The sequence below is a fragment of the Sylvia atricapilla genome, chromosome 6, assembly GCF_009819655.1.
Source record: "Sylvia atricapilla isolate bSylAtr1 chromosome 6, bSylAtr1.pri, whole genome shotgun sequence".
Classification (NCBI taxonomy): domain Eukaryota; kingdom Metazoa; phylum Chordata; class Aves; order Passeriformes; family Sylviidae; genus Sylvia; species Sylvia atricapilla.
In genome coordinates this window covers 22,687,077-22,759,165 of record NC_089145.1, presented here as the reverse complement: position 1 = coordinate 22,759,165, position 72,089 = coordinate 22,687,077, and the positions used below count along the sequence as shown (strand labels likewise).

At 39.3% G+C, this 72,089-nt stretch overlaps 1 protein-coding gene across 1 annotated transcript; it reads right to left on the bottom strand.

The window, feature by feature from the left end:
* Positions 1 to 50,276: 50,276 nt before the first annotated feature.
* Positions 50,277 to 60,524, bottom strand: LOC136363184 (astacin-like metalloendopeptidase). Its single transcript, XM_066322261.1, has 13 exons — positions 60,430 to 60,524; positions 60,180 to 60,204; positions 57,900 to 57,916; positions 57,503 to 57,527; positions 56,584 to 56,655; positions 55,641 to 55,775; positions 54,901 to 55,018; positions 53,983 to 54,161; positions 53,773 to 53,857; positions 53,259 to 53,386; positions 52,176 to 52,291; positions 51,531 to 51,756; positions 50,277 to 50,554 (listed from the first exon to the last, which is right to left on the bottom strand). Exons 1-13 carry the CDS (start codon positions 60,502 to 60,504, stop codon positions 50,520 to 50,522), a joined length of 1,236 nt encoding a protein of 411 aa, XP_066178358.1. The 5' UTR covers positions 60,505 to 60,524; the 3' UTR covers positions 50,277 to 50,519.
* Between the last annotated feature and the right edge of the window lie 11,565 nt (positions 60,525 to 72,089).

Genomic DNA, 72,089 nt, shown 5'->3' with positions numbered 1-72,089 from the left:
GAAATCTATCTTTTGACTTGACGGCAGTAATGTCTGCAGAATTTGGAGAGATTTATGCCAGGGCTCAAGGAATATAATATTCCTCTTGAATTAACTAATTTTTGCAATCACTGTACTGTGAGTGGTACACAGCTGCCAGGAAAGATTTGTGGCCTGCCTGAAGTACCAATTATCTTCCATTTTCTGCAGTAAAAGTGTCTGGAAATGTGAGTGATAGCAGCAAATTTTACGCATCACTAATGATGGAATTAACTGTAAGCTCCATCATGTCTAGTAAAAGATTTTGTAAATAAAATAAAACACAGAAATGAAATAATTGAAATTTGTGCAGGAAAACTTAATTCAGTTTTTTTTTTTTTTTCTTCTAATGATATGTCCCATCACACCTGACTTATCAACCTTAGATCCTACTAGAAAAGAGTATTATTAGGAAAGGCTAATTTTGTTCAAGTAAAGGATAGCCCAAGAAAGGGCAATGCAAAGCCAGCTCAATGTGGACTAAAAATTCTATCTAAACCACTGCTTTAAAGCTAATCAGATCTCACTCCTGGCATGTACCATGGAAAGTCTTTTGGATTTCCTGTGATCAGTCTGGTGTTCCAGACACTTGCCAAGCCCCAACAGATGATTATGGAACTCTTCCATATGATTCTGACTCATTCACTAATCACAGTGCAGGAAAATCATACTTCCCAAATACAAATGTTGCATATACCTGTCTTTCCTGACAGATACAACTCACCTGTTTGAATAACTCTGTCTAAAACACGGATTTTATTGGTAGTTTAAATTTTTTTTTTCCAACTAAACAAAAGTTGCAGGCGTTTGAGTGAAAAGATAATAAATAAAATCACATTTTTTCCTATTTGAAGAAAAAATGCTCTATGCCTGGAAAATGAAGGTTGAAAGGTCAAAGCCAAAATGTAGGTCAGACTTAAAAATGACATGGAATTAATTATCACTGAGGCACAGAGAATGAGCTCAGATTACTTAGAGTATTTGAGAAGCTGGAAGCATTTGAGAATTGTCTCTGGGGCATACCTGAAAGAGAAATTTAGCAAGGTATTTAAATACAGTCCTGAGAATCAAAGGGCCATGGGCAATGCCTCAGAAATGCCCATTGGTCTCAAAAAGAAATTTTCAATGGCTAACACACATAAACACAGAGTCACAGAGGGGCAGCTTATTTTAGAATGTGGGTGATTCCACAAGTCGGTTTTGTGTATTCATCAGCAGTGAGATGCTTCTAGCTTTGCCCATGACAATTGGAATTTTTATGTGTAAATATATATATATTTTTTAAATCTGCAGATGCAGAATCCATCGTAGCCTGATTAGTGTCATCAAATATCAGAGATGTTCATGTACGTGTACTACACAGCTTGCTGCACTACATGCCCCCTAGTTTCTAATATTCAATATTTCTGTCTTCTGTTGCACATCTTTTGGCTCAGCTGCTTGTAAATTGCTACAAGGTGTCCCCAGCCAGACATGAATCTGTTGGGAAACATCTGGGGTGAGAGGAGAGTAGAATCACAGCCGTGATGTCTTGTTTTGGGCAATATCCCTATGCACACTATTGAATGCCAACTTGTAGTTACACAAATAATATTTTTTGTCAGTTTTAAATAAAATACAATGTTTATCAATTACCACAGTGCAGCAGCACAACTTTTATCTTGGTAATTGCCCCGCCCCCTCCTATTAGGCTTGGGCAAACAGATTCTGTGTTTCTGCAGTGAAACCCTGGAATGGGCAGAGGTATGTAGTCAGAATCACAAGGGGATTGTGATCTCACTTGCATCTCACTTCCATGCCACCTGTGTTGTCCTTGGAGGTCGCTGAGAGACAGGAGCAGGTTGGGCAGCTTACCAAGCAAGAGAACTTGGTATCTGAATGTTCTGAGGAGAGGAAAGTGCCTTTGTCTGGACTGTGTTACTGGAAGTTGTTTCATAATCCAGTTGACAAAAGAAACAATGATCCACAGACTAGATCAGTGGTTCAATTACTGTAAGATGAAGTGGAAATGATAGAAAAGCCTACACCTGATGTTTGCTGGATACTCTGTCCAACTGGCATTAACTGAGTGTTAAAAGGAGACTGCTCAGGCAGCTGCTTCCCCTTCAACACTGGGGATGATGGAATGGAATTAATAGCCTTTTTAAAAGGAAATTATTTGAAGAGCCAGGGCTTAACTGTGTAAGACCCTAACCTCAGTTTCAGCTGAAACTTGCTCAAAGAAAAGATGATTTAAATGCCTCAGAAAATATGTTAAATGCATTTTCAATCCTGATAGGACTTCTTACAGCCCAAAAGTGACATAACCAAATGATAAGTTAGTAAAATACCTTTTTCAGCTTCTCAATGGGTGTACACCTAGAGGTCAGTTTAAAGGACATTGTGGAGCCAGCTGACATCCTGCACTCATGCTAGATAACAGTTAACAGTTTTTTAAGTAGCTCTTCTATTGTAGCTCTTGCCTGATTTAACCCTCCTCAAATGTAAAAAAAAAAAAAACCCAAAAAAACAAAAAGGGGAAAAAGAAAACACCTTTCAGGAAGGTGTTGCAAAAGTTTTATTTGTCTTGACAACCTGACACTATTGAGATTGTGAGGAGTAAAAATGTGCCAGAAAGTGTGGCCTAATAGGCCATCACATGCTTTAAGCAGTGAGGGAGGAAACCCCTGTAGCTGACAATATCAAACAGTTAACAGAGAAATAATGAAGGATTAAATTCGGTGGAACACAAGGTTCCATCCAGGAAAGAAATTCAGCAGAAACACTCATAAAAATCAGTGTCTGGAGATGACTGAGCATGTTCAGCAGGGGACAGTATTTTCCACTCTGTTGATACAATCAAGTTCTTTGTGCTGGTGTTGGTAGAAGAAGAAAAGTTAGATCTTTCTCTCATCTGAATGTTCTGGAGTCACTCATGGCAGAGCTGATTCTCTAGCAATTATAGCCAAGCTGAGCTAATATGACTTACAGGCAACAAAGACCCACAAACTGTACACACACACTGCACATCTGGAGACTACAGTGAGCTCTGCTCTGACACCTCCAGCATCTCAGCCTCACACAGGTACAGGCCACAGCCAGGCTGGGGAGACCAAGTAACATCACACAGGGGCTAGTAACACCTCTCTTTCTTAAGTGATGATCCTGAATGTGCTAGCTCAGGTGTTAAACCTTCTGGTTTTAAACATCTCAGGGCAGAATATCACAATCTAGCTTCAGCCATCCCTTCCGCTGTGTCTGGGGTGAATGGGCGTGGAACTGAGGAGAAACTGAGACAGCTAGACTGGGCAATATTGTGTAAAGCCAAAAATGTTCTGGGCAAGGCTTCACACAAAGGACAAGAGACCAGTATAATTCATACTGCAGTAGCTCTGGTGCCTGTTAAAGTGGATTGTGCATGATATCACACACTTCTCCAGTTATTACACTGTATTGCTGGTTTTCACTCATTGCTTCTGAAGTGGCACAAAATTTCTTAGAATACAAAATATGTAACCAACACTACTGCATATGTAGATCTGATCAGGACAGTGATTTAACTTATTTTGAATTAAAGAAAATATTTTGAGTCCCCTGCCCGTTGCATAGGCAGGCTGCAACCTTTCCTCTTTCCAACATGTTCTATTGTAGTTCTTAACCTGAGTCTGCCTTTTGAAAGGATTTTATTCACCTTGAGCCTGAGCTATCAATGTAAAAAGCATGTTGCTGCAATTACATAACTGCTACCAGAGATGCAGCAAGCCTATAAGGGTTTATGGCACAGTACTGAGTCTCCAAACACACATGGTTCTGCAGACAAGTCAAGCCAGGGATAGAGACAAGCTTTCAAATAAGAGAGGAATCACAGGAAAAAGAGAATAAAGAAGTTGCAGTAGCTTACAAAACACTTAGGGAGAAGACAGAAAAGCGAGAAAACAGATACTGTGTAGTCCACAAGCTTTTGTATGGCTTTTGCTCATTCTTGCCTTTATTATCTTGTATTAACCTTCACACCTTTTAAAGACTTTAAGTCAGAAGACGATGACACAGTTTCTGTGGAACAAGGCAGGCTGGAGGCAGTTACATACTGTAAAGCTGGGGTAATTTAATGACAAATCTCCCAAGGAATAGGACTTTCTCGGTCCTGTAATAATCCTTGAACCAGTACAAGTGCATCTATGCATGTTCGATTCAACCCTCATTTCACAATTTCACTTTCTTCTGTGGTCATATTAGCTAAAGTAATCTAGAGATGCAGGTTACTCAGAATACTGCTTCTGGTACATAAATGCAGCATGTTCTTGATCTAAAAGTTATTTTCTACCTTGAGAAGCACTTTCTCATCTCATATTGCATTTGTACATAAAGCTACAGGATGCACCTGAACAGAAAATATTGATTACATGAGCGGGTTGCATGCTTCAGAGTATTGGTGTTGTTTCAAATTTCATTGCAAGACAATGGCCCAGGGATGTATGGATGAGCTATGTGGTGATCTAGTATAAGTGTCATGTCATTGTTTCACATCTTTGGAAACACCGGGATCAGAAGGGTCTTCTCCAAGGAGCTAGTTGATTTTTACTTCTTTTCAACTGTAAGTGGCACTCAGTGGAAGAACTCCACAACTTGTGTAGAGGAATGAAAGGATTGAATGAGCTTTTAGTGCAAACCAAGTGAATTATTTCAAAAGGCTGGGCTCTCTGAAGAAAGTCAGTGAAATAAAAGTCTTTACCACCTCCTACTTGTTCTATTCATGGGGAAAGAGAGCAAAATATTATCATACAATGTCTGTTACTAACCAATATAGAATGGATTTGAAATGACATCTTTCCAAGCAAGAAGGAAATTATCATATATTGAAAACAAGGGAAGAAAGTTGAAAGTGATTTCAAATGCCTTTTACTGGAAGTTTTTGCAATCAGTTTTTAAGCACTTTCCTACTGGAAAGAGAGGCTATTCAATCATACTGCAGCAAAAGTATCCATGTGAAGTATTGAGGGCACAATTGCTTAAGACCTGATTTTTTTGGGAAGCAGAGTTATATTCAGTGATCAGAATGAATGAATTTGGATATTTGAGATAGTGGAATCCTGTGGGTTTTTTAAGATGATGAACATAGTCTGACAAGGAAGTGTTAGCTTTTTTCCTGCCCTTGTTATCCAGAAAACATAATCTGGGTACAGTCATTTACTTAGCCTGATAGTAGTTAGTAATGAACAGATCTTAGTTTGTTTCACTTCCACACTGTGAAAAATAGAACATGCATACCCAGACTACATAGAGGAAAACACAGATCATGTAATCTGTTGTGTAATCTGGGTTTCCTCTTCAATATTTCCTAGATTCAGCATGTTAATTTTCTAGTTATCAGCTTTAAATAAACTTAGTTATTTTCCCACCTACAGAGGCTGCCAGACTCACCAAGGGCAGAGTTTTAACAAGACCACTAATAGTTCCTGACCAGCTGCAGGTAAAGGATTTACCAGCCATCCTTTCCTTTTATAGATGTAATGTGCAGCTTCCAAGTCATTCTTATCTACTTATTGACCAAGATCCTATTAATTCAAATTATAAGCCTTCAGAGAGAATCACATACCACAGCACCACTTCCAGTTTGATTTTCATATATATTCTTACTAAAGTTTTGGTAAAGACTTAACAACTATTACTGAGAAAAAGCAAAAACAAAAAACAAAAACCAACAAAACAAACAAAAAAAAACCCAACAAAAAATCCCCAAACCAAACCAAACCAACAAACCAAAAAAACCAAGTCAAAAAACCCCAACAAAGCAAACCAACAAAACAAACAAATAACCCCCCCCAAAAAAACCAAACTAAGCCAAAACAAAAGCAAAGCCAAAGCCAAAACCAAACCAAAACCCAAAAAGAAACACACAAAAAACCCCAATCCAAATTTGCTGTGGGAAAGAGGTATAGAAATAGCGCTTGAAATATAATACTCTAGAGTTTCTTCTTTGCTTCTGTTTTGCTTTAAAGCAGGCTTCTATCAGCTCCATACTTGTGTATTTCTTTAGATATGGTCTTGTTTCATCTATTTTCTTGACAAAGGGGGAAAGAGGAGAAAAGGTGGAAGTAACACAATTTCTGAAATGTCACTTTCCCTGTTCTGAAGAAAGCATATCTTCTACTGTTACTTTTGGCAGAGAGGTCAAGTGCATGATTTAGCTCTTTAAGAGTTATATTTGGTTAAGAAAAGCTAATTGTTTGATTATGCTGTTTTTATTTTCTTTTTAAAACAGAGATTCAAAAACCATGAAGATAAGAATATTTTTTTTTCTAATAAGAGAATTCCTGTGTTCTGCCCTCTACGCTGTCTGAATTGATGTACGGATAATAAGCAAGTCTTATTTATACAGTATCTGAAATAAATCATCATTGTATGAAGATCTGAATCAAATCTACATCAAAATGAGGTTGTGGTAGTCGAAAAGAAATTTTATCTCAGGTGGATTATCACTTTCCCTTCTCCAATTTAATTTATGGCCACACATTAAATGCTACAATGCATACCAGCTTTTTGGTATGGATTTTAAAAACCAAGTGAACTGTTTTATTTCTGATTGTCAGTACAGACAAACGAGATCTGCTCTAGGACTCACAGTGCAGAGTGAAGGTTGCATTTCTTCTGGGCATTTATGACCTTGGGTGGTTGAAGGCACCTTTCAGCCTCCTGTCTGGCTCTAATTAAAGGCTTCAGATCAAGTGAAATGCCAGAACCTTTACGATTTCCCCTGGAAAACTACTTGGAAAGGAGAAACAAACTTCATCTTTTCAAACAGAGCAGAGGACATCTACTCTCAGTGTCAAATTCAGCCAACACAAAATCCCAAATTTCAAATATTTCAATTATTTTCTGCTGGTTTTGATACAAATCTAGGTCAAGGGACTTCAGCAGGCTACACAAAGGTAAATTAGTCTCATTCTTGCAGAACTGTGTAATTATATTCTATTTCTAATGTTTAATTGCGAAGTTCATTTTATTTCTAGTATCTTAAGTGCCTCACTACATCATTCAGGATAAAAATGAGATGGCATTTTGGACCATTCACAGTGCTACACTTTCCCCTTCCCCTCCTCCCTTCTCCCTGACCATTGCTGTTTTTTACCCTTTTCATTTTCCTCCCTGGAGCAATTTCCTGTCTGGGTTTCAAACACAATATTTTTTCCCATTCATCTCTTCAACAATTAGCTATTAAATGTTCAGGTTAAAAATTTAATTAGCATTTCTTCCAAAAGAGACAAATAGAGAACCACTGTATTCATATTTCTGGATTGCTTCACACTGGATGCTTACTGCAGAAACCACTATAATGTCAAAAGCTGCTGTCAGTTCCGTTCAGGAAAGCTATCTGTTGAACTAGATGAGCTAAAACTACTTAAAGGTGGGGAGGAGGGGAGGACAGAAACAAAATCTTTGATACGGCAAGATTCAGACTTTTATCAGGGCACCTGACACAGCTGTTTCAGATTTTATTATCCACCTTTAAAGTGAACAGAACCACTGATACTGCTGAAGTTCTTTCTTTTCATTTTAATATTTCTTAATTTTTTTCCCCCTGAAGTTCTTATATTTGTACTAATTCTGAAAGAATCACGAATATCACCATCTGGAGCTCCCTAATCACCTTCTAAAAGACAAAATTAAATAATAACAAAAAATCCTTCCCAGTTTGTTATTATGCCAAGCCTGCTCTTCAGCTCACTTAATCTCTCTCCTTCCCTAATGCTTTCCCACCTAAGTATTTTTGAGCAGTAAATGATTGTCCCTACAGTGTCTCCCTACAGGTAGGCTATGCAAGCCAGCCCTTTCAGGATCTGAGCCATCCAGTAAAGGGTAGCCTGAAGCAGACCAGTGCCTTCACCTGCCTCAGCTCACCCATACTTGCTTAGTCCTGCATATTTTCATTAGCACAGCAGTGTTCCTGTGCTAATTAGTGCTGCCACTCAGCACAGCTCAGTTGGCTGCAAGAAGATGCTGACACCATCTTATTGCTTTCAAATTTAGAACTATAGCATAGCTACACATCTCTCTGTGCAGTGCTCCACAGTGCACACATCCTGCTCCCAACCTCCCATCCCCCTTCCTCACACTTCTTCCAGTTTGGATCACTCTTTTTCAACATGAGGGACCATGGCTGTACTCTATTGAGCAGAGCCTTGTAAAGTGATATTAGTTCCTCCTGCCTCTGCTGGAAATACCAGACCTAATACATAGGAAAAATCATGTCTCCTCCTTCTCAGTGGCTGAGTAGCCATCTTTGAGTAAACTGAGCCATATTCCTCAAATCTGAGGTTGTCAATATGGAAGAAAGAAGAGAAAAAAGTCATCCATTGTTATCTCTTCCTCTTCTCTTTCCTTCCCTTCTCACTACTTACAGAAGCTGTCTCCTTTCTAGTGGTCACAGGAATAGCCCAGCCTTGAGGTGGGACCACTGAGGTACAAAAGAAGAAAAGGCCAGTGGGATTAAAAAAGGCAGTACAGCCATGGACATGGTGGCAGCAATCCTCTGGCAGGATAGGTGTGAGGTTTTATCTTATTCCTGTTTCTGTTCATTTTCAGGGATGACAAGACAAGGGGTAAATGGATAATATGGCTGTGTCACCACCACAGCAAGAGAGAAGGAAGGAGATCCACTCCTTCTTAGGAGAGAAGATCCACTTGCTGGTGATGAGAAAACTGCAGGCAAAGGGAGAGTTCCACTGAAGTTGTGCTGTTGAGACATTCAGGTGCAGAATTTGCCAATAGTGAGAAAAGAGCCCTCTGAGTGCAAGAAATGTCATGGTGTAGGGATGGCACAAATCAGATTCATACAAAGCTCTCAGCTGGGAGCAAGGATAAGGGATTTGGGGATAGGTTTCAGCCTGGTGAGACCATTGTTTTGTTTACTGCAGCTTAGGGCACAGGGAATTTGGGATATGGAAACCCAGGCAACACAAATTGTCACAGAGCGTGTAGTAAGTATGAAAAGACTGAACTAGCACCTTTCCTCTCCTTGGTCATTTAATATGTTGTAATTAACAGCAGTAAATTCTGTCCTAGTCCGTAAACTCATACCATTGTACTTCATTTAAGCACAATCATTACACTTCTACTATTCCAGTTTCACCCAAATGTCTCAGATGGAAGGCCTTCCCTATTCAATTACACAGGGCACAAAATACCTATTTATTCCAATCCAATGTAAGAAACTGGCACTGCAAAACTAGACGATAAGGGTTCAGAAGAATTTTCTGTTGATGGGAGGAATCACTAATAGCAGAATGAGCTAGAAAAACATTTTACTCAAAGCTGCCAGAAGAGTAAGATTTCAGAAAATGTGGTGGATATGGCACCTGCATGGAACATAAGTCACATCAATCACTACAAAAGATTTGAAGCTGTGGTCTTCATCTTCCATGTAATTAACCTAGCCTCTATACTCTAGCAGCAGGCTATTAGATTACCCTGAGCTAGAGAATATTTAACTGTGTGCATAAACCAAAAGTTTCTAAGAGAAATACTTGATAAAAGGAAATTTACTTTTTTAACCAACTGCTTTTTCCAGCAGAAAAAAAATCACATACAAACCCCCATCACCTGATAATCTTTAACTGTCATTTGAATTCCAGAATAAGACTGAATATTTTACAGAGCACAGTTACTCGCTACTGATCTCTTCCAAACTAAATATGATCAGTAACAACAGTTCCATTTAGCATTAACAAGAATTATTATGCAGATGTGGTATAAGCATTACTAGTGTACCATGGCATTTGGCTGAAAGCCTGATAATATTTTTTGTATTTATAGGCCAGAATGGGATAATTTTTTTTTCTATCTTTCACACTTTAAATTATTCAAGCTTTATTTCTTGGCCCTGAAAAACAGTGCTATCCTAGGCTGTCATCCAAGAAGGGCTTCTTAAGGACTAACAAGTTTGGATTGACTCTCTAAGATATGACGTCACTTGATATTATTCCAGAAAGCGAAATGAAACAGAATTCATATCTCTTCAGTTTCTCAATAAACATTTCTGTGGGTGGAAGTGCTTGGTGGTCATCCCAGGAGAATTGAATTCTCACAAGTGCATCTCACATACACCTGCAGAGGTGCATGTCCCTACCTAAGACTGGATTCTTTCAGGAGGTATAGGAAGTGTAAGAGGCACAAAGAATCTTTCCTCAGTATACTGCTCCATTTCTTTTGATCCATTCTGACACTTTATTATAGGTGCTGCCACCATAAGTTTATGATTTCTGTGCTAAACTCATTACAGATACAGGAATACAAAGATAAATATAAAAAGCCAAAGCAAGAAGGATGGACAAGAGTGTTACTATGGGTAAAAAATGTTTGTTGGCATTGGAACCTATAACACTTCTTGGAAATTTTTGGGAGGTAAAATACAAAAATCAAAGACATAAACCCCCCACTATTTTATTTCAGATTTTAGCAGATTTAGAGTCATAGATGCATAGAATATTTGGTTTTGAAGGGGCCTGAAAGGTGATCCAATTCCAACACCCTTACTACAGGCAGGGGCACCTTCCACTAGACCAGGCTGCTCAGAGCTTCATCTAGCCTGGCCTTGAACACTGCCAGGAATGTGGTATCCACAACTTCTCTGGGCAACCTGTTCCAGTGCCTCACCATCCCCACAGTAAAGAATTTCTTCCTCATGTCTAATCTCAATCTACCCTCTTTTTTCTTTAAAAATAATCTTTTGTCCTATCAAAACAGGCCCTGCTAAAAAGTGTTTCTTAAAATCCATCTTTAAGAACTGGGAGGATGCAATAAAGGTCTCTCCACAGCCTTCTCTTTTCTGGACTGAACAACACCAACTCTCTCAGCCTGACTTCATAGGAGAGGTGTTCCACCCCTCTGATCATCTCTGTGGCCCTCTTCTGCACCTGCTCCAAGATGTCCATGTCTCTCCTACCCTGGGGGCCGCAGGGCTGGATGCAGCACTCCAGATGGGGTCTCATAAGAGCAGAATTATGACTTGTGTAGGGGGGCAGAATCATCTCCCTCTGCTGGCCACACTGCTTTTGATGCAGCCCAAGATATGGTTGGCTTTCTGGGGTGCAAGTGCCCATTTGAGTGCACTCAGGAAAGAATCCTTTTCTAAATCCTATGTAAATGTCACCCTAAACACTACTTTGTCTCAGGCATCTTCTTCGTCTGCTTGTTCTAGAGTAGCTCATTTCAACAGCAAGCAAAATCGTTTCTGCCTGCAGCAAGTGGGATCATGTGCTATGGTGCTTCTGAGTAGAAGTGATCTCTGCTGATGTGTACCAGCTGGGGTTCTGGGGACAGCTCCAGCCGAGCACTTCGGTGCCTGAGGCAAGACTTGACACAGAAGTGAGGCTCCTAAATGGAAAGCCATAATCCAGAATACACACAGAGCTGCATTTCAAGCTTAGAGGCATTAAACAAACCAGCTATCTCCTTGTTTAACCTTAAAGTTTCCCAAGTACTTAGAAATCTTTGTGTCTACATGTGTCCTGGAGTGTCCCTGCAAGTGCAGCTGGTCAAGCATCTTTTATTCCTCCATCCTTCAGTATCTTACTGTAGTAGCAGATCCAGAGCACACTAACATGCAGGAAAAAATCCTTTCACAAAACACAACATATTTTTAAAAATACAAAGAAAAGAGGTCATGCCTGCCTTCTATATGGCATCAATGTAGTTAAAGTACTTGTGCAGGTATTAGGAGATTTTGACTGACTTCCCGATACAGGGGAGGGTTTGCCAGTTATCATACTGGGCAAGAGTCCTCTCTGCTGTTCCTCTCAGAGCTGTGATGGTACAAATAGTAAGTAATTCAGTGTTCACAAAAGAGAAAAGCGCAAGGTTAAGCATTATGATTTGTCTTTATGATCCGAGTATGTTTCTTTTTTTTTTTTTTTTTTTTTTTTTTTCGAGACAAATCTTTGATTATGTCTTTCCTTAGGTCAAGCCATTGCATGACAAACGCTCCTCTAGGGTGATAAATTTACACTATGCAAGTGTAAATATCCTTTTGTTGTTCATGTAATATGGGTTGCATTCTAAAACTAAAGAGCCAGTTAGGTCCCAGATTGGTAGCAATTAGAAATCTCCCTCTGAACCCTGGTAAGGGAATTATTCAGAAAGGCCATGGAACTGCTGAACAAGAGCAAGACCTTTGAATTGAATTCTTTGAAGAACACAGTGAAAAACATGGTGCTCCCTTGCTGAGAAAAGCAGATATTGAAAAAAAAGCTCTGTGCAAAATAAACCAAACCAGATTAGAAGTGACAGACTCAGTTTTGCAGACTAGACACAACCAAATACAGTCAGCAGCAGCGAGTTACATCTTTGTCTCCCCCAGTGATGTGTTCAATTACTGAGATGAGGCTCATGCAAAATGAACAGCACAGTAAGTAATTAATTGTAGTGCAGATACTTTGAACTCCAAGAGATGTGTTATGTTCTGGCTGTCACCACTCATTCTGCAAAAATCAGAAGATTTCACATGTCAACTTTTGTGGAAGACAGTTTCTTTATATTTTCCAAATGAAACTCAGAAAGAGGCAAGATATGCTACAAATCTCAGAAGTGATTTACTCAACATTTATACCAGCTTTATAGCTGCTTTACACAACTCTAAAACATTAGCTAGTTCATCAGCTGGGTTTTGGTGGCAGCTGTATCTAGGCTGTCTGTCAGGGGTAGGTGGCATAAAGGCATAGTGGATGAGGAAGAAATCACACGGGAAGTTTCCAAAGCAAAGTGGAATGGTAGCTCTTGACAAGAACTCACAGGTGTAACACTGCAGTCAGTCACGCCTTTCTGAATCTTTGTTTCAAGGCTATGAACTTCACCTCCTCATCAGTGCCTCCCTGAGAGAACCTTCTACAAATCATAATTAACTGGCCCTTATCACTGCCTCTTTTCCCAAACTGTCATCTCAGTTGACAACTAGCTCACAGCTGCTGTTCGTATGTCACAGCACACATTCCGTATACCCTCTGTGTAAGAAAACCAAGTGTGCAGCAGGCACTAAAAATCAACAAATACAGACTAAAATTCTTGCTGAGTCCCATTGCAAACTGTACTTAAAAGCCCTGGCCTTAGTCTTGTCTTTGGAACATAAAAGTCCTATTCAGTTTACATCCGAGTTTGTCTCTGTGGTTTTTCTTTTTTCACAAGTATAGTTTTCCTCCTTTTCCAGCAGCACCTATCTAAAAATTTCAACCATGGCAGTGTAGTTCCAAGCAGGCTTCCACTTGTCTTTATTTAGAGCAAAGAATGTGTATATAAAATGAAGTCATAAAATTAATAATCTATAATTATAGCATAATTCACGTTGAAAGGGAATTCAGGAGGTGAATGCTGTTTCATTGAAAAATCCTGCACAGAATATCTCCAAGAAAATGTAAAAAAAAATTCCCTAACCATATTTTGAAGTGAGTTTTTTGAGTTTCTCCCAAAAAATGGCCCTAACTATAGCCTAGTACCTATATGAACCAAACTTAGGTTGTAAAATTCTAATCAGTACTCATAACAGAAATATCTATCTTTCTATAGAATGAAAAGCTCTATTCCAAAGTCATTCAAAAATTCATTGGTTTTGACAAAGCTGCAGATACTGAGAAGTTTTCTCTTGCTATCAAGAAATAAAAAAGGGAAGTTCTTAGTGTAATTTGTTGGAAAGTAGTGGAGCACATGGATTAATTACTTTTGTTGAATCATCTGAGCACCAGAAAGCAGAATATTTAGCACCCTGTTTATGCATGAAGGAGAAAGTAATTTTTCAGCCCTACATTCTTGTTTCTGCATCCCCGATGCTTGTATTGCTCTGTCCAGCATGGAAGACCTGGATCATGTACTTATAGAAATTTTCCATTTTGAAAATTTTAGCTTCCCTTATTGTTAAAAAATAACAGAACTGCTGGTAAATAGCTGTGGTTATAGGTAAGTTCTTTGTGGGATCTTAAGTAAAAATATTTATCTGTGTTTCTTTATTTATAGCTTATGGCACTTCAGCATTGTTTCTCTGTAGTTTTTCAGAAAGATCTTTGTGCAGATAGAGAACTATATTTTTCTGTCTTAGTTGTATAAAGTGTTAAGAATAAGCAACCTGTTGTGTGGTGCTAAGCTGCTGGATGGGGTCAAATCATCATAACAATTCCACATGCTGAAAGTTTTATATCTTACTTAGAGTCTTAGATTTTAAAGGTAAATCAATATTTTAGAATCCAAATTTTGATATTAAAAGAAGAAACAATAAAAGAAAAGAAAACCTGCTTGCCTATGATGCTGCAGGGAAAAAAAATTCCTGAAAGTTTGTTCTGCTTTTAATAACTAATGAATGAAGGTCTACTTAAGTTATTTTAATGTTTGGAGTTAGCAGGGTTACCCACTTCATGCGAACATCTGTCCCCATTTGCAATCTCCCTACCTGAGACACAGCTTTTAAGTCCCACACATGCTGACATATGTTTATACAGCAATTAAAGGGAGAAGCTGTTCTGCCTGCAATGTATGACTCTACTTTTGGAGATCCCTGGTGTCTTTACAAAAGCAGCATTGGAAGTGGCTGGAAGCAGTTTTAATCCTTTTCCTTTTACTGCTGCTGTTGCTAATGGTTTCTGGCTGCTACTGCAAGGAACTGTGCCTCCTTTAGGAGATCCTTCAAGACGGATGAAGACTCCACTGGAGTTTTGTGGGAGGGTCAGTAGATCAGAAGTGGGAAATAGGCTTCTGACCTTTTAATTACAGCACAGAGGTGTTCCTGAGGTAGCCCATCTATAACATAGAGTGAACACACGAAAGTAGATCTGCTGAAACTTTATTTATATTCTGTCAGACAAAGGATAAAAAGAAATCTGAAACCCTTTTTAGGGAAGTACACTGCTATCTGGTCTCTGGCAAATTAGTTCAAATCACACTGTTTCAGACCTCGGCAGGGAAAAGACAGAAGATGGGTGTAGGTCACATTTGACTAGTTGCCTTCTGTGCTGGTTTTTGTTGGGGTAATTTTCTTCATAGTATCTGGTCTGTATGTGCTAGAAACATTGCTGACAATGCAGGGATGTGTTTTGCTACTGCTAAGCATTGCTGACACAGAGTAAAGGGTTTTTCTGGCTCTCACCTCACTCAACCAGTGAACAGGCTCGGGGTGCACAAAGAGTTGGGAGGAGAAAGAGCTGGGACTGCTGATCCCAATTGACCAAAGGAATCCTGACCACAGACCATGTGGCAACATGCTCAGCAGACAAAGCTGGGACAAGAAGAGGGAACTGTGGGTTGTTTGGAGTGATGGTGCTTGTTTCCCCCAGTAACCACTGCACCTGATGGAGCCCTGCTCTCCTAGGCATGGCTGAACACCTGCCTGCCCACAGGAAACAGTGAAATAATGCATTTCCTTTGCTTGTATGTGCTGCTCTTGCTTTACCTCTTAAGCTGTCTTTATTTCAACCCACCAGTTTTCTCACTTTTACTTTCCTGGTTCTCTCCCCCACTCCGTGAGGGAGTGACTGAGTGGCTGCATGGGGCTTAGCGGCCACCAGGGGTTAAACCAGGACTTAAAAGTCTAAATCATGTGGTCCAGACTGGTGAGCTTTGGGATTCCAAAGAACAAAGATTATTCAAGATATTACACTTGTCTGTACCAAGACATTGTCCCACTACAGTCCTCTACTTCTAGCAGAGAAATTCTCTGCAAGAAGTGCTGCACATGTAAAAACTGTTTCTGACTACTCATAGTAATCAAAAATCAGGAGAGACATCATGTCAGCTTCAGTTTCCTATCCTTTGCAAGCCAGAAATACATTTCTGTAATTCTAAGTATTTACACTGCTATCTACGCTACTCTTTGCTAAGAACTGCAATTTAGGGATGCTCTCTTACCAGTTTTTCCCAGCTTAGTACAAATGCAGCTCATTTTAATTACAGATACAGATATATCTGCAATGTCGTGCAGTTCCAAAGCTTTTTAGTCCTTTTGGATGAATATTTATAGGGCGCAAGTACTGCTTCTAACAATTTCAAATTACACAGATCCCGTGGAAAAGAAAGAGAAATTTTACAGCATTTTGTAAGCTCACATTCTCCCAATTTTTCATCTAATTACCTAATTATTCTCTCAGTGATATAAGCTTTGCACAAAGAGTACTGAACGGGGCCACAGAAAGGTGATACCAATTAATTACTAACAGTAATTGTCATTTCATAATCACATTAAGTTTTAATTTGCTGCAGCCAGCTTGTTAAACTGCCAATTACACATCTCTTTCTTTTATGTATTAAGAAAAATAGTAATCATGCACTTAGTGCTTTTATAATTCCTAAGTTAATTTCGCAGCAGCTTGAGGTATGTCTTCAGTACTCTGCAGCCATGCTGAGCTCTTTGAAGAGTCCAGTGAATAGGAAATTAACATTCTGAAGCAGCCTCATTAGAACTAAATAAAATGCTCATTTGGAATACTTCAGTCTCAACCATTGAGAAATATTCACTGAAAAGAGACACTAAATGACACCACAGCTTCAGAGTGCACACTAGTAATCAACATGATGTGACTTTTTTCTGTACATCTTCCCTTTGTGGAAGGGGAGAGTAGACAGACAGCTTTGTATTCTCCCTATTTGGTTATGACATGAAGGTTCCTCTGCCCTGAGCTGGGAATGACAGTGCCAGCAGAGGAGCATGCAGACAGTGCATAAGCTTGCAAACTGCAATTTCAACCTGCAAAACTCCAGGTCCTGAACATTTTACCTGATATGGACAACACTACAAGCAAGCACTACAGATTGGATGTCAGTCCAATTTCCAATACCATAACTATAGGATTATTCACAGTCTTTGTGAATCCTAGAAAAACAGGAGTCATACAATTCCAAGAGATAGAAGAATCTCTCTTATATTAACTAGAACAGACTTCTAATACTGAATAACAGGATTCTTTTTATTTCCACCGTTCCCTAACATCATTGCAAAGGTTACATACCCACACACACTAGCATTTTCAGATTTTGGTTGTTGGGTGAACTAACCCCTGTGTCTCTCAGCAGTTTCCAGGTCAGATGGATCTGGCTTCTCCAAAAGAAAGGTAAGGTATGAGAAGGGAGGGGAAAAGAAGAATATTTCCTTTCAGTCTTTCTAGAGCCCAGCAGCCTGGCAGAAACTTCATTTCAATACAATATTGCAAGGAGTAAAAGCCACTGGCAAAACCCTCTTGAAAAGAATATAAGAGCAGTTGAGGTTTAATGAAGGTAGGAAAAAGGCTCAAAGGAAAATTTTGTTATGAAGAAAAATGAGTAGGATTTTATTGAATAGAAAAGACATTGGGGAAAGAAACCCACTGAGGTACTTAGCAATTGTGACATAGCTGCAAATCTCCCTGATCTCTTCATTTAACCTCTTTCTTTTTTCTCAATGCAGTGCAGAAGAAAATAATATGTATGTCCCACCTTATATTCGATGATTCTTTTATTTTCTCACTTATTCTGCTGATGCTTTGTAAATTCTATTTTTTACACAGTCCAAAATAACAAGTTCTATCAAAACTAGCCAAAAGAAACACATCTCTACATATTTCAGTTTCTTGGTTTTTCTCTCTCTCTTTTTTTTTTTTTTTTTTTTGTTTGTTTTTGGTTTATTTTTGCATTTTCATTTTGATGCAGGGAAAGCCAAAATAACAGACTATTTAGGTTGAATATCACAAAAGAATTTTGGCAGTGATATTTACTGACTTGTGAAATATTGCCCCATGAAAGTGTCAGAGCCTTCACTTTAAAGCATTCTTACAGCACTCTAGAGAACAAGGCAGCACCAGCCTCCAGAAGGCAGGTTCACAATATACTGAGTCTTTCCTGCTCACAGTCCAGACAGAAACACCATCTTGCCCTGCTTTAGCATTTTGGCAAATTCAGTTCTTCCACAGTTAGGAATTACAGAACTAACCACACAAAAAAGCTTAGAATATTTTTACCAGAATTTCTCTTAGTGTGTGCAAATTTCAGGGTTTTAGTACTGGTTTGAGTGGGAAGAAATATTCAGGTCAGTTAGTCTTCATTTAGTCTAAGAAAATTCCCCCATTCTCAATAAAAATGATTTTCCCTACATGAAATTATTGCAGAATCACAGTAATTTCCAAAGTATGCTTTATCTCTGTGACTAAGGTTACTAGAGACTACTGACGGATAGCACCTGGTGCCTTTTACCAAAACATTATGGACCTTACCTTTTACACAAAGTAAAGCAATTTTTCATTGAAACATATTGAAAAACAAGATGGAGCCTTAAAGAACTGCATCCTAAAGACTACTTTTTAAAAACAGGTCTATGTTTAAAAAAGAAACCCTATTAAAGTTACTGCTTTCTATACACCCTTCAGTTTCAAAAATCTTCAGGATGTCTATTCAGCATAGTCCACTCCATTTCATTTGGAAAGTTTAGACATTCACATTCAAGACTTTTAAACTGTATCATTATAACTGCTATTTGTTGTTAGTATCACAAAGATAACAATACTTAGATCAACAAGCAGTGGGACTTTATGAGGACACAGCAATGTATTCAGTAGGTGCTACAACATTCTACCTGATTCCTTGGACTCATCGTGGAAAATGGTAATAACAGATTCTGTCTTGATAATTTCCACCACAATAAGTTGTCTGACTCTGTGACAAATTCTACAGCTGATTATTTCTTCTACAATACTCCTCAACAATTTGCCTGGGATTTTCATTAAGAATAATTTTCCTGCTTTTCTGTGGTTATGAAATCCAGGAATCATCAGCAGGAATTGCTATTTCCATGGTGCTCAGGGGCTGCGTGGGGCCTCTGTGAGCAGTGTGCCACTGATGCTTTCTGTGTGAGGCTGATCCTCTCTGGGTTACTCTGCACTGACAGCTGCCAAGGTTAGGGGCAACAAACCTCCAGGAACAGCAGCACTAACCTATTCTCAAGTGAAATTGCAATGGAGAATATGCTTCTGAAGTAAAATGACTGACATGAGTCTTTTTTAAAGAAGAGGTCTGTCTAAGATAAAAACACGGGGTGTGCTACAGTTCTACTTAAGTGCTCTCCAAGATGTTCAAACATCAAAGTAGTTTGAAAGAGCAGATAATTCATTCACCAAAATCTATCATGAGAAACCATCACTTATCAATGCCTAACAATTTCCTCAAGCAGAAACTGTAACGAGTTCCTGCAAACCTCAGTTCAAGACTCTTACCTGCTCCAGTAGCAAATGAAATTTTTAATGGCATCTGTGCATTTCAATAATACTCAAAAAATACAATATGAAGAGAGACAAAACTATTTATAAAACTGATCCTTTTTTTTTTTTTTTAAGTCCTTAACCTGGGAAAAATAGTTTACTAACACTTTGTTGTGTTTGTTTTACAATCTTACATAATTTTCCTCTGTTCAGGTTTCATGTAGCTTTTTTTCAATATAACAGGAAATTTCTTGGGTGTCAGTAGGGCCCATGCCATTTTAACAGTGAGCATATGATACAAAAACCAGCTTACAAAGATAAATAAGACAGTAAAATATTAAGGAGCTCTTACCTGTAGCCAACACTGCAGTGAAGTGAAGATGCTCTCCCTTTGATCTTATGCAAGTTGTCCGGAGCACTGATAGCAGTCTACTTCTGATATCGCACATCTAAGAAGGGACCGTAAAAAACAACAACAACAAAAAAGATGCTTTGAAATAGATTCTAGCATTTAGAACCATTTTGGACCTTATGTTAACACAAGAATTTTGGCATCAGAGCTACCACTACTAAAACTGCACACACTTACACATCTATTACAGTAAATGCAGCTTTAGGAGAGTGCAGATGCAAAATTAAATACTTTCAGCGCTGCTAACAGGGTCACACTTGGTCTGTTCAGATATTTTTAGGTTATATGGCCCACTAAAATTATTTTAAAAAAATTCACCGTCACTGAGTGGCAATAAAAATATATTGGATAAAATTTCACCAGGTTTTCAAGCCAGCAATCAATTCAATTAATGTACAATATGATTTGTCTAGTGCCAAACTTCGATGATATAAGCAATGAGGTGTGCTTTATTACTATTTATATTTGTGTCTTGAGACTCTCTAGTTCAATTTTACAAAACAAAATATTTAGGCTTTTGTTTTGCTGTGGCCCCTGTTTGATTAGAATACATTACAGAAACTCTGGTTCTCCTGAGCATCTAGCACCCAGTGCTTTTGTACTTTTCGTTTTGTGAAAGGGCACTTTCTTGGCTTAATCTGTAGGAAGACCTGTTATTATTTTAATAATGAACATGTTACACTCTCATGCCACAGCAATGCAGATGTTTGTGCTTTAATACCACTATAGTTGACATCAATAGGAGTTATGGTTTTGCAATCAAAGCAGATCATATACTATAATATGCAGAAAAAAAGAAAACAAACCCTAAAACCTCATGGTAATATTACTAAAATCTATGCTTGGCAAATGTATAGTATGCCATCTATATCAGAATATATGCACTCATGATAAATCAAGCCTTCCTATAGAACTTGGTCTAACAAGCTTCCTAACATTTGAGGACTTTACTTTGAAATTGTAGGTTAGTTTAACATTATTTTTTAAAAGTTAATACTGAAAAAAGATGCATACAGGAAGATAGATGTATATAAAAATTGAGAGAGACACAATGAATTCATCAAAATAAGGGTCACGGTTTTCAATGAGCCTGTTGCAGGCTCAGAATGCAAAATTTGTGCCACTTCACAATAATTTTACACCCAAAATGTTACCCCTTTCACTGACCAGAGCTCAAAATCTCTCCTTTACTGAGCAGACATATACTCAATATGCCCTGTGAGCTGCTTAAACACTCCAAGTATACAATATCCAGGCTATGAACCCAAGCATCTGACATGTTTAATTTGGATCTTAAGTTTTGGGACCATGCACGAGTATCAAAAATTGCGTTGTTCTGCTTTTAACTGAGGTTTCTTTGAGCTGTTGCTCTCTAAACATTTAGAAACAAAGAGAAGTTTCCTGTCTGTGCAGTTTGCCCTACATCCTTTGTTATACTGTGCTTAGTTCTGTAGGAAAATTCTTGTAAGGACTGTTCATCTGCCTCCTGAATCTGAAAAACAGCATTTTGGATTCTGTTCCCTGTATGTAACTTCCTTCAAAGGCAGAGCCTTTGTCCAGAGATCTGCTCTGGACAATCCTTTCATTGCTTACACAAAGGAATTTCAGGTTTCTCAGCCAGCACTCTGAATGGTCACTTAGAAAGAAGCCTTTGCTTTGCTACAATCCAAGTCATCCTATGTTCAGATGAAAGAAAGCTGTCAAAAGCCTGTTCCCCTTCTAACAGACAATAGCTGAAATAAGGTCAGTGACTTAGAAACATAAGGTATTTCTTGTTACATCCAAGAACTTGAAGCATGCCTTCCCTGCCAGTCAATGACATCATTAAAAATCTTGACAGTTTTAATGATTAGTCCAACAGTTTCTTGCCTCCTTTGCAAGCAAAATGCCGGAGGAGACAGCTTCAGTCACTAGCATAATTACACTGCATACAATTTTCCCCAATGATGGAGTCGTAGTCCTGAGTCTCTACATATTTCCATTGCAAAAGGCTTCCCATAACCCAGTGCTGGTGATGCCATGGTAATCTCTACATGAAGTCTTTTAAGGTCCATTATAATATTTCATTATTATCTCAAACTTAGTGTTAGATCCCCAGCTACAGGAATAGATACACCACCTTACAAAGGCACAGCAAGACAGAAACTAGATCAAAACATCTTACTAGATAAAATAAACCTTTGAAAGTGTTATATTTCTGTGGGTTCTGAGAAGATTTTCTGAATGGTTTCAAATGATGTAGGATGGGAGTGTAATTTCCCTAGGGAGAATTTCTGAAATAGTGTGATACAACATTCCTTTTCAGATATTTAGTAATTGTAATTCCAAGGACTAAAGTTGTATCAGGTAATAAAATCTATAAAATCTAGCACCCAATAGATTCTCATGTTTCCTACTCACCATGCAACTCATGTGGAAGGATCAGTGAGACTGGCAGAATATGATAGGATGTGAGCTCAGTAGTGTAAACAATATCAGAAGAAGAAAGTGGATAAATCCTAGCTCTTTCCATAAAGTCTAGCCAGCAGGGAATGAATCAATTTTAAAAGGGATTCAAATTTTCTAAACTAATTATTATGCCACAGCATATCCCATTTAACACTGCTAAAGAACAGCTACCTCAAAGGCAGCTGCTGTTCACACCATGATTCCAAGCAGTGAAAAAAGACAGGTCGGGCTACAAACTGCAGTTAATTCCTCTGTGATTACCAAGGGACACACAGCATGCTTCAAGTAGAGATTTCAAAGAGCTGCAACATTTTAGCTAAAGGAGAGCCCTTGGTTATTAAAGTCTTAACAAGAAAAATCAACACAGCACACTGTACAATATTCTCACTTCTTTTCCAACAGTCGATGTTCTTTGGACCACAAATAAGTTAAGGCTAAACAGATGAAACAGGTCATAAGTAAGTCTGTTCATTCCCCACCAAACCATCAACAAATAGTTATTGTACATGCACCAACATGCCTTTTTTGTGTGTGTGTACACAGATGGTTTTTGAAAAATCCAAAGAATTTGATAGAATATAGGCAACAAGCAACCCATTTTTTTCTCACATCTCAGAACTAAAGTGCATACATATGGAGACCAGCTTTTTTCTTTGAGCTATTTTGTGTTCCTGTTGCAGACTGTCAACCAGACCAGAGAGAACTGTATGTGAAAAACAGTCACTGGTAGAAAAAAAATTTCATAAATTTCCATCCTTCAAGTTTTGTATTCATTTCTTAACCTCCTCATCCTTGAAATTTGGTGCAGCAAAAGCATCCAACAGAAAATAAGGATTTTATGGAGGTATCGCAAAAACAGTGGTCATGGTTAAGCAGCTGAAAATAAGACCTCAGGCTCCTGATTCCTAGATTTTCTGGATCAGGAACTGTGCTGGAACAGGTCACTTTCAGGCCTCCAGGACAGGACTGGCGCATGGCTCTCCCAGGGCTCTGACTGCACCAAAGGCTATAATGGCCCTGAGCAACCACACCTCATTGCCTTGGGAGCCGAGTCTGAGCTCTGCTCTGTGACAGAAAGAATCGTGAGCATTTCCCCCTTTTGGTGCTTGGTCTCTGCTGGAAAAATGCCTGTTACATGGTCTGACAGTAAATGAATGAATTTTAATATGGTACGAAGAGTAAAAATTGGGCATTTAAGTCTCAGTGATCCTTAAGGGCAGGGAAAGAAGGGAAGCTACAGAGAACAGAACACAATGACACATTTAATAAGCAGCATTTTCAAACTGAAATGTACTAGAGGAAGAAGGTATCTTACATCTATGCCTATAGAAGGTGAGGGTTATTTAGAGTATCTGGGACCAAGGAAGATTTAATAGCGTCTGGGAGCCACATATGTTCTGCTTTATCTGTCACTACACAGGAAACAAAATGCATTGCAATAATTTTACAATTATACACCTAACAATGTTAGGTTTAACCTAACACTCTGAGGTTACAAAAAGCATTTTTGTTTTAAACCATGATGAAACCAGAAATGTGATTTGTAAAGATATATCTTACCATTCTCCTGATAAAGGTTGGTCACTAACCTAGAGTTAAAAGCCTCTGATTTTTTTTTTTGTTTTTCTTATCATGTTATGATGGTATCTCCTTATGTGAATAACTAAGAAAAAAATTGCCTTTTCAGTGGAATCTACCCTTTCAACCTTTGTTTTTGCATTGTATTTCTTATTGCTCCACTGATTTTTCATTTTTGAAACAATGGTTAGTTAATTCAAAAGCAGAAAGCATCAAATATTCATTGAAATATATATGCAAAACTAAATTTCAGAAACAGTTTTGTTATTTTACTAATACACGGCAAGAAAACTGACATAAGATTTTCAGTCCTAATGATTAATTTTTAAAACACTGAACACAATACATCACTCAGTGGGCTTTTGTCTGATACAATTGAATTCTATTTCAACAATCTTTTTGCATTTACGTATCTCCACTGCAGGAAGTTAAACAGGAATAGGAAGCAATAGTTCTGCTTGTTTCAATTTTACTTTATCAGAAGCTTAGTATTTTTTTCCAATATTGAGACACAAGTTGTCTTCTATTGTAATGAAAAGCACATGCTCTTTACAAAAGAATAAATCTGAAATCTCTGCCAAAACTGAATGAATGAAACCATATTAAGAATTACTTTCCTTAGTAAGCTTTCTTTACTAGTGTAATGTGATAAATATATATAAAATATTGCTGTAAGAAAAAAAAGCAGTTCCCATATTCAGATAACTTTCTCCAGTGCTAAAGTATCCTGTGTGTGTATCCTGCATGGACCTCCCTTGAACAATTTGTGTTAGAAGCCAGACTACAATAAAGACACTTTTCTTGACTGAAAGCAAAAGCAAGCTCTGTGTAAACACAAATTCAATCAGCATATTTGGTTTTGTTTCTGGAACGATTGTGAATAACTTGTCTGTCTTACACAGTGCATCACAGCAAATAAAATCCATGTAACTGTGTCATTCAGAATTCCTCACACAAGCATGGATTTACTGTGGCTCAGTAGATAAAATCCCCCAAGAAGTGCTGTAGCTTTTCAGGCCAGAAGACTCTGGCAGTAATCTTGCCAAACTTTGCCTCTCAGAAACCACTGAATTTTATCAACTAAATCCTTTGAAAAATATACGTCCTCCAGCAGAGCTGGATGTATGTTCTATGTGAAGATCTTGTCTATTTTTAAAGGCTTCAGGGAAATGAATTTAGCACATTCATGAAGAAGTTTTCCCAGCAGTTAATAGACATCTTTGGTAAAAGTTTTAGTCTAATTGCTGTCTACACTATTGCTTTCTCTGCTAGATTGAAGAGCTCTCTTATTCTAAGATTATACATATAGAAGGCAGACAAGCCACCCAAAAAGTTCATTTTCTTTTGTTGCTTTTTGTCATACTAACAACACTCTATTGATGTTGGTTATTCCATTGTAGATATGTTACAAATAAGATGTTTGCCTCCTTTGGATTACACTGCATAGTTCTGAATCATGCTCTTCATTGCTTTCCAAAACAGAACTTTTCATTCCGGTAGTCTCCTACATTCTTGACTCCAAGATTTACTGTCTGCAATTGTGGTGAATTAAATTCTGAGCTCAAGGGGACTCTGTTTATCAGGATTTTCAAACAACTGTAGAGCTGCCTTGTGTCCATAATTTAGTATTTCACAATATATTTCTGTCATGAGTAACTTTCTGAAGCTTTCTGACTTGCATTTACACTTTTGTTTTGGGACCTTTAGGAGCTAAGATGCAAAGCATCAATAAATTTTAAAAATGAAAGTAGATAGAAATTAGTCTTATTAAATATTAACTAATTCCTCCTCTGCCACAGTGCAACATATCTTACTGAGGCACTATGATTTAACAGGGGCATGATTCCTTCAAGTTCTATTCCTTCTCACTCTTTTGCAGCACTTCCCTTCTTATATGTCATCCAACTAGGTCTCAGTGAAAAAAATAAATACTACACTGTTCTGTGTATATTTTTGTTTAGGTTGCCACCCTCTGAAAGGTGCTGTATTCCTGCTTCCCTGACCTACTTCCCTTATGATGGTCCAGGCTAGCGTAAACACGTTCAACCAAACATCCAAAGATGGATGTGTCAGACTGAACTTGGTGAGGGGGCAAACACACATGGTTTTGTCACAGAAGGGAGAGCAGCTTCCTGCAGCACAGGAATGGATCTGCAGGTAGCAGCAGGCAGCACACATCTCAGCTGGTGACCCCCACTTGGTTCACTGCAGGTGGTTACAGTGTTCAATCTGCAGCATCAGAGCTCCCTGTTCTTCTGTCCATAATTTATGTGACACTAGGAGTGTTTTCTGCTCAACTGTGAATATTCCAGCTTTACATTCTGTTTCGACAGAGCTAGTTCATATTGCTGACTGAACTTTTTGTGACATTATGTAGGAATAAGAGACATTCCTAAGTGAAGATGTACTGCATTTATCACCCATGTAAATGTGGGCAACAATGAATTTATCTATTACACAAATTCTCTTGGTGCAAGAGTACAGTTCTGTCCTTGAATTTACTTCAGCTGTAGCCAGAAAAACGTGAGTCTGTAGAAATTAGCAATGAATTCTGCAGTTATCTGGTCTCATGTTCTAGAATTTTTGTCTAGTATTTCTGTATATTGAGAGGTATTGAAATAGAACTTACAGCAGAAAAAAAAAAGGTTTTCTCTTTGGAGAAATGTCTTCTGGTTTTACTTAGTGAAAATGGAATTCAAAAATAGAGAAGAATTTTGAAATCATTCAAAATGCATGAAAAAAAAAAAAAAAAAAAAAAAGAAGTGGAAATTATGACAGGAACAATCCCTCCTTAACCCGAGTCAGAACTCAGTAATTGCCTTGGTCTCACTTTTCCCTAATTTATTTGATAAAGACTGCACTTTCTATTGAACTTTAGATGTATCCTGGAGCAGAACATCACAACAAAGTATCATCTGAGGAGCTTGCCTAGAGACTGGACTTAGGGACTTTGCATTCTTCATCCTCTGGAGTTTAGAGATTTTGCTTCTCCTCTAGCTGTCCCTGGGATATCGCTCAGTAAGATTTCAAGTGGTACAGAAGAGACTCTTTTACAGTGATTGTCTTCCTCCTTGAACAAAAGACAGACACCATCAAGATCTTTCCCTAGCTTGTTCTTTACCTTTCATGGTCTTTTGTCTCCCTCTCCCTTTCTCTCCCATTCTCCATGTTAGCTCATAGAATTAGGAGATCTGAAAAACACTTTGAGTGTTTCACTGGCACAGTCTCGACTAGCTACTGAGCAAAGAACTGCACAGTGGACTCCTGCAGCAGTTCCTCCAAGAGCTGTTTCTGCATCCCATTTGTCTGCAGAAACAGAACAAACCCCAGTAATTAAATGGATAATCCTCTTGTGAGGAGAGGTAAATAAAGAATGCCAGGGGAAAAAAAAAAAAAACAAACAGCCCTGCATGGGGATGAATTATTTCAAGTCATACAGTCTCTCATTAAAGCAGATTGTCCAACTATTGGGCCATGTGCTGGATGTTTCTAAAGAGTAGAATACTGGTACAAGTTGCTAAGAATGCTGACAACCTTGAGTGGGATGGAAATGTGGCATAGATGCCTGAGCAAGCAATTAGCATCCTTATTACTTCTGTCTTCCTCAATAACCTTAGCATCATTAAAGGGCAATGAAAAGCACATAAGTGCTATCCTTTGAAGAAGCTTAAAATACAGGAAGAATAAAACAGAGTGGAGGAGTGACTACTTTAGTTTGCTTTGCACAGAAGTTTGTTTACACTGAATAATTCACATTCGGCGCAGTCACAACCTTTTCATCTCTCAGAAAGCTTGCACAGCCTGCAAACAAGCCCATTACATTAGAAATTCTTGACACCTTGAAACTGAAAGGAAATCAATGCACCTCAGCAATGCATTACATTACAAGGTACAAGTCATATATTTCATAAGCTCATTATTGGCACAAGACCCATTAAAACATTTAGTAAACTTATCATGAGTACACACTTAGCAGCTGATATTATTTCAAGTAACAGGCTATTTTTTAGGCAAGGACCAATTTCTCTTGACAAATTTGTCCTACTGTTACTTAGCAGTGAAGGATTTAGGGGAGTAAGCTTCACCACGAAGTTCCTTGTGTACACAAAGTAGCACAGTCAGTTTCTCTTGTTCAGTTTCTCTTGTTCCTTAGGGCTTTTAATGGCTTTCCCGCTGTATTAGAATGCAATTCAGAAATGCTTCCAGAGGACAAATTCTTTTAGCAAATCCTTGAGTTTGCTTAATGTCATACAAGAATGACAACTTTCCATCCTATTTCTATGTTTTTACTATGCTCCCACCCTTATGATTATCAAAAAATGCTCCTCTTTCATTCCTATTCTCTTAAGTTTACTTCAAGCAATCTATTCAAAGCCTAACTGTAATTCAGAGGTTTAGAAATTAACTACTTGCTCATTCTGATTTTGATCGAGATAGACTTGGACTGTGATCTTGACAAGAATCATTCTCTGCAGTGTGGATCATTACAGCACGGTATTAACCTTGACAATCTTATGGGGAATGTTGAGCAATGTCCAGTATGAGGACCAGAGCAAAGCTAGGCATGAAAAGACAAAGGGAATTTCATCTGGACTGCAACTTCTTCTGTGAATGGGGGAAATTATGGAATTCTCAATGGTTACCTCCTGATTATCAAAACCCTTTTAAACTCCATATATCATAACTTGCTCCACTGGCAAGTGGCATAAACAGTTCAGACAGCTTAAGGGACTCAGTGACAGCAGTCTCTTGAGTCTAAGTTTGATGAACTGAAGAGTTCAGGGAGATGGGTGGGTAAAGTGACAAGGTTTCAAAGAAATCATAGAATTTCATCTTCAGGCTAAGATGCACACTCCTAAGAAGGCTGAAAATCTCTTGGCAGAAAGCAATCAGGCTAGAAAGAGGGCAAACCTGACAGAAATGCCCAGTGAAGCTGTCCTCTTGCATTAACCACAGCCTTCCAAAGGCTGAGATCTCTGATAAAAGTCTGTTGGAGTCTGTGTCACTCGGAGACACGGCACTCAAGGAAGACAGACAGCACTTCTGTGATGCCAGAAACGAATGTGTGGCACAGCTCCTGCCAAATTCTACACAGTAGTCTGAGGGTAGATTCTGCACTTAAGGAATATGGGAATATATATATAAGAGAGGGAAGGGCACTTCAGGTTCTAGACTCAGAATGAAAGCTGTTAGGAAGTTTTGAATATTTCTAAGGAAAGAGACTTCACAACCTCCCTGGGAAACATGTTCCAATGTTCAGCTACAGCAGAAAAGTGTCATATTTTACTGTGTCATGGTTTGTGCTCCTTGCTTCTTGTCACTAGGCACTAAGAAGAGTCTGGGTACATCCATTTAACACCCTCCTTTCAGATATTTGTACATTTTGATAAGAAGTTCCTTGAGTCTTCCCTTCTCCAGGCTAAACATTCCTAGCTCCCTTCCTCATACAAGGATGCCCTTGGTCATTCTTGCATCCCTGGATGGATAGCCTCAGGAAAGCCTTTTTCTGGCTAGTTGGATAATTCAGCTCATAAAACCAGTGTCTTCTTTACCTTTCCTGAAGCACTGACAATTATAAACTGATGCTCCTACTGGTAGTAGTTTCTCTGGTGTTTAGATCACGAGCTTGAAATTTAACCCTTCCTCATGCTGATGGTTAGAAAGAAATTTTATCACAGGTCAGAGTGATCAGTTGAACCAAGTACTTATGTTGAAAACATGTCATAGACAGACTGGACTCAGAGAATTGTTCTCTTTCCCTTTAAAGAGAAGTTCAGGTTACATGGTAACACTAAATTTTAATCCTTGTTACTCTGTAGAAACCTGACTGCCAAATTATTGTATTTTCATGGAAGGGGGAGATATTATTGTAATTCCTTTAAACTGTTTTTCTTCTGTCTCTAAAAATAATTTTAAAGTAAAATTTAAATTTAATTTAAATACATTTAAATAAAATTGATGCTAACAGCAGTTAATATCAAAGAAGAAGTATGACTGTGACCACTGCTGCAGGCAGTAAATCACATTTAAAGCAAAGTAGTTGGAAATGGGGAAAAGTGACCCCCCATGTAAAACATAAGCAACTGTCAGAACTCTGTTTATTCTAGCATCTCCTTCTCTAGCTGAGCTCCTATATTGGCTTGTCTGTACTTAAAATTATTAAAATGGGAATTAACAACAATTGTTAATAATAATTGTTGTTCTAAGCTAAGAGCTATCACAAGTCCAGATTCCCACCAGGAATTATTCCAGAATGTCTGTGTCGTAAGCTGAAGCTTATAGACAAGATTCTAGCATGGTTAGGAAACCCTCAGTAAACAATTCTTAAAAGAGACACACTCTATCTAGTGTTTTCATTTCCTGGAATCTTCTTGCAGAGGAAGATTTTGTTAAATAAGAAAAACGAGCACTGCCAATTTACCTATGAAGAATATAAAATAAAATAAAATAAAAAAAATTGCATATGTATCAACCATATATTTTATATATACTGCTGCAACATAGAACTGCAGTAGGCTACAAAGGTATGTCTGGTTTTCAGCAAATTACTTATTCCTGCACTACTGTAAAAGAGGAGTTAACTAAAATTTTTTTAAAACCAGTTTAGCACCTCAGAAGTTTAATAATTAAGATACCCCAGAAACTGTAGTTAGAGGGAAGAAAATTCTCAATGGAAGCATGGCTTTGAACTCATTATTTAGAGGCTGAACTGTAAGAAACTGAATATTTAATGATCAGTTTTGTGGTTTTGTTACATTTTCACCTTTTTGGTTAGAACCTGCCAAGGTAAAAAAAAAAAAATCACAAAGCCAAAAGCTCAGTTTTAGAAATGTTCCTTTTCAATCGCATAACTGCTTGTCTTATCTTGTCAGTTTTCTTGTCAAATTCAATTTCTTGGCACTAACAAGTCCCCATCTGAAAGCTGCAATGAAAAAAGCACCAAGTAACTGAGATGAGCATAGGAAAACAATTCCACAATATTGTTTCTTGGCAATATTTGAAGGCCCAAAGAAAGACAAATTTACTTGAGGCTAAGACAAAGAGACAGAACTAGAACAATAAGAAGGGCTGGTCTAGTGCATCTGGGCAGTAAAAAGGCAGTAAAATCTTTGCCATCTGGTAAGGAAGAAGACAACAAAGGACAGTGGCAAATAAGAGGAGCAGCTTAGTTTTAACTGAGACAGATCATCTCAAAAACTGGCCAACCAAATAAAAACAAACAAAATGGCTCCAAATATCAAAGATGCAAAATTTCTATAATAAGGAAAAGAATTCTATTGAGCCTGCATCAATCAGTATTTGGTGCCAATTTGCCTGGCACACCCTTGAATAAAATTAATCACTAATGTTCAGTACTGAGTTAAATCTGATAAGTTCAGCCATTCTGGGAACTTTCCTAGACTGACTAAAATTCTGAACATTTTGTCCAGGCTTGCACCACATACATTGTAAAACCTGGAATTAATTCTTCAAGAGCCTGCCTACTGCAATTGTTCTAAAGCCTTGTTTAACAAAGGGGGAAAAAATGTACGTGTTCCTAAGGATAGCTATATAATAAATCCCTAATAATTATGTAAAAGGATGAGATGTATGAGAGAGGGAGGGAAGTATGCAATTAGCTGTTCTCTGAATTATCCTAAGCAGAATGATTGGAACTGGAAGACCATTGTGCAACACTTCACAGCTACCCTCAGTAGGCACAGGGCTGTGTTGTGCTGTGTCCCACTGACAGCCTGGCCTTAAGGACAGTGTCACGCTGTGCGTGTCCCTCTGGCACAGAAAAACTCATCCAGCTAATGGTAACAGTGGCCTGTGGGCAGACCCAGCTCAGCAGCAGCTACTGCACCACCTGCCTGTCCTTGCCTTTATCTGAAAAGCGCAGCAACAAGTTCTCATGAGAATGATGAATAGAGTTGCTCTCTTTCGAGAAAACCCTGCAAGAGCTCAAAGGCCGAAGTGCCGTAAGATGTTTCTGTGGATGGGATCTGCACGGCGTGCTGTGTTCTGATGGCAGGTCTGCTGGTACTGTGCAGCTCAGGGCTCCCAGCATCTAAGAGGGTGTAAAATTATCTCTACCATCCTCTCTTTCTTGTGTTAGTGTAAATGAAAAGTGTTTTAAGAGATACTTTGCAGAGTCTGGGTCCTTTTCCTACTGGGATCATACTGAAAACCAGCACCTCCTGGGAAAAAACGCTAAGAATACATCAGTGAGAAGGTGATAGGTCAGCAGGGACAACAGGTTTGTTTAAGAATTCAATGTAATATTTATTATAATGCAATATTACTTCTGAATTAAAATTATCTGCCTTCAGGACAGCTAAAGTCACTTCAGAGAGGTGACAAGACGCCAACATTTCTCAGTTCCACATGGAAGTACTCGTGGTTTCATCAAATCTAAATCTCAAGTTTTGCTTTGTTTAAGAAAAAACTTTACATGAAACTCTTCCCTAAAGTGAACTTTTCACTAGAAGGTTGATATTAGCTCCATCAGGAAAACTACAACGTATACTCTCAGGAGAGAAGGAAGGGGGCAGACAGCCTTTGCTGCTTGTGAATGATCAGCTCAATGTACCAGACTCCACTGAGGATGGCACTTCAGGAATTAAAAGATACCATGTTTTACAACTGGTTGCTTACAAGACCATGTCCCATGCTCTGTTCTCAGTGGCTCTGTAATTTCCTGCCTGTGCCTTTTCTGCCCCAGGCCATATTATCCGTTTTTCTTTTTTTGCAAAGTGATGATGTAAGACACTGTCTTTTGATACTTGGAAGCCTTCTGTACATGCCTGCAGCAGCAAACCTGAATATGTCTGCCAGCATATGCAAGGCAGAAGTGCATCTGTTCCCCAGTTATAAAGTGGCTTCTTTCAGAGGGATTCCCAGTACCAGCTCATTTCTGTGTCAGGTTCCGCACTCCAAAACCTGAAGCAGTTTTCTTCCCACCAGATATATTTTATATAATTTTCAATTTAAACTGGTGTCACTTTAGCATGATGAATACTCTTTTTTCTCCCCACAGTCATTCATTTTATTTTAAATGTTTTTCAGCCTGTCCACTTTTCCTTTTATGCCAGCACATTTTTTCATCAAAAGGTTCCATCAAATATTTAAGTATCCTAATGATGCTAATGCAAGTCTAGGAAGATGTAGGCAATGCAATTGCTCAGTGCTGTACCAGAGCAGCATTTCAACTATGTGGTTCAGACAAATCTTACAGCCTTCCACTTGACAGATAGCAGCTTTCAGAATAGAAAACATCAGTTTTCTAAGTGTGAACATTGCCAAACTTGGCCAGCATTGAGATACAGGATCTTCTTTGGATCCAGCAGTTTCTATCTTAGCATTGACTTTGTCAGAGCTCTGAAAACACAAACTCATGAGCTTTGAGAAGTGCACATCAGGCCAACAGTCCAGTAATTTGTTTGTAATTCGATATTTAGTGAGAAGCGACATGCCCTTAGTGAGTAACCATATGTCCTTTCAGAAAGTGGAACTATCCACTGGACACAGCATTCCTTTTAACAATATTTACATTGCAGCTTTTGTAGTATTCTATATGGCCACTATCAGGGTCACCTGTGTCTCTTGGGTTGGAAATGTACACCAAAAACTGCTTCCTCAATGGGTTTTCTTTCTTGTTATTTAAACAGGCTATCTCTTGTACGTGAAATCAGCTCCTTGACTACCTCACCAAAAAAAAGAAGTTTTTTCACACACTTCCCCAAAAATAAATTCTAAATATTTTCAGTCATTTAAAAGAATCACCAGATCACTAAGTCAACAGCAGTGTTGTTTCCTTGCCCAGCAATAATTTTCACAATCTTTTTCATTGTGCCCACTAAATTGAGCTTCTGAGCTAGTGCACCTGTTGGAGCCAGCACCATTTTAATTGGGGAGGCTCTTCCCATAATTTTGAAAATTACAGATAAAAACATGTACCTTGATGTTATACTCTTGTTCTTCATTTCTTGATTTCAGCTTTGAGTGTGACGCCTTTTGAGGCTGCTCCCAGTTATTTTATGAAATACCCAGCGACAACAAAATCTCTCTCTATGTGTAAGTATACACAAAATCACATCTACATATATATATACACACACACACTATATGAATACATATAAAGCATACCTCTGTACACAACCGCCTAGCTGCAAAATTTGACTGGGAGGGTTTTTCCGAGGCTGTTGCAGATCTTTGTTTAAATACTCTTTCCTACACTGACAGGTGGTTTTGAATTAACATCTTCAGACCTTACATTACTACTGGGTACACTTGCAAGGTGTTTCATTTCCTCAGGATTAGATTAAACACTTTGTTCAGAGACAGTGGAAGCAAATTGTGCTTCCTGTTGAAAGATTTTTGTTGTTGCTTTGATGCATCATGAATTTTTTGTTGCTCTGTACTGGTCTACACAACTCCCCAGTGTAAAACTAACCAATCTAACTAAACTCCTTGTCTGCTCCTTCCACATTTTCACTTGAAATGGATTTTTACTTCTGCTATGAACTGTGACCAGTTTTCAGTTCAGGCAGCTGTTGTATGATTTCTTGATCACAGCATGTTTTTATTTGCAGGAGTCTCAAGTTGTACAGTTTATCTAATTTTCTGTTAATTGACTGATTAATGGGTGAGTATTCAGGTTTGCCCAAAGGTTAGCTGTTGCTCAGAGGTGGTACTGATGCCTTCTTTTGAGTCATAATACTGGTCCTATGCAGATTTTCAACCACAGTGAGTATGGTTCTGGCTTTTGTTTTTTTCTCCCTGCTAAATTTTGGACAATGTGGCTATGATACAGTGCAGTGTTATGTTCTCTCTGCCCTTCACTGTCTCTCACAGAACAGAAACAAACTGGAAACAATTTTTCTATGAGTCTGAATTACAGGATTCCAGAAAAAGTAAGAAGATGTGCTACTTTTTAAATTATTATTATTATTACTATTAATAGTAGTAGTGTCCTATTTACTCAGTAGTTTTGTCACATAATGGTATATTTCTTTTAGCAGCTTCTCCCTTCCCCTTTATCTTGTCCTCTTAAGCTGTTCCTGCAGTTAAAAAAAAACAAGCCAAAACCTGGGAATGCCCAAGAGAGTCATGGCACCAATCCACCATCATGGGAGAAGAGATTTGCTGTAGGGGAAACAGACTTGTGGTAGGAATGAATTCACACGCTCCAGTGACGATAACTGAAGTTATTTTCAGCAGGGCTGTTTCTCACATTACTTCTTTGCTGTTTTGCCACTGGGGGTGGCCATCCCCTCAGAGACATGGCATCTTCTCTGGGTTGTTATGAAAACAGCAGATGCCACCACTGGTTTTCCACTGGGACCGAATGAAGTGTTTGGTAAACAGAATGGTCCTACCTAAGGGAAATTATATATTATATTGAGAGGTAACTGCCACTCCTTTCCTGTCTTTCATCAGTTCACACTGTATGAAATGGTAAACCTGCCAACAATTTACATAACATCTTTCATCTAGAAGCATCCCAAAGTCTTTAGAGAGATCAGTTTTCCCTACTGTTAAAACACAAGAATCTTTCGCATCCAGTAACATATAAAATTCCAGGACAGGAAATGGAACACTAATAAAGTAATACATACTCAGACTAGGCAAAAGTTTACTGTTTTGGAGAAATAAACCTTCTGAACAAGCCAACAGAGCTGTCCCAGCCATGTGCTTCAAAATTGCTCTTGAGACATCTATATTTTGGAAACAAAACCATATTCACGCTTCATAGCCTATGCTTACTTAGCCTGCCAGAAAACTATTTCATACTTTGTCTTTTTGATGAACCAGCCAGGAAACTGTGTCAAAGTAGACTGCCATTTGCTAACAATCCATCATTCAGTCAAGGATGATATGCAGATACTTAGGACATAAAGTAAGAAGACACTGTCATTGCCCTGAATAAATTACAGTATGAGCACAGAGATAAAACGATGCCCCTGGAAACTGAGGAGGAACAGCTAAAATACTTAAATGCAGCAAAAACATGATGAATACCAAACTATTCCTTAAATTTAGAGGGACTACCACAAAGTAAAGACATCATAAATATACGTTTACCTGCACTAGTCTCTATTTGATCATTACTCTTGTGGATTGTTTCTGTCTTATTAAAACTGAATGTTGGAAATTGAAAGGAGATGATGAAGATGTAAAGGTGATTGACACAAACTACAAGATGGATTGGCATTGGTGAGAAATTAAGAAAAAAAAATATAAAGACATTTGAGGAAGGAAGAAATAGCCCATGCATTGTGACAGGCTCAAGAAATAACCTTAGGACCACAGAGCTAGTAAAAGTGAGGGAAACAATATTCCCTATCCAAGTAGGTTATCAGGGATACCTTTCCATGTGTTTGAACTCATCTGTTTATTTTGTTTCTGAGGCAGTGTCTTTAGAACTAGGTATTTGCTTCCTGAAAGGTATTTTCAGCAGTCACTTAAATTTTGCTATGACTAAACTGGCTATCATAGAAGTATTAGTGTGCTATGCTATTCCAATTCAGCTAGGTCATATTTTTGCTCTAAACCTAAAGTATGAAAAATATGTAGGAAAAAAAGCCCCCACCTGCAATATCTGAAACAGTGGTAGGAGATGCCTGCGCTGGGAAATCGGAGTGCTTCCAAAAGGCTCAAAAAACATCCCTCTGCTATTTGGTAACTATGAAAACTCTAAACCAAAGAGGCATCAGTAACATGCTGACCACATAGCAAAAGGCATGGCTGTAACAGCCCAGGGAAGTCGGTGTCCATCAAGGGCTGTGTCCCGGCCGCGCTCGCCCGGTGCCGGCTGAAGGCTGGAGCTCTGCTGCCATCTGCAGGGTCTGTCCCTCCCGGCACTGCACCCCCGCTGCTCCTTTGTCTATACCACCCGCACTTGGACCCAAAATTGCCAAATCAGGATAAGGTTTAACTGTAAAGAAGTCAAAGATAAATAGGGTCTATACGTAGCAATTTGTTACAATTGCCTTTTTCTAGATCATGGCATTTCTGTAATCTTATTTCTAGTATGGCAAAATATGTCATTGCCATTTAGGAAAAGTCTGCAAACTGATCAAAAAACTAATTTATTTGAACATCTTCTGGAAGAGAGGTGTGATTTCTTCTTAACATGGAACAATCCTACTCTCTGCCAGGTCACCATCTTCAACAAGTATCACTGCAATGTTTTCTTTATATCCCCCTCTTGCTTTCAGCATACTTTAGAAAGGCCTTCATGTCTGACACAACACTGACCAGTTTCAACTCTTATTGACCTTTGGCTTTTTATGCCTTCTCCCTGCATATACCAACCACAGTCCTGAACCACATATTCTACAGATTTATTGCTGGAAAGAAAAATAAAGAGTTTAAATATAGATATGAGGATGATTTTCAGATTTGATCCCTCTACATGTCAATTCTAAGAGCAAAATAAATGAGATAGAGTGAGCACACTCCTGCATTTGCAGAGACTAAGCAAATTTCTACCTTTCTTTTCATTTGAAAGTGCTGGCTCTTGAGGTACTCTTTTACCAAGCCTGAACAACAGTACTGGAGACAAATAGATTTATTGCTGATTCCATCAAAGTTCTGACTTACCTTTGGCATCTAACAGATTGATTTGTTTCTAATTTGGAGAGTTCAGTTTCAGGTCATTTCCTGATTCCTCTTGATTTTTTTTTTTTTTTGGCAGGGTTCTTTGTACTACGTTCATCATGAGATCACTTTGGTAACAGAAATAATTAAATATTTAGGATAGACAGACAAAATTTTTCTTTATGTGAATGAAAGGTAAAGTTAAGTAATCCTCACCTTCAAATTTGTTTTGTTTGGAAACTGCTTTGCTTCTAAAAATGACTGACTTCATGAACAGCAGTGACGGCAGCTTGTGCCTGACAAATGTCAGCCTTGAAAGTATTTGAGGCTAAAAAGAGTTAGAAACTAGCACTGGCATTTTATTTCCAGATTTGTTTTTTGTGATACAATCATTAGACACTGCAGCCTTGAACCTGCTGCCAAAAAAAAAAAAAAAAAAAAGGCTGGAATCATAGTAAACCTCATAATGTTTCCACTGCATTGGTAACACGAGCAATAGAGCTCCTAAGTGACTGATATAAGTCTAAAAGTTTCATTGTTTGGCTCTGAAGCCCTAAGAATGCACAAGTTTTTCTATAAACTGTTACCTGGCATTGTAGTTAAAAGTGAACATCTGCTTGGACATGTACTCTCCACAACCTGCAATTCCTTCAGGAATATCCATCTGCTCTGCTGTGGGTCTTCCATGGACAGCAGTGCCTATTCTTCATGAAGCATCCCCTCTGCTCTTGGTGCCCCCTGTCTTGTTCCTCACTCTTTTTGTTTCCTTCTCCTCTCTCCGTTTAACACTTTATACCCTTTCTAAAGTACATTTCCAGAGAGGTGCCACCAGCTTGGCTCAGCTGTGTCCTGGTGTGGGTCTGTGGTGCAGCTCTCTCCAGCTGCCTGTGTCCCATAGGGGCCACCCCTGCAGCCTCTCTCTGCCCTGCTACCAAAACCTTGCCACCCACACGCAGCATAAAGTGACATTGTAGAAGACATAAAATTAGCTTCAACTCAAATGCTTTTTGTTCCTTGTTCCTTGTCTCTAGAGACAGGCTAAGGTTATCCAGGGGAGGAATGACTGCAAGTGGGGAATGGTTTTTCTAACACTTTTTAGAGAAAATGGCAAGAAGATAGTGTTGTAAATAGGTTGAAAAAAGATTCTTATGATTCGAGCAGTTGTCATAAATGAGTGGTTAAGGCTGCTCAAAGAATCACCTGCAAAGTTGTCAGCAAAAGAAGGTTTAATATTAAAGTGAAAGCACAACAAGGTTTATTGGCAAGGCCCACCCTATTGCTTACTAGATAGTTAAAGGACACAGAGAAAAATTGTACTGAAGTCTAAAAAAATCAATCAATCTAAACCTAAAATCAAAAATTATCTATGCAGAGCCTACGCATGGAAAAGGGTAAGGATAGAAATGCTGAAGGATGAAAAGGAACAAGGAGACCCTCCAATTGAGTCACAAAGTTTAGGGTAGACCCCTTTGCTAAACTTTGCCCTGAACATGACCAGTGGCTTAGGTATAAAGGTTTTAGCAGCACTTCAATCTAACAGCACTCAATCAATACCTCAATTTAAACAGTTTAGCAAAATACAAAATATATTATTAATATACTAAAATATAAACTATTCTATATTTTAGTGATATATAAAATTTACTATAACACAACAGTAACTCACTTATAGGCCTAAGTTACTTACGTATCCAAAGTACTAAGAAAGCTTAGAAAGCAATATTCACAGCACATTTGCTTCAGCATATTCACACCTGCACACATGGAGAGACCTAAAGGAGTATGTACAAAGTATATACCTGTGAAAATTCTCCTTGGATTCAGCAAAATGCTCACATCAGATGCCTTTGCACCTTCTTCATAGGCAAAGGGTTGACTCTCCGGGAGTGGGGGCTCCACCCAGGCTCCATCATAAGTACTCAGTGGCAGCACTCTAAGCATAGCAAATATGAGAGTTTGCTGGTTCTAAGGCCTCTCCCACTGAGGAGAAGATTGCTGGTTGCAGCCCACTGCAGTCCAGGAGAGCACAAAGGCTCTCACTCTCAGGACCACTGCTTATAGGCTTCCATGACAAATGGCTTTAGACACAGTGATTTTCCATCCTGACCACAATTCACACTGATAACGTTCTCTGGAGGTTTGACAACAAAAATGTTATTCCACTTAGGCTGTTCCTCAGACAAGAAAAATAAGTTTCCAAGGCCTTTTGTTAAGAAACAGAAGCTCTGCAGCCAGCTCCCAAGTTCCTGTGAGCAGATGGTGCTTCTGATAAGCTCAGAGGAGCTGAGCACAGGTGCTGCTCACCAAGGCCAGACCTGAGCAGTTCTGAGATCCTGGTGCGGCCTGAGGAGAAGGGTGGGGTGTGTTGCACCACCGCAGCAGTAAAACTGCACTCTGGAGAAAGAGATTTAATCCCCATTTTTGCTATAAAATTACTAAACAGTACTTAGCAGGTCTTTAAAAGAACAATGACCAAGTTCTCTAAGGCAGGGGGATACTTTTCCTCCAACACTGACTCACAGCTAACAAATTAACTGAATGAGCAATCAGATCTTTGGCCACAGAGGCAGATACCTAGAACAAGTTAGATATTCTCGGTATGAGAGGAGACAAGAAGGAACATGGCATAATCCTGAGAGGATTTACAGAGGGTGAGACCAGACAATTTCTAGCTGAGGTCTACCTGGAGTTTTAACCACAGAGTAAAAATGCACACACTGCTGAGCTGGCCCCTCCACAGCTCTGCACTACACTGCATCAAAGCTGACAGACTCCATAGACCTGAGATGACTCTTCACAACCTCTGAACTAATGTCTCTGCATCCTTAGCATCATTAATTTGAGACCCAGATAAATCATCCATACATCATTGAAAACTGCACATCCAAGGATGCTCAATTTGTTCCCATATCCAGGTTCCTGTTTCCAGTATCTTCATTTTTCTACACTGTCTCTCTGCTGCACAAAATACACACACACACTCCCCTCCATGCCCCAGTTTGAGACTACAGTTTCTACTACCATATATAAATTGGAAACCAAAAGGTACTTGCTCAACCTCATGCACACCTTCTCTTGGACAAGAATGAGAATTTAAAATTTGGCATTAGGTAGCTCACTCTTGCTCCGGAGAACTTGCTTAAAGTTTCCATTATGTTCTTTAAAACGTGTAATGCAATTAAAGTATTTTCCATTTTGCAAGTCAGCAGCCAAGATATCTTCAAAACATTAAATGGTTTGTTTAAATTAAAGCACTTGTTCTATGCTTGAGTTTAATGCTTTATACCAAAATCAATATGAGCACAATACAAGCCAGGTCAGAGAATTTAAACAGCTGGAGAATCTTAGTTCTGCTTTTCAAGACTTCAGACTATTTAGTAATAATTTTCTTCTAAGGAGTAAGTCATATTTTTCCCATCCATATAATCTACACCAGTAATCCAAGGGAAAATAGATCACACCAATCTCTGCAACTAGAACAAGCCCTGTCTGTTTCAAGCAGGAATAGCTTGAGGATATTAGGCAGATTTCCCAAATTTTCAATTACTGAAATAATATCACCTATTGGCTCATAAAGTGTAGTGTTATTTACATTACTTTCAAATGCAAATGACAATGCCTCTTGCTGAAAATTGGTTCTGAATCTGAAATCACTTACCATTTTCTAGTCAACTAAAACAAGCATGCTTTTCAGGAAGCTCAGTTTTTTATTCCAATCTAGGTCTGGATTAATGGTTTCAGGACAGTTTCCCATACTCAGATAACATTCAGATACTCATAACTGATACAAGCTGTGATTTTTCAGCAAGTGTCAAGCCAATTCCACCAGCCTCACTCACAGCCAAACCAAAATGAACACACAGCAGCACTTTATTAATCTCTCCCTTCTGCGTATTTTTTTCCATCGGGGTGGCCCTGCTTCACATCACTGTGTAGCTTAACTTGCTGTACATATAGGATATCCATTATTTTTTGTACATGCCAAGATTATTGTAAATGTGATGCAGTAAATTCATAAAGAAACTCAATTCGTACTACTTTTTTGTGTTGCAGATGTGGTATCTCAGCAGCAGTCATGCCTGCTCTTCCCTCTGCAGATGCTTTGCTGACTCACCTGCTGGTTGACACAGCAGCTTTATCTGGCTGTGCAGCACCAGTGCATACATAAATATAGCATGTACTTCTCCTTTTGTGGAACACTGAACTATGCAACTTCCAGAGGATGAAATATGGGTGGGTTTCCCTTCTGCTGGGCATGTGCTGCTCTGGGCCCGGGAGGTAGAATTAAGGTACAGCAAGCCAATGTGTGCAAGCTGTCAAGTCAATATCCCATGAAGAAATTTTTGGTTTTGTTTTACTTCTGGCAGCTGATGTTCCACACTTTTCTCCACAAACAAGCAAAATTCCCATAAATTCTTTACAGATCATGCCACACTAAGTACCAATAACCATATAAGCTGTTATTTGAAAAAGAGTTACTGGCAATAAAACACTGTAAAATTACCTACATGGTTTATAGTAAAAATGTATAGATTTTAAGCTGTAAGTTAGGAAAATAAGAGCCGTCTCAAGCTTTTAAAAACAGTACTTTTTTTGGAGTGCCTTTCTAAAATTACATCAGTCACTAAAAGAGAAAATATAACTCTGCCAGGTAGACCACACAAAAACGCAAGAACAATGGAAGTTATATAATACAAATGCAAAACAGAGTAGCATTCATAGCCTATTTTAATATTTGCTTTTCTTTTAGATTTCTTCCACTGTTTTTATTGCTTCTGCTACTTGTAATTCTTCATTGTTTCTGGTGATCTCAATAACTCTTTTTGCGACTTAATAGTCTGTTCAGTCAATGGAAAAATCAAAACAAAACAAAACAAAACAAAACCCAATCAATTGAATCAACTGCAGAACTTTTTTTGGAATACATTAAACGGATAAAAGAAATACCAGATTTAGGAGGTTAAATATAACTGATTAAATACCTCTTTATCTTTGTTATGTTCATTTGTAAATTTGGCTTATAAGGTATATTGTGTTTATTCATCAGATGGCACTTACCAATTCCCATACCATAACCATTAATACAACACATTCTAATACAGCTGTCAGCTTCTCTCTCTCTGACCTCAGTTTTTCTCTCATATGGAGGATGATGAAAATGTCTGGAATATTTTCTCATCCCCTGAAGAAATGTAAGAACTGCTCTCCCAAACAGCAAACTTAACTGCCCAGTGACATCACTGTTTGGATGAGATTGCCCTGGACAACCATAACCAGGAAACTGCTGGAATTCTCATTTCTGTCTTTGTGGGTCTTGCACATAAAGAAACAAAAAGGCAGGAGAAGTATGATACGCATAAAAAAGAAATGAAATTCCTAAAAGGAAATCACAAAGTGCAACAACAACAACAAAACCTCAAATACTTCAAGGTACTATTTGGGAAATTAATTCTTAAAAACAATGAAGTGTATTGAATGTGGAGTGCAAAGCCATATTTGAGCCAGTGCTGGAGAACACCTGATTTGGGCCAATATTGGACCAGCTATGGTATAAAGAGGTATATCCAGTGCTGAATAAATCAGTAACAGATGTAGTGAATGTGCTGGATTTATCTCTAGAACCAGGAGAACGAGTTCTTGTATTTCAATTCTTCATACACAACGGTTATAACTTCCTTATAATACTCCTGTAAAGAGCATGAGACTTAAGGATTTCAACAAATATCTGAGGAGTTTTGTGCAAATGATTGTTTGAAAATCCTAACCCTTAAAAATGTCAGTAATAAAATTGTGTCGTATCATTCTGTATATACAGCTAAATAATTTCCTAAAAGGGCTGCAGAGATCACTAAAAGAACCCTCTTCTCTCTATGAGAGTATCATTTTCTGTGGTGGCTTACATATTTACTATTCTGGGTACAGATGGCAGACCTACGATGAATTTCGGAATTCAGCTAATATCCCAGTATTCTGCCCTTTAAAGTTGGCTGTTGTGTGAGACAATTCTCAGAGGCTGGGCTTTTAGACTAACAGAAAAAGAAAGTGCTCCATGGAGAAAATGGGTATTGGATAGTGCCACTTCAGTTTTGCCCAAGTGCAGTTTGAGATAGCTGCTCTTCCTCCAAGAATCAATCCTTTTCACACTTTGTAGAATCTCTGCAGTAAGATTGGCTCTGTCCCTGGAATAATAAGTTGGATCTCATCAACAAAAATCAAAGTAAAAAGGCAGGAGTTGGATCTCATCAACAAAAATCAGTGTATTTCTACATGTTCAGGAGAAGAACACACAACTTCTGTACTTAGAGAAAATGTTACAGTGAGAAATTGCTCCCACAGTCATGGAATAAATAATAAGCCAATTAAAAGAAGTGAAATTATGTATTTGTGTGGAGCTTGGCAACATGCCCAGCTCTGCTGTGAGATTCATAAACAGCTCTTTCATCAAACTGACATTATCCCCCCAAATGACAAGAAGAGACAGTTAATTTGTCAATTGATACGTCAGAAAAAGAGATTTTGATCAAGGATTAAAAAAACCCATTCATCTACTCTACAACAGGTCTGATAGTACTCTATGATGTTTTTTCTGCCATAATTTCCAAAGTGAAGTAATCAATAACTAAATCAAGTAATCAATCTCTCCAAATCATATTATACAGGAAGAAAACATATTTTCAGTTACTGGACAATTCAGAAATCTAGAAAAAATGAAGTGAAGGGAAAAGGCTGTACTCAACTGAAACTGCTGAAACTACAGGGGAAATTTAGGTCAGCAAAATTCAATTACAAGAGCTGTGGAAGCAATTGAAAAAACCACACTAATATTCATTATAGGAAAAAAGAGCTTACTTTAACTTTCAAAAATAAATTTAAATTTGAAAGCTTAAATAGTGACAAAATATATGTGATTATTCACACTTTAAACTCTAAATGGGAAATGTGGGGGTAAGCTGCACAAGTGACAATTACAATGCAGAAAGCATACTACTTAGGCACTGAATTAATGCTATAATGTGAATCATGAATATCCACAACAAATTGTTCATAAAATATTCACGGGAAAACGTTTACCAAATAAATTTACAAACTCAGGCAATAAAGTTATTGTGAGGATTTTTCTGAGCATTTTGTCAACAGAAGAAAGAAACTAATGTACTGAATAAATTATCCTCCAGAAATAGCCTCTTATCTAGTGATTACAGAAGAGATTGGCAAAAGTAACAAACTTTATTGGAACTGAGTATTAACATCTCATTGAACTATTTATTTAAATGAGAGAATTTAAGGATTTTTCAATTGCTGTAACTTGCAAGTCTATCTCATTTTAACTGTTGTTGATTTGGACATATTATTACTACACTGGGATAGCCTTGTCCTAAGTAATGCTCTAGGGAGAGAAGAATTGAGAAGAATTCAGAAGAATTGAGATAAGAGGAAGGGGATGTTTTTTCTGTTTTGAAAACCACTTGAATGCTATTATCTCTATTGGAATAGATTTTCTCACTTGTCAGTTGAGGTAAGATATTGTGAAATCTAAATGTCATTCACTCTATCCGAAACTGGTAGAAACAGAATCAGATAACAGACTTCAGACAGGAGCAAACTAATGCATTTAGTTTTGCAAATATGTTTACTGGGTGCTTCATTTTATTATGCAGAGCACAACTTAAAAGGTTTTGGGCTAATACCAAAAGATTTGGGGGCTGAATTTAAGTAGACTGTTACTTTTTCATTTACTTTATTTTATAAATATTTATTCTCAAATCAAACAATGGTAGGTATCCATTTCCCCTGTATCTGGTGTATCATGCACATATCCAACACACACAGATGCTAAAAATTAACATTACTGGCTGATAGACTCTGAAACATTTTAAACTGGAGCGTTGTCCATCAGCTGAGATCTTAGATATAAAACACAACTGTAGATTGCTGTTAGAAATGACACATATTTGGCTAAAAAATAATGTTTTCTGGAACCAACGCAAAGAGGAGTCTGTCTATTGTACCAAACACACTTTGAGTTACAGCTGTAGAAATATCTTGCTACATACCATAGAAAGAGGCAGGATCAAAACGAGAGCAGATTTGATGGGCTATTTATTCTGTTTGTAGAAAGATCAGTGATTTTACTGCCTGTAAAAACTGCAACTAAGTTTCATTCAGAAAGGGATATTTTAAGCTCTCTTGCACAGCCTCATTCCTATGGGCAGCTGTTTTAATTTCAAGAGTTTAAAAGGATTACATTTGGGAGTTTAAGTGTAACCACAGCATCCATTTTTTTCTCCCTTTGGGGCAGTCAGTGTTGCACTCCTGTGAATGAGTCATGTTTCAGATTCTAATGATATGTCTGAAGCCTAACCTGTAATACCTTACTTGAATCAGGTTTTGGGGTTTCATATAGCTTTTCATGTTCCTGTAAACAGCTCCTCCTTTTACTCCTTTTACATAGTATAACCCTGAGCTTGCAGTCAAAATGTAGTGTTGATGGTGGGTTTCCACAAGCCAGGTCTATCAGTTACCCCTAACTTAATACTTCTACTCCACAGCCCCATGCCCTCATGCTATTTCATTCAAGTGGTAATTTACAAATGTAATAAATTACATCTAAATGGATTAGTACCAACACTCATATGTGCATTTGAGAGGTGGATCCATACAAGCTAGTGAAGGTATAGTATAGGACAAGGAAGAACCATTGATATTTAGAAGCTGAGGGCATTGAGCCAGTTTTGGACTGCTTACAGCTAAAAAAAGATGATTTCGAATCTTTATATTAAGATGATCACGAATCTTCCTAAAACACACAAGATTCTTAACTCCTTTTGGCTTAACCCAACTGAAAATTTTCTCCAAGTTTGCCATGTACAAGAAGAACAGTAAAGTATATAGCAAGTGGAAGATCAAAAGTCAACTGAAAATATTTATAAACACATATCTCTTTGCGTCAATATTCTCTCTGAGCTTATTTCTTTCAATTTAAATTGATTACAGAGAGACAAAACAGCTGAATTCAATCATTACAATCCCATGCCACAATGTAAAAGGTAATAGCTATAGATTAAAAGCCTCAAAAAAGATGTTCTAGAAAACAACTATGTAATGGAAGTACATATCCTGCACCAAGCCAGAGGACTGAAAAAAAAAGAAAAAAATTCTGCCATCAAGAGGCTTGAGATAATAATCAAAACAAATAAGATTGATCAGGACACAAACTGCCAGCAGGACAAGGCAGCAGCAAGATCCTCCTAAGATTTAAGCACTTTCATTATGCAGATGGCCTGGCAGTTCTATGTTCATGAGTCTCTGTAGTACTTGCTCTCTGGTTACCTTGGTACCCACTGCAGAACCATCCTAAGCCTGTCCTAAACCACTGGCTACCTAAAGAACAACAATATTCCCAACACCATTTTATTTCCTGCTTACAGATCCCTGAGTGCAGGGAGACCTTTATTCCCTGATCAGCTTCACCTGGGACCTCCTTCCAAGCCTTCTGCTCATGGGCCTGGGAGCCTCACTGCAGCTCAGACCAACACCTTCAGTCTCTGGGTGAAGCTGTATGGGAGGTGTGTCCCTCTCCAGTGTTGTCACAGCTGTGCCTCTACTTGGCCATGAACCCTATTCATCCTGGCCTGTGGAGCAGTTTCACTGTTGGATCTTGGATCTCCCTTGTCACTATGACTTCCCTGGTGATCACTGGGCTGTATCTGCCTATTACTTCTGATACTGGCTGTACAATTTTCCTAAAAGAGCTATAAAGCAGGCAAATTCAAGCGACATCTATTTTGCCCATTAATGTTAAATAAAAATGCTTTCTTTTCATTTCCATTGTTTGGTCTCTCACTCTTATATCCATCACTTCATGTAAAAGGACAAGAATTCCTTGAAGATGTAGAATGATATTTTTGTTTGATAAACTTCTGATTGGGCTTTGAGTTGTAACTATTTTCCTGGATTCTCTTGGCCAAGGATGATGTCAATTGCTTTAAAGCTTGAATGAGATTCAGAATATTGTTAAGAATGACTCTATGCACTACAGTTGAAGGGCAAAATGGAAGGTTGTGGGTTTGGGTACTTTTATATTTTATTTTTAACTATTCAAACTAACTAGTTTGAAAACTGACTAGCAGAAAAAGGCAGACTAAAAGATAATACCTTTCTCTAAAAAAAAAACCCATTATTACTCATGTAATTGCCCAAGTCTGTGTAGTGCCTAGTGAAGAAGAATTCAGACCATAAGGGGAACACATTCTGAAATAAGAATGGGAATAAGAGCCTTCTGCCTCCTCATAGAAAGCCTCTAATGTACAAACAACCTGTTTGTCATTGCTGAAAGGATACATTTTTTTCCTGATGTGGCAATGGGAAAAAGAGAAGACAAGGTCAGGAGCTGCAAACTTGCTGGCACGTGAGCGCAGGATTTTCCACTGACAGGTCTTCTGTGCTGTTGCTGAATGGAGTATGGACCCTGTGGTCATGCCATAAACACTGCATTCCTCCAGGATCCTCCTGGGTGCTGCGTCATGGGAATTATGTCCCTTGTTATCAATACAGGCTATTCTTGTAACCCTTGTTTGGCTGCTTCTTCCAGTGATTTCCTCCTGCACGTGCATATTTCCATCCCCACACCATTCCTGGAAATCTTTGTATTTCATTCCACAAAGACCGGCCTGGCTGGATTGCTGTGGATGTAGTTTGGGGAAAGAGAGTGTGTCCTAAAAGAGGTGTTCTGCTGCATCCCTGGGAGACTTTGCATACATGGAGTTTTCCACATTCCCAAAGTGGTTTCCGTTCAGAAGCCTCAGCTTCACACCTCTTGGGTAGAATTACAAACTTGCAGGGGAGCCTCAAAATGTGCCTGGGGCTCTGTCCTGCTACTACAACTTCCAGAATATGACTGTCTGAGGGAGAAGCCCACTACTGTCCCAGAGAAGACTGAGCACTTATCTGCATATGGATTCAGAACAATCCCCATCATGATTTGTGATGCTGCTCTCCCTGCTGAAATATTCTCTTGCTCAGCAGGATGGTGTCTCTGAAGATTATGGTGCTGCATTATCTGATATCTGAGATAGTTAAGGATGAGGAAGAGGATGCAGGCACAACTGTAGGTTTGTGTGTGTGTGACAATGAGTGAAGTGAACTGGGGCTGTTCAGGGGTAGCCTTGTGAAACCACCACACCTAGGCTGACACTCAGGTAGTCCTGCAGCCCTGTCTGTGGGGCTGTGCATGTCCCTGGAGCTGGAGAGAGACCCCCACTTCCATGAGGAAAATGCCATACTTTGCTGTAGGGCAGTTAGTGGAAATGTGATCCCGCTGAACAGGGTGGCTTCTACCCTCAGGTTGAAATTGGGACAAGGGGCATTTATGGTCGCAGCAAGGGGATGTTAAAGTCTTCAGGACAGAAATGGTTTTCAGACACAGACAGGCTGCCTGGTACTGCTGTCCCTGTACCTTCCTACTGATGGCCAGACACCAGATCAGGTAGAATCAGTGACTGCTTGGGCTGCTCACCACATCCTGAGCTGTTGGTATCTCATGAGAGTGGTCCTGGGGCAACAGAGTGGTCACATCCTTGGGTTGAACCTTGGCTCTGTCTCTGTGACCAGCTTTAGGCCTGTCCTGTGAAATAAGGATCAGACCAACTCCACACAGAGCTGGACTTGACTGCATCTTGGCAGGGAAGTGGCTCCTGTTCCAGTGGAATTAAAAGGAGAAACTTCAGGCTCTTAACATCAACTGGGTCCAATTTTTTCTTGGCACAGATTGCTTAGTTTTGCTAAAAAGAAAACTTCTTAACTATTGCAGCAATTTCAGCAATACACAGATGATCACGACTTTATTCATTTCTCAGCCATTACCAACAATATTTCAGAAGTCTCTCAGAAATCATCATTCCTCCTTCAAGGGTAAGTATCTGAATTGCCTGAGACTGCCTTTTCCTCATTGTGTGGAACACCATAATCACACCTGAAATTCCTCTCTAAAAATAGTTCTGGGCTGTTACTCTTCACTCACCAGCTTTGCAGTATTATTTCCTTCATTTTGTTTTGCAGGGCCTTAGGAATCAAAGCTGGCAAAAAATTTTCTAGACCTGCCTTTTTAACAGCATTTTAGAAGGATTACTCCTTACATGATGTGTTGATAGCAACATTTGATTGCTCAGAGTAACTCAAACAACACATCAGAAGCTGAACCCATCTTGCAGTGTATGGAGAACTGAAGAAATGCCTCTTCTAAAGGAGACTCAAGTGCTGTGTTCAGAGGCATTTGCACAGCCACTGTGGGTAAGGAAGCAACATTCAATGGAATTAAAACTTCTCTCAAGGAAAACTATTTTTTTTCCAGACTTAAAAATACAAGTATTAAATACCCAGCTTAGTCATATATTTAAATATCTGTCTATTCTACAAATTAAAATAGCAGCCTATTTTGTTCTCAGATCTCTTACAGGCTTTTGTTGGTCAAGAGAATATAATTTTTAAAGTATGATTGCAGGTAAGGCTACAAAATGAACACTCCAGGATTTGTGCCACTCTTGCAGCTCTCGTATGAGATCAGAAGAGGAGAGCTGAGCTACTCTCTTGAACATGTGCATGAGCTCTGGTAGCATTATCTGGTCCACCTCTTGTCCTGTGATTGGCTTAATCATCTCTGTGGAACCAAAAATGGCTTGTGGCTAAACAAGCAGCCTCAGCTGTCCCCTGCCTGCCAGAACTGTACAAGGAAAACTGCAATAGGAAGTACCAGTCCTTTCCTGGAAGTAGATTTTTTCTTGTCCATCTTTCTTGTGATTAAGTCATTTTTGGAAGCTGAAATGTTAGACTGGAATAGGACTTTATCCAAGACCTCTTTGTCCTCAAGACTGTGAAGACCATAAAATGGTTTTTTAAAGTTTGGAGCTGGTCTCTTCAGCCACCTAACTAAACCCATGTTGATGTGAGTGGTATAGTTGAGAGACATCCCTGTGACTGAATGGAGGAGGCTAAGAAGTCAGACCACACTGATAGTGTGTTTGGCTGGAAGTGGGTACTGGAAAAGAGAAACAGAAACTCTTTTTTAAATGAAGCTTTTTATTCACTTGTTAAATAGAAAGAGGCAATAACTTAACTGTGCAGAAAAAGGGAGGAGCACACCAGATGTATAGAATTTGTACATTTATATGGCTTGGGGAATAAACTTTTTCAGGAACATGAAAACTTTGATTCTTAATAGAATTAAATTTCATACTGATCCAAGCCAAGATAGGAATGAAGTAGAAAACACATAATTTCAGTATTCACAGGATAAGTTCTTCTTCATTAAGTCAGTTGTGGATGCTAGCTCTTCTTTGGGTCCTCACTGTAAATGAAATAAGAGAATAATTAGCTTTCAGAGGTCTCTCGACAAACTGTAGCAAAATACGGTCTATAATATGTACATAGAGCTAAAATATGTACATGCTAAATCACACTTTATCTGGCAGCTAAGATTGTTTTATATTTGTGGACACATCAAAGTGGCACAGGGAATTGGGTTGGTTTTTTTTTTCTTTCCTTCCATAGCAACAGTGGACAGAAATAGATACTACAAAGAGACAATTGCTGATTTGGTTTGGCTATATGGTGAAGTTGGTGCATTTTAGTGGATTCAAATCCTGTGTACTTGCCCTTATCCCATAGCAGATACAAGACTGCCAGACACAACTGAGCTTCCTTTCCCACCAACACAAGTTGCATCGTTGTGCAGTTGCTGTAGGCTGCAGCCACATGCACAGGAATTCCTTTATTCCAGCTGCTACACACTAACTCAAAAGCCTGTGGTCACTTGATTGTTTAGTTCTTAATTAAATGAGACTGAAGAAAATATGCTGGAAAGATTCCAGGAATCCTGACCATGGAAATGGTCATGGAGCTGGGTGACCTCATTCACTGAAGATCTGTCTCACCCTCTGAACTGTGTGAATAAAAACTGCACCTTTTCCAGGGGAATGATATATTCAAATGCTGCATTACAATTTATTCCCTTTCTACTGTGCTAGTAATACTAGCAGTGTCATTCAATTGATTGCCTTTATTGGCACATGCTTTGGAATGGCACATATCTGAGAGGGAAGGTGAACAGTGAATCATCCGGCTAACATCACTTATCCTGAGTGTGGCCCCATCTGCATGGATGAATAAATGGGGTCAGGGCTGAACTGATCCCTTATGTCAAAAGCAGGGAAGGAAGTGATGACCCTCATGGAGAACAGTTCTTCAGTGTTTTTCTGAGTGAACAGAAATGTTGATTTGATATAGACTGTTTTCCTTGCCATTCTCCTTGTTCTCAGACTTACCAGCAGTAAAAGTGGCTTGGAAGCCAGTAGCTGTATAGGCACCATCTGTGACGAACTCTACAAGCATAAGATTACCAGAAGCAACTATGCCACTGGGTATCTTTGATCCACAGGTCTTGTCCATTAGAACTGGAGAAGACTTGCTGGATCCATCATAAACTTTAACATAGTCACCCTGACAGCCTTGAGTTTTCTGCAGACGAAAGGCTTGAAAGTGCAGGGAAACCTGGAAAGGAAGAGAAAAATCAGCTTTTAATATAAAAGTATAGTTCTTTCATGGATTGTCCCTTAAAACAGACAGAATCTAAACTGCAGCCAAGCATGGACTCACAGACTAGAACTGCTTAGCCAGCTTCGCCTCTCTTTCCCTGAAGTTGTGGGGTTCGGATTTAATCACTGAATGCTCCCATGCTCAGGGAGCTTTGTCTTGATTTTGCAAACCTGAAGCCCAACATGTGGAGGTTTTTCAAAATCACAACTCTACATTGTCTTTGCCTATAACTGGCATAAGCACATAAGAAGTAGAGACTAGTCCAAAATTTTTCTCATGAAGATGATCTCATTTGTAAACCGTACAAAGTACAAGATGCTTACTGTAGAAAAAAGTTCAGCCATATTTCAGGACCACTGTTAAGCTGTGGTTACCTTTCTGGATCGGGTTCGGAGGAGCCAGACACAATTGGTGTTATCTGAGTAATTCTTTGGGTAGTTGGCAGATCTCAGTGACCCAGAAGGTCCATCAAGAATAGTACTGCAGCGACCTGAGGAAAAAATGCTTGCTTCAGGATTGCAGAAATTTTCACTCATTTACAACTACTATCTCTTCAGAGTGGACTGATCTCTCTTTCCTGACTGATCTATCATCATTCATTTCAGAGTACTGGTACATCTTGATTAAAAGGAGGAATCATATTGTCCTAATTTTCACATAATGCATCAAAGAGGAAAGTAAAGGAGTCCTCTGAAAAGCATTCAATTTTTATTGATTAGCTCTGTCTTTAGCAAAAGAGATCTCTTTCTGCAACTCTTTAAAGAGTGTGAGGGGTTTCAATTCACTGCAGTTGGTGCCACTGTTTTCCATTGAGAAGGGGAAGTTAAGTGATGTCAAAAGAGTCAAGCACAAATACGATGCCTCTGCAATGCTTAAATTCTAAGCTTAGGAGGTGCACTTGGGATGCAAGAGGTAATACTTTGATCAGTTTTTCCCTCTGATTGAGTAAATTTCTGTGATATAAATATTTCTTCTAGCAGAGGTTACATGTAAAGAGTTTAAATGTAAAAACTTAAAATGACAAACTTGAAAACTGGACGAAGCAACATGAAATTGTTCAGGTTCAAAGGAGCATACAACTGTTTTGTTTTGGCTCAGGCCTTAAATACCAGCTGCTACAGGCAGCGATGAGGTCTGGCTCCTTTGGGATTTATAGTTGTCTGCTGAACTGTAAGAAACCAAATTACTTCACTGAAGTTTAAAATGTGGCATTCAGTTAGTTCAGTTGCACAGCAGACATTTATGCTAATAGCAATTGTGATTTAATTAAGAGGCAGCTTCCATCTTCTCACTAATCACAATCTGCCTCCAGCCTCACCTTTGCATTCCCTCCCAGAGTAACCCAAGTGGGTACCAGGAATTCATGACAAATGTCTCACAGTCTGATGAAAAACTGCTGTCTCTGCAACGTGCCCAAATCTGAGTTGAAGATAACAGGGTGGCTTTGAGATACTTACTGCAGTTGTATAGTTTGTTGATTTTGGCCACGTCCAAGTTGCTCATCCCTTGTCTCTGTCCAATATGTACTGATCTATCAGGAATTGGTACAATAGTTGCTTTCCCAGTGGTATTGGTGAATGTGTATCTGAAAAGACCCATGAGAAACAATGTTCTCTAAGCATCATAACTTCCTTCAGGATTCAGTAAGATGCTTTGAAGGGAGAACAAGAATTGTATACAAGCTTTTTCTGTGACTAATAGTGCTGTTTAAACAGGTCTCATTGAGATGTCCACCAGTAAGCAGCAAAGGACATCCTCCTTTACTCCCAAGCCCAGCAGTGGAGGGCTCCGTAATGGAAAGCTAAGGAATAGTGTATCCCAGTCCTAGGGAGCTGCTTGCCTGAACTGACCCACAGTATTTTTCTCAGAAGGGGAACTGGGGAAACTGGTAGTTAGGAGAGAGTTATGACAGAAACTAATTCTAATGTAAGATTTGAGTTCCTAAAATAGTGATGCCATGCCGCTACTTACGGGCCATAGTGCATTACTGAGGAATAGTCATATGGAAGATCCAGGTTATTGGAGTGTTCAAATTTCCTGAAGTCTGGTCTGTCAGCTGTAATATATGATATTGTACTTAGAATATGCTTCCTACCTACTCCCTTCAGAGGAGAAGGGAGAGATGGGAGCAGTAGGATGTGTCTGAACCACTTCTTACATTGAGGAGTTCAAAGTACTTACGAGGACTGATGTACTCCCACATGATCTTTACGTGTTTATCTCTGTCACTTCGAGAGTGTTCATGCAAAAAGCCCAGAGCATGCTCCAGTTCATGTTGAATTACTCCTTTCCACATGCAGCCTCCTTTCATCACAGAGACAGTCTGTCCGCCTCCTACTCTCCCATAGTTGGACCAGCAGCTGAGAGGTATTGAACAACAGAAGACTTATGGGATTTTTATTGGCAGACAGGCAAAGAGGCAGAACAGAGAACCTTGCTTCACACAGCTCTGGTGGGAGTGGAAGGTTTCCTTTCTCTCCACTGTGATAGTGTGTACAGAGACAAAAGTGATCATATAAAAGAACAAAGCAAATGGTCATTGCTACATCTTTCTGGAAGACTTTTGTTAGGAGAGAGGCTCCTGAATTCTGACTTTACCATGATTTTAACTCCCTTGAAACAATAATTTGGGTTTTTTTTCTCAAAATGCTAAGGACAGTATCAGCACTGGAGATAAGATGGAGATAACACTTTCAAGCTAAGTGTGGAACAATTTTCTCATAAACTCTAATTCTGAGCTTGATGTCCAACAGTGGGATTCAGAGAACTGTTTATTTCATAAATTGAAATTGGTTTACTTCTGTAAATAGGACGTACAGTATTCAATATATGTTGTGCTGAATTGTGCACTACACCACACAGAAAACATGAGCATAGACATTCTTTCCCCCTTAATGGTGTTTTTCTATGATTTGTATTATTTCAGTGTCTGCAGTGAGTTCGTGATATAACTGATGAGCCCTTGCACTACTAAGGTATCCAAGGAAGATACCTTGGCACTGTAATAAAACAAAACCTTCTCTGAGGTTTTACAGAGCCAGTGTGGACAAGGATTGGAAATAAAGTAGAAATGACTTGTTAATTTATCATTCAACTCACCCATCAGCAGATCTAATACTGAGGTAGTCACGTTCTGCCTTGCGCTTCACAAAATTAATACAAGTCAGTGCTTCAAATTCTGCCATGGCATCATGAATCCCTTTTACATGGCTCTCCTCTGGGGAAGAAAGGGTTAATTTTAGGGGGTCACAAGCAGACATTAGCAGGTGTCAGTAGAATCTCATATATTCCCAAAAACAGGGTAAATGAGGGACAGAAACATTAGCCTAGGTTCTTTCTTGTTTTTTGCTCAGTACTGAATTTTGCTTAAGATTTTAACAGCCTGGCACAAGATCCTCTTTATCCAGATATTTGTCCAAATGCATTCAAGTGCCTCTTTTTTCAATGACTCGTTGTTAATTATAGTGGAGATTTTTGATGTATCTTATTGGACACTTGGAGACAGTTATGAGAAGCTGTTTTGCTGATGAAAACCAGACGATTGGAGCTTCCCTGTTATAGTCATGAAGTTTATAAAGGCAGGTATTCTGGAAGACAACATTAGAGGGAATGGTTATTATTGTCTTCAAGAGACTGTCCCAAAACTTTATGTAGGTGAAATGTCTCAATGAAATTTGATCTATTTCTGGTTCAGATTCTTGTAACTTAAAATTTACCTGTACTTGCACACCATAAGTAAATCCTTAGAACTGATTTATTCAACTATCTCTGTGCTCACTCAGTGTTTCTCTCTGAAAAGTATTAAATCCATTAAAAAAATAATTGAAATTTAAACCCACCATAAGTAGGATCCAACACATAGGGAATACGAACAATCCCATCACTGGACTGGGGCCAGCTGCAATGGCGACAGTTGATGGCACTGCGACTCCTTCGTGGAACTATGTCACCTTCCTGCAAGAACTGAGAGCTGTCTGGTGAGAGAGAAAGGGAAACCTTTCAGCCATAAATTGCTGGACACTTGCTAAGCACACTTGGAAAACCAAGCAGTTGCAAAAATAAGAGTGATGTTTTACTCTGGTACTATTTAATCGTCCATCATGTAGCACTGAATGAATGTAACACCCAGGAAAGTGCTGGGGAAAAGCAGGAGATGCCTGCCAGGAAACTGAGGAAGGTGGGCAAACCAAAAAGAGGAGTGCTTTCAGCAGAAAACTGTAGGAATATTTGGTGTCTCTTTCTACAGACTATTTTATTTCAAGTAAAGTCACTTGAATGACTCTTGGAGGAGAAAACGTGAGAAAGACAAGCTGATAGATCAGGGAATGTTTGGAATGCTCAGGGAAGAGGAAATCTGGAGCAGCAAGCATGGAACTTGACTGCAGCTTCTCTAGGAGTCTGTACTGCAAAGCCAAATGATGGCTGAATGCAAACGATGCTCTATTCAAGAAAAAAGCAGTTAAATAACAAAGTATATAGATTCCTGTGCTTTTTCTTTATGTCCAAAGAATGACAAAGATGTTGAAAGCTAAAGATGAAGAAACTGCCTGAATAGTTTCAGTTCCCTCCACACCTGGGAGCATCTTCAGTACTGACACAATAGTTTTGAGACACTATAGGGCCTCAGCAGACCACACCATAATTCCAGTGGTATCTCTTACATGGTGGTGTGTAAGATGGAAAAGCATTTGCACAGACTGTGGTAAGAGGCTGTACCTCCCATATCACCCCAAAAAAGCAACAACGACAGGCTCCTTTTGGAAGGGAATTTGGTGGCATTACCTTTGTTAACTTTCAGAATTTTGTTAAAAATATCTTCGTCCTCCTCATCAGTCTCTGTAGGCAAAGGAGATTCTGTGCAGAAACACAAAAGTATCACTTTCTCATTCCCGGGAAAAACATGAGTCCTAGGTTTTTAATCTGATGATGCATGATTTTTCTGGGGGTGCATGTAAAACTTACAGAGCCTATTTAAGGACTGGAGGGATGTTCACTCATATTTGTTCACTTGACAGAATCTTGAGAACCTCCCAGCTGTGGTCATTTTGGCACTAATCTAATCCCAAGAGCCATTCTTCAATTATTCATTCTCTCCTTTTAATTTTTCCTATTTTTTCATATTTTTACACCTGAGATGGCACAGTTTTATTTGTTTATGAACAACTCACACTCAAATCCCCAATATAAGATAGCAGAAACAAAATTGGAGGGAGAGCAGTCCTACTACTTCTTGCTGGACATGATGACCTCTTGAAAACCCCTCAAAATCAGTGAAATTGGAGCTGCATTCCTGTTCCACAGGGCGGACTGATGTCCCCAGCTAAGCCCAGCATCAGGGACTTACAGACCTTGCTACCAACATCAGTCAAATCTGTGCATTATGCAACAAATCTTGACATCAATAAAAAGCAGAAACACATGACCTCTGTGCTTCTTCTGACCTTTAGAAGCAACTTAATTCAGGACATTATTTAAGCAGAGCTATTTTTATCAAAAGTAACAGCCGAGGTTTATAGCAAGGCCAAGCAATTAGCCAAAACCAAGAGACTTTGCTTTGCATGAAACATTGTGGTGGAGGGCATTCATTTAAAATTCCTCATAAAGGTAAATTTGTGTTAAGTGTGCTATTTTCTGGAGTAAATAGTAGATAAAAATCAGTATATCCCCTCAAATATGTACCTGTAGATGGAGTAATACATACCGTATATATCCTCTTGCGTAGTAACCTGCAAGAACGATACATCAGTATTATCTCACAATTTATAATACAATATTATATTAAATAATGTAGCATATACATTATCAACAGTGCCCTGGCTACCACTGGAAGTACCTTTCACCAAGGCAGCTTTTATACACTATGCCATGTGTAAAGAAGTATCATGGGGTGGTACATGCTCTTCCCTGGTACCTTGGCAAATAGGAATATCATAAAGGCAAATGCAATATGAAGTGTGGAATAAGTTTCAGATACATTGTTGTGTAGAGAAGACTTTGCTGCACAAGTGTAGAAACAGATGGAGTACAAGAGTCCTAACCTTACTTTCCACAATGTTGAACCCCAAAGTGATCAGAAATGCTGAATTAGCTTTCCTTACCTCAGTAGGTTCAGTTGCTGCAAAAAAAGAAAAAAAAGGGGAAAAAAATAAAAGAAAGAACAAAGGAAAAAAAAAAAAAAGACAAGCATTAGATTCTGAATGCAACTTCATGGTGTTCAACAGCATGGACCTTCTCAGCCATGGGAATGCCTTTGGCAGATCCCTTTGAGTGGAGGGTTATGGTGTACACCAGCTGATTCACAGACACGGAAATTGAAAAGATATTTCATCTTTTATGCTAGTGCATTATGCTGAGGAACAGAATCCTGATCATTTACCACCTAAGAATCAGCAAAGCATTTTATCAGTTTCATTGTGGAAAATTACAAAAGAAACCAGTGACAAAAAAGTCTTTCTGCCCAGATTTCTCTGCAACAGGTGCAGGCTAACAAGCTCAACAATATCCCCTGGTTTGACAGTGTCAAAGAATAAGGTTATAACATGGGGTGGAGACTATCATTTAGTATAGGGAAAATAATCTCAACTTCAGTCTGTACCTGGCAGCAGCTTGGCACCACTAAGGTGCCTTTCTTCTGTGATGCCTTTTGATTTTTACCAAATATGAGATTCTAGATACAAACCAGAAGTGAAAATCTGACCTGACGCATATATTTCTATCTTCATTGTTATAATATCAAAAAAGTTTAAAAACTGGAAGGACCTTCAGAGGTCGTCAGTTTGTCTGCTTTCCCTAAGGCAGAAACAGGTTTATCTGTATTATTCCTGACCATAGTTTGTTTGACCTGTTCTTAAGTATGATGGATATGTTGCAAGCCTATCTGGCAATCTCTTCCAGTTTCCTAATAATTGCAGTCTTTCTTGTCAAAGTATGAAACAATTTTGGTTTTCCTATTCAATGCTGAAACAGAGAACACTCATGTAAACAGTTATCATTTCAAGCCCATCTGTGCCCTAAATTTTACTACTTTTTTTTTTTTTCAGTAAAAGATACACCAAGCTCTATCACACCTTGCAGCACCATTCAGTTTTCATAATTATTGCTCAAACGTAATGAGGACATGTCTTCCTTTTCAGACTCTATCTAGCACCCACAACAGAATTGCTTTTATTAAGCCAAAAAGGCTTCAGTCTGTGTTTTCAGACTGTTGCTTCAGTTATATGGCAATGGGAGTCCACTCTAATGATGGTGGTTTATTATAGTAAAATTCGGTCAGTTCCCACCAGCTGCACAAGAGAGATCCATGGCACTTAAAAACCTTCTGCAGGGAAGAACGTTTTAGAGATGGGTTGACCAGATCCAGAATTTATGCACCCAAGAGGCACTAGATTAATTGAATAGTCAAAGTCAGTGGAAATTAGGCTCCAGATTCCTAGCCACATAAAGCCTGCAACTTCTTTTTAAAACCCAAATGAGACACTACAGAAGGCATCTGCCATCTCCTTGATGAAATGAACATCTGGTGTGATAGGGCTTTCAAAATTATACAACTCACATTTTCCCTACACTCTAAATACTGAAAGATGTCTCAAAAGGCACAAAAAGCAGTAACAATGATAAATTAAAACCCATTGTAAGCATTTGTCCCAATAAACCTGCAACTTTGAGTCTGAGCAACTGACTACCTTGAACCCGAGCAAGCGTGCCCCTTGGTCCTTTCTAAATATACTGAGCAGCAATTTTACAACATCCCTTTTTTCCCATAAATGACAGTTTAAATCAAAATTTGTCAATTTTCTTTTGTCACTGACTTGTTCTGACTATGTCAAGCATATTTTTCCAAGGTGTCTTCTTTTTACACACATTACGCCCAGCCTGTTAGTTTCTTGCTGTAAAGTCTGCCTACAGTTTTCTTTCCATTGACCTCTGAAGGTCTGCAATTATCTCCTCGTATTTTGCAAGTTAACAAAAGCTGTTCAGCTAAGCCTGTTCCAAACCAGAACAAAGCAAAGCTTTCTTTGATGCCTGACATCTCTTTCTCATACAGCTGCACTGAGGTAGGCAAGGAGGCAAATGATTAGCAGTCTTATTATAACAGTTAACTTAATGGAAAGGTATCAAGATGTCTAATTAAAATTTTATTTTCAAGCCTGTGAAAGCACATCTAAATTAACCTAATAAACCATAGCCCAAAAGTCTGTGTAAAGCACATCTTTGTAAAAACACATCTGCACTCAGGTCAATAACAAGTTATGAAACATAGCCTTATTCAAATGCCTGTCGGTGCTTTCACATGCTCTAAAAACAAGTCAAAACCAAGTATGCAATAAACAGTCAAGAAATAACAGTTGTTTTTAAAATACACTAGAAATCCTACTTACTTGTTGTGCTGTTTTCATAGCTCTCCTGCAAAACCAACAGGTAAAAGGCATTACTCTTCCATAGCTGACAACTGCAGCAACAATAGTATCAAAATCAGAATGAACGGAGGAACTAAATCATTGTATTGCCTTCGTTTATTATTCTATTACTAACATTTCCTTCCAGAAAATGTACCAAAGCGGGCCTTCACAGCCTCACTTGCAGGAAGAACGGATAAGAGGGAGCACAGTTGCAGGGAGCTGCTCTCACCTGAACAGGGAAGGCCAGGGCAGCGTGAAGCAGCAATGCGGTGAAGACGAGGACCAAGGACTTCTTCAGCTCCATGGTGCCGCGGTGCCAGCGCACACGGGGACAGCGCACACGGGGACAGCGCACACGGGGACAGCCCCAGCTCTGCCCGCCCGGCAGCGCGGCCGCTACATATACCCGCACAGCCCGCTCTGCCCGGCCGCCGAATCCTGCCCCAGCCAATGGCGAGCTCAGCAGGAAGAAAACTTCTTTTGCTGCCTCAACAGCCAGTTTAGCCCCTGGGCATCTCCCGGTGCTGCGCTATCGCTGTCCCCGCGATCGGCAGCATCCCTAGGCCTCCCACGGTCATTCGTGCTGCTCTCTAGAGCTGGCTCAGCCTCATGCTTGTGCTGCCATGCATTTCCTTTGCTTCTTGGAGGATCTTTTCTGAAGTGTTCAGTCTGACTGCTATCACACAGGAAGCCCTTGTTCCTGGGTAACTCTAAAGACAACTGGATTGTTAGGATTTCAGAGTGTAAGTGGCCTTTTTCTTTATGTCACTGAAATTACACTGTGCTGCTTTGAAACACAGAATACATGGCTACCCAGTGAGCTTATGATTGTGTCTTCCGTGAGACAGCTTATGGTTCTATAAGCACAGATTTTTGGTTTTCCCTGCGTGTTTCTTGATGCATCACCACATCAGGAGCGTCCCCTGTGTTCCATTATTTCTGGCAGTCTGACAGTTATAGGTGCCTTTATGAGTTTTGTGACCAGCAATCAGAGAGGGGAAAAAGAGACCAGCAGCATAAGCAGCACTTACTCATTTTGAGAATGATTAACAGATTTGCTTTGCTAAAGTGCAATTGTCCAGAAGTGGAGTGCACTTGTCCAGAAGAAGCAGAGAGCAGATCTAGCAAGAAATGCTTGTAGGAGACAAACCAGCAACAGCTGAGCCTCTTATCATAGCAACCTCTTCTCACAGCAAAGCTCTGCTTAAGTGAACCGTTTGCTGAACTTGCTGTAGCTGGGAAAGCATCTGGTCCCTGATACACTTTTGGTTTGTGTCAGAGTACATCTTCCATGCATGGAAAAGGAAACTGAATTATAAAATGCACTGATTCTGTCTCTAGACCATGGTAGAACTCAGATACCCTAGGAGTAAGGTTTAAACCCGCTTATTCCTTATTTCTGAATTGAATAAGAAGCCCTAGAAATTCTCCATGTTGGTGAACGAATCGAGAAGCAGCTGAAGGTTTTCCATATATTTGTCTCCAAATCATACCCAGTCAAGAGTAGGAATTAGATGGAAATTAAATCTGAATTGTGTTGGAGGGGATTACTCTTTATTTTAGTGATGGAAAGTTCACAGTGCACACTGCTGACTATTTTAAGAAAGTCTAGATAGACAAAATCCAGGGATAAACTTTTGTCATCCCCACAGGGAGGCAGCACAAGGGGATATTACTTTTCCTTTTCTCTCTCTGCACACCGGCTGAAGCTCTGCCCTAGGTTAGCAAACAGCAGGGTGGCACATGGTCCTTGTGACCATGAAAGAGCATCAAGCAGCCATTGTCAGCATGTTAAATCTATTGTGTGTCCTTTGTGCACATAAATGTTCTCAATAAGCAATGCTAAGTGTCTTTAATATTTGTCTTTCAGGATGAAAATCTTCCTTGTGCTGAAGCAAGGCTGTGAAGCTCTGGTCTGCGGTGGGGAAATGGTTCTCCATGTTTCTCACTCAACACAAGGACAAAACAAAAGTCCATGATGCCAGATACTTTGGCATGCCAAAATCATACCAAAACACACTGCAACATGGGGCTTGTGCATAATCTGCTTTCATTAGAGTTTAGGAGAAAAAAAAGGAAAAGTCACCACTCTCAGGGAAAACCAGTCCAGGAGCAAAAGAAAGGATTAGAGGTAGTGAGGGCATAAAACAAACAGCAAGATAGGAAGGTTGGTAACCTGAGCATCTTTGTAGCATGTTATTGGGAAAATACTACTCCTGAATGACTGATTAGTTGCCTCTGCTCAGAAAAGAGTGAGGCAAAAAAGGATGCAACATGTTTTATCCTGGACATGTTACTGTGCTGACATACTGAACAGTTCATGAAATAGATTACTGCATGCCACGTTTTCCATAAGCTAACAAATAGTGCTGGTGGGGGAGGTGGTTTTGTGGGATCAAGGATGTGGCAGTAAAGGTTGCAGCTGGCAAAGCACACACAACAGAGTGAGAGGCAATGCTGGTACTCATGGTTCCTGCCAGTTCTGCAGATCTTATTACTTTGTGCCTGGTATTATATTCAATATTTGGTTATTTTCCAAAGGGTGGTACTCACGGGGGAGGAATTGTAAGCAGATCTCTTTTCAATAACCAAAAATCACTCTAATGTGTTGAGATATTACAAAAACCAGACATAGTTTTACTGGATACAATAAAGCTCTAGCAGAGAAAATGCCACAGAAATTGTTTTGAACCCTTAGGAACCAAAAAAGGACTTCACAAAGAGAAGCTGTCTTTGCATGTATACAAGAAAAACATGGTAGAAGTTTTGTCAGACCCGACTTCTCCTGTCAATATATCCCAGTTTCTCGGGGACAGTAGGGATTCCACATATTTTGAACATGTGAACAATTATTAGCAGATGTCCAAAACCAACAACAAAATGTCAAGAAGTACTTGAACAGTGTCATAGTCCGCAAGCACTCTCTCAGCAAAAGATAGCACTGCTTCTAAATGACAACTACAAAACTTGGAGTTATGTCTGAGGACATAGACTTGTTTGCAGAAATCTCTAGGCATAACCAAGAAAATAATATACAGACATACCACTTTAAAAATATATATATTTTCCCTTCTGTTGATATAGGAATTCACTGCAAGTATATATAGTCAAAATCAAAACAGCAGATGCATGAAAGGTACAACAGTTCTGCAGAAATCTTTCAGATTTTGCTCAGTCATATGTCATTTAGTCATATGTGTTATTCTCGTTGGAGTTTTTCACTGTAAACAGCTCCCAAAATATAATGTAAACCATCAAGATTTAATTACGGAAAGAAATTGCATTAATTGCTACTAATTGCTGTGCCATGAAATGCAGGAAAAAAAGAATTCCAGGAACTAATGTTGAACAGCTTGTGGAAGTTATGTGGTAGCTACCATAACTGATTCATGGTGAGATACAAACTAATCTTGAAAGCTTAAAACCATCTGGCTTTACCAAAACCAAGCAATGGTATGGACCACAACACATAACTGAAATTGCTGTGGATTGGCATCACAGGAATAAAAACCACACAATTGCATATGCAGTCTGGGGTTAATGACAAATCTGAACCAGGAGTACATTATTTTAGGTAGAATTGCTCAGTATAATTTCCCAGGAATGTCTGCTTTGTGCAGCATTTCAGCATTTTGGCTCACTTTCATTGGGAAAAGAAATTCTGGTTTCCACTGAGCTCTGGATTCATGAATTCTGAACCCCATCCTCTGGCCAGTAAGTCTGCTCCTGTGCAGTGCTTTCAGCTCAGCACTTTCTGTCACCCTCTCACTAATTCCAAGTGCCCTAATCACACAGAAATCGCTTCCTTTTCTGTGCTGTCTTTATGATCAGACACTTTTCAGATATAAATCAGTCCTCTCACAAGCTTTTTCTGTGCTGGCTTAAAGGACTTTCAGCCCTTTAGTCTAATAATTCCACTCTTCTTGATTCTACAATTATATTTTCATTCCTTTAAAGTTGCCTGTACTTTTTTGGTAGTGTAGTGATTAGGAGTAGACAATTTCAGTGGAATTCATGCCAGCCAGTACTGCACTTTGCTGCTTGAGAGTAGTATTGAAGTGCTGGCAGCTCCTGAGGGTTTCATAAGTAGCCAGCATAGATTTTAAGACCCTATATTGAAGACTGATGTGTGTTATGAAAGACAGCTCTAGACAAGTCAAAGTGGAGTTAGAAGCTGTTTTCAAGTGCCCACGACTATACTTGTTGCGTTCATAGATTCACTAGCCCTTCATGTCCCTCTCCACATTTCTTCTTTGGACCCTACCTCCCAGAGAAGATCTGGAGTTGTGCAGGTTCCTGTTCCACTTCCTGTTTTGCTTTCCATTTTTGTCATTGCTAACACCATCTGGAGCAATGAATCCACTTGATTTGCAGGTTCTTTAGCAGAATGCTGACACATCCTCAATGATATTAATGACTAGCTCCAGCTGCAGTCCTAGCCCTGATTGTTTATTGAAAGAACTCAAACCTAAAATTATCAACATTGACTTGCTATTGGTTAGTCACTTTTCTATTCAAAGTGCCAAACCTAGAAACTTCGAACTTTAGTCTGTCGTAAGAACAAGAAGGACAATGAAGAAAAAGATTTTTTTTCTCTGATGCATTCTTCTTTACAAAAGAAAAATACGGAGATAGAAAAAAATAGTAAAGAAACAAGTTGGAATATTAAAAATGTTGTAACTTCTCAAATAAAAGTTGAAAGCATGTTGATTTTAATTTCAAAACAGATTTCAAGGCCAAATTTAGCAAAACATAATTTAGCAATTAAACAAGCATTTTTAATGATGTGTGATCCAATGGCTATTTGGGCTGAGGGAAGGAGAATGGAAGTGATGAAACTGGAACTTTAATTTGGACAATTCTAGTAATGAACTTTTGATTGCCTTGAAAAAAACAACAAATTCCTTTCTTTTATCAGGAGAAGCCATCTGATTTGTCCGCTGCCCTTAGGTGAAGAAAGGATGGATCAAAGGGTTTACATGATGTTGCCAGCCTGCAGAGCAATGTTATGCTGATTGCAAAGGAATCCATGTGATGGGGTAAGGTGCAAGCTGTTTGAGCAGCGCCTGGGGTCATTTTTGGTCTCTCTGCCCTCTGAAGGGAGACACCCAGCACTGCCCCTGCTCTGGAGATCTCCTTGTGACAGATTATGCAATGCCAGTCAGCTTCCCTGCTTGGTTTGATCTCCTGTGAGCAGAAGTGTCCTTTTGCCTACAGGGAACTTTTGCTTACAGTAACCATGCCATGAAAGTTACCCTTGTGAGTGCTTGCTTGGCAATTTAAGTAAGGCAGAGAAAATGTCTCATGTCTGCCTCTCAGATGAGTGCGTGGGAGCTGCCTGTGTGTGCTGTAAGTGGAAAGCACATCTCTGCCTCTATGGTACACAGATCTACCTGATAGAGGCTCCATTGGTGACTGGGCAGTGTCCGTCACCCAAATATCACTGCACTGACTTCTTTTTCCTTTGTCCCTCAGCAGGAAGGCTGTCTGTGCTGCTTGTCTTAGTACCTGTCTCATTACCTTTGTTATTCACATAGTTGCTTCCCACTGTCATCTAAGCAGGATTTTTTAATATTTCTGTGTGAGTCTCGAGAAAGCAGTTTCGCTCTCACTGTTCTTTTCTAATACCAGTTCCCTGCACAACGTGAATTGCACTCCTTCACCAGGTTAGCTTATGGATTTGCTTCCTCTTCTGGGAGGATAATTTGTAGCTTTCAGACCTCTCGTGTCTCCTGAGCAGATGAGCTTGGACACTCTGCTACTTCTGGCCTTATCTGGATCCACAGAAAAGTACTTTAGGAGAAGTTAAAGCTCAGCTCTTACAGCCCCTGTCTCGTTTTAAGTGAGCTGCTATCCAGGCAAACACTAGTGGCTAAATATTAACACTAGAAAGATTACCTAATAATAAACTTCAAAGTTACTAAAACAATCTGCTTGCACATTCCAGGTGTCTTTTGCCAAAGAGATCATTTGCCCCCAAAGAGGCAGCCAGTGGTCTCTGAAGCCACAATAACTGATGCAGCATGGGTTCCCAGGCACACAGGACAGCCAGCAGTGTGCTCTGCTTGGTGTCTGTTGTGAGCAGGTCACCAAAGCTTGGTGGGGCTCAGAGAGTCACACTGAGGGGCACAGCCTGGCCTGGGGGCTGAGGGTCCAGACTGGACCAGCAGGGTCTGCCACCCCACCAGGTGGGACACAGCAGGGCTGGGGCTAGCAGGGTGATGCCTTGGGAAGGCTGACCTGGAACAGAGACTGGCCAGAGCTAGCGAGAATAAAGCAGGTATTCACTGAAAGGCCTCCAGAGTACGCCTTGGGCAGGACAAGACCCTGACCAAGGCTACACCCAAGGTGGACTTAGAATGGTCACAAAATGGCTGACCAGTCACAAGGTTTTACACTTTTATAAGTTTGGGTCCATTTGCATATTGGGGTTTAATTATCCAATTACATCTTCAGGTTGTTCTCTCTTGTTTCTCTCTTCAGTGCACTGTTGTTAATGCTTTTGGGCTTGAAACTTGTACTCGTTTTCATCGGTCTTCAGCAGGAAAAAGATTTGTTTTGTGTTCCTACTCTGTGAAGAGAGCTTAACCAGCACTTAATATGAGGCTCAGAAGTACCCCCCTAGGAACACAGAATCTGGAAAACAAGAAAGCTAAACCTTAAGGCATCAAGGGAGAGTGACTGGGCAAGCAGGTTTGATGCAAAGGATGCTGGAACAGCACGAGCAGAGCTGCAGTGTTTAGGGGAGGAAGAGTGGAAGGCCAAAGGCTTTCCTGCTTTGTGTTCTCAAACAGTGGCTGGGGTGGTTTGCACAGCACAGCCTCAGCCTGGGCTAACCACCCATCACCTTGCATTGCTGTGGTTTAGTTTTTACAAGGAAATCATTCAGGTTTTAAAATCTACCACTGTGACTCTTGATTTAACCATTTAACAGGAAAACCACCCTTAATTCCCTCTTTGTTTCTGAGGGATACCGGTTCCTGCCTCTTTCTTTGTGCCATGCTAGGGCTGCTGTTAAATTTCATACAAAAGAATGCACCATCACAGATTTACCCTTCCAGCAATTCCATCTGGAAAGGAATTTTTTTCCCCTATTTTGCAGCAGGAAGGGGCTGAACGTGTACATTTATATCTGCACCTCTCTCCCTTTTCCACTACTGATTTTATTTGGGTCACCAGGAATTTCAGAATTTTTTGCCATAGGGTCTGGAAGGCTCCTGGAGCATGGGGGTACCAGTCTGTAGCTTTCACCATTCCTTTGGGGAAGAGTGGACCTAACAGAGAACAGAGGATGGCTGCTACCCAACGCCTGAATTATCTATCCATGATGCTTCCCCAGGGAGCTGTGGCTACATTAACCTTGGCTTACAGCTGTGATTACATTAAAGGAAAAGCTTCCACAGGGGCCTTTCTTTTCCACTCATCTGCAGTGACTATTCCATTAGTTACTGAACACATTAAAGGCACATTGACACATTACCTGCAATTCCAATTTCTGAAGTCCTTACCAGGGTTCCCTCTGTTGCTCAGTGAACACATCCCTCTCCTCAGAGTAAATGCAGTTGAAATAAATTAGAGAGGCTGCCTTGAGATCTTCTACTAAAGAGAAAAGCCTATCTATGTTTTCATATGTAATTTATTTTAGATTTATCTAACTAGCTGATGGACACATGCATGGCAAAATTTAATATTAGAGGCTTCGAGTCTAGCCTTTTGGCTTTAGATTCATCTTTGCTAATATTTCAATTCTCCTCAGTGAACTCAGATTTGGCTGTTAGTTCACAGGTTTGCATGCAGGAAAGCCATTTATTTGTACTGGAAGATCTGAACTGCAGCTCTGTTTTTTTTACAGGGATGGTTCTGTTGTAAATCTGCACGTGATGCAGTATGAGTTCAGCAAAAAATCAAGGTCAAAGCACTTTGAGAAATCTTCTATTTAGAGGTCTGCTTCCATCTTTTGCACATGTACTTGCCGTCTATCTCTGATAAGAATGTCATAAACATGTTGTGTGTATTCCTCCTTGAAATAAGTAAATTCTTTTTGTAGGAAATTGATGTAGTGAATGATGTGAAATATTCCAAGTGGTGAGTCTCTGCAAATGAGAGAAGGGTGGAGTATTTATTACTTTCTTTATTTTGATAATCTCTTCTGATCTTGTAGTGGAGAGGCCCATGTGACACTCATTTTGGGCCATCATAAAAAGGAGAAGAGAATGTAGAGCTTGTCTCTCCAAGAATTTATGAGGGCCATAGAGGCATTCTCTGTGGGCTGCCATTAAATGAATTATGGCTGTAGCCTCGGACCATTGCAATTCTGGTATCTTAAGATCTGTGGAAAGAACAAGGACTAAGGTGCTGGTTGGTGTGATGACATAACTGTAACAGTATTGTAAAAGAACAGTAAAATGCAAATAGAAGAAGAAATACATACATCAAATGGTCCAGTCAATCTTTTTACCCAATAAACCAGAAAAACTCTCTTTTTTTTGCCCAATCATTAAACTAAGTGGGCAGCAGACTTGCTGACCTACTGATCTTCACAGGAGCAGGACCACATGCATCTTTCCTCATGGGTGTACTTGATTAAAGTACTCACAGTCTGTACTGAAATGAATGGGGATGCTCTTTGCTGTCACTGAAGATATCTGTCCCAAATTATGAGCTGTTAGGAGACAATGATATTTTTTCCATACTCTAGTGTATGGTTACTGCAGAAAGTGGTTATCCTAGGGTGATTTAAAGAAGCCTTTCATTAAGCAGTATTTCCTAAATTGCTGTGTGTGTGTGTATATGACACTACATTTGGCAGGGATTGGGGTCTTGTGCCTTGTCTTTTCTCTGGCTGTGACATGACACAAAGCAGGTTTGGGAGCTTTCTCACAGGTCATTAGCATGACCTGGTAGGCACTGTACATTCCACTATGTCTGGAACAAAGTTACCTAGATTTTCAGGATGTTTAGACCCTCTACATGGTTGTTATAAAAAAAAGTAAAGTATGAATCATAGTGTGGCCTCCATGCCCCCATCATTTCCTGATCTGTGCAGAGAAAGCCAGACTGGGTAAGATGCTGTAGGCAGCCATCTCTCCTACACACCTGCCATGCAATCACTGAGGATTACACAACTGTCCCTGTTCCACAGACAGGGGCTGACCTTTCCCTCCTACTGTCTGGTACCAAGTGTGTCACAACTTTGAACAGAATTTTGACACAAGATTCATGTATTTTGTCACAATTTAGGTGAAATGCAGAATTTAAACTTTATTGGAACAAAATTTCTTTCCCTTCTAAAGCTTCTAAAGCACAGCTTCAGCATGATTTAAAATTTATCACATATTTTTGTCTGATAATGCCAGGAAACACCTTCAGTGGAACTGGAAATTCAGAGGAGTTAGGCTGTACAGGCAAGAAGAGCCTGACAGTGATGAAGAAAGTGCAAACTGCTGCTGATGTGATATGTGTAGGCCATGCTGGGGACATCAAAGATGTACAGGCTTGAGTGATGAGGGCTTTGTGGTGTGAGAGAAGATGTTGGCCAGTAAAGGCAATGGGAAAATTGCAAATTTTATTATGACCATGTTAGGCTTAAGTTCATTTGAAGTCTTTTGGGAGAAGACATCAGTGTCAGCCTGAGATTTCACATTGTAAGTAAACAGATCAATCAAATGTTGGTATGGGATCTGGAATCTATTTATGAAATATGATAGTGGGAATGGATCAGGAAAAGACTAAGAGGAAATCAGATACAGAGAAAGAAGAATCATCCATCTCAATAGACAGTGGATTCTCACATGGTGAGGGAAAGGGAAGACCTAGAAAATGAGCAGATAAAAGGAAAAAGAGGAGGAGGGAAAGGTTTACAAAAGCAGAGGGAGGGGACAATTGAGTTTTGAAAGAGTTGTATCCAGGAAAAAAAAAAAGACAGAATGAGCCAGCAAGTGTAAGCAAAGCAGTGAGGTAGAGACTGTGGAAACCAGTGTGGAAACAACTGAGTCAAGTAAGGGAATTTGCACTAAGCGTTTCACTCTTCATCATTACTGTGTCAGGTTTCCTCCACTGTACCCAGGGAAGAGCCTCTGACCCACTTTGCAGATTTGCAGCTCGAAGATTATTTGCTTTGCAGTTTTCACAGCAGCTAGGGAACAGCTGAGGACACAGGACACAGTGAGACCACTGGGGAGGGGACAGTCTTCTAATTTGGGCAGTTGTGAAAATAAGGAAATGATTCCCGAGAGCTACTGAAAGGAGCACACATAGGAGGACTCCTTTCAAATTCGGATGTAACTTTTTCAGTCTTATGGTAGGGGAAGGTTTTGCCCCAATGACTTTGAAGATTGAAAGCTGTGCACTAAGCAAGTACAGCCCCCTGGCCAATCATAGGCAATGCCCCTGTGATTTCCACCACAGAAGTGCCTAAATCCTGACGGTGGTGGCTATCTCAAGATCCTTTAGATTAGGCCTGACTGCAAAGCTGTCAATAACGGTGCTGGCAGCAGTGTAAAATGTGAAAGCCCCACTGCTCTATTTCTCACAGGACAACATCAGTTCTGAGCAGCGAGCGCCTATCAAACTTGACCAGAACAAGGTCAGATCTCACTGTAATCTCAGTCTGAAAAGCTAAACATAGCAAATATTTCTACAAAAAAAAAAACAAAAAACAATTCCTTGGAAATGAAGTCATGGAGGCCAGAGAGATCACAGCAGTAGAGAAGTAAAGATGCTGTAAGCACAGATCCATGCCACTCTTGTACTTAACTCAGCCAGTAAACTTGGAGAAAGGCATCTGTCCTGATAGTTGGAGGCTGTTTTCTGAAAAGGCTGTTTTTGTAGAGGGTGTTTTCTTTTTGACTGGAAGGTCAAAGAAAATGATCCTATGTGATCATTTCATGATCTTCTCTATCTTATTTATCTTCATGATCTTATGTGCCAACTCATTTTATCATCATGCTGGCTGAAATTTGTACAATAGCAGTGTCATGAAAAATATTCCAAAGCCTGGCAAAATCCTGTGGACCACAAGGAATGACTAGAGGTTAACGTGAACAGAATATAATTTCTTGAGTTTGGAACTAGAAGATGTGAATCTTACTTATCTTCACTTATTTCCCCCTCTTTGTTCTCTGTGTCAAGGAACAGGATCAAACAATGTCATCTTAGAGGAAAATGTTCCTGTACTGTTCTTGATATTATAAGGACTAAAAATGATTCACTGTTAGACATCAAGAATTACCACTGCTGAGGTACTTGCAGCTTCTACTGATTGAGGTAGCCAGCAAAAGACTGTAATAAACAAAGTGAGTGACTACATGGAGCAGATCAGTTCTGCACAGTCTGTTCACTGTGCCTTCCTGCCTGTGCCTCTTTGACAGATGGAGGGGATACATGAAAACTTTCACTGAGACTCAAAGGAAACATGGAAGGAAACAATAAGAGAAACAATAAGACCAACAGCTGTTGACAAACTGCAACTTTATGTGAGTCAATGACTCAACATTTCTAAAAACCAAGCTGATTCTCAGGCGTTTACCTAAAAGACATGGGAAATAAAATTTGTATGGCATGTGATGTCTGCTAGAATAACCACAGGCCTCTGTGACCCTGTGGCCTCTCTCTGTCATGGGCCAAAAGTGGCAGCCTAAAAAAGTGCCTAAGAGCAGGGCAAACATAGAGGGTGCTTCCCCCTTGTTTTGAATGTGAGTTTTACTTGAGTCTTCCCTGTAGTTCTTATACTGGAACTGGGAAGCTGATCCCTAGGCAGTTTCTCCCATACACTCAGGATTTTAGAGACCTCTATCTTCTTCCCTTGCAGTATCTCTTTTCTGGGTTGAGGAGTTGTAATTTGCTCTTTCAATCCTTTACAGAACAGAACCAGTTCCACACCTTGAGTCA

Bases quoted from the DNA above. Each gene is read 5' to 3' on its own strand.
- LOC136363184 (XM_066322261.1), bottom strand. From the start codon at position 60,504: ATGGAGCTGAAGAAGTCCTTGGTCCTCGTCTTCACCGCATTGCTGCTT. The intron at 55,776-56,583 runs GTAATGCCACCA...CTCTCTCACCAG, and splicing joins AATTCTGAAAGTTAACAAAG to ACAGCTCTCAGTTCTTGCAG. The intron at 51,757-52,175 runs GTAACCACAGCT...CTTCCTTTCCAG, and splicing joins TCCGAACCCGATCCAGAAAG to GTTTCCCTGCACTTTCAAGC.